The sequence below is a fragment of the Salvia hispanica genome, chromosome 6 (assembly GCF_023119035.1).
Source record: "Salvia hispanica cultivar TCC Black 2014 chromosome 6, UniMelb_Shisp_WGS_1.0, whole genome shotgun sequence".
In the NCBI taxonomy this organism is placed as follows: Eukaryota; Viridiplantae; Streptophyta; class Magnoliopsida; order Lamiales; family Lamiaceae; genus Salvia; species Salvia hispanica.
The window spans coordinates 11,680,024-11,752,112 of NC_062970.1; the positions used below are offsets into that span (position 1 = coordinate 11,680,024).

Genomic DNA, 72,089 nt, shown 5'->3' on the forward strand with positions numbered 1-72,089 from the left:
TTTAAATTCACAGTATGTCTTGTCTTGCCATGTTTTTGTTTTGAGCACTACCTATATGTTTGTCTAGAAAGGGAAGCATCCCTACTCGACCAGTTATGTTGTGAATCGAATTCAGGTCTGAGTATGGGAGAGATTCCCTGATCGGGCTAGTTTACACCAGGGGTCGGGAGCCATCTTTTGAGTTGGCCAGTTGTTGTGACCGTAGAATGTGGCCACATTCCCGGCTCCCAAAAGAAGTTCAGATATTATGTTCTAGGAAAATGGATTGGCCGATCACAGTTTTAAAGAGAAAATGATTTTAGTGTTTTCAGGCATTTTCAATAATACCCGGGTTCACTCAGTAATGGCTTGACAAAACCAGTTTTTATGAAAAATATATTTAGGCATGTGTCCACTGAGTGCGTCAAGTACTCAGCGTGTCATTCTCTCTTGACTCTTCCGCTGCAGTGTAAGAATCGAGCTTTTTTTTTATCATGTACTTTGATATATTTTCCAAGTTATCTCAAGTTGATCTCGTTCATGATTCAGTTGTGCTAAGATTTCCTTTTCTTCCCCATTTCTTTAATCCCCCCTAGTCGCGATAAACCGAGTTTGCTATCCTTAGCAAAGTACGGTCATGACAGAGTGGTATCAGAACAATTTTCTTTCCGCTCTACACCCAATAGTCTTTTTTTCAGTGTTAGTCTAGATTTGTAGTCTCAAGACTATAAAGGTGAAACGCCAAAGGCTCAATCACCCCAACTCGTCCTACTCAAAAGAGGTAACTTTTTCCTTTGTGACGCCAAAGAGCATCTTCTTTGTGACGCTGGGAGTATTAAATATTAAGGTCCCTTTGACCTATTTTACTCTAAACTTTAATTTATTGAATTTATGTTACTAGAATCAATTCATTCTAATTCTAACTACTCATAATTTTAAAGTTCAAATTACAACTCCACTTGCCAGAATTAAGAAATTTCCGTTAACTAAATAAAACATAAAACATGTTAGTAAAAGCCAAGAAAATAACATGTGTGCGCAACAGATGGATCCAAACAATAATTTACTAAACTTAGCATACATAATTTATAATTCCCAAATTTTAAATTAAAAGACAATTTTACGAATATATTTACACTCAATTTAGAATGCCGATGCTGTGACATCATTATCCATCCCTTTAAATCTATAATAATTAAAAAATTCAAAAGAATAGCATAAATATTACTTAATTTGTTGTATGAAAATGAAGTTAAATAAGGCAAAATGAATTTATAAGTGATTGCAGTAGGTTGAAAAGTTGGAGCCATCAAACTAGGGTTTGTAAAAGTAAATTACCTCAGATTTAATCATAATCATGGTTAAAACAATAGGGGAAGAAATTAAGAGCAGTGTAATCAGTAATCAGTGGTAAATAATCATGAAAAATTAAAGTAATTGGTTTTGAAATGACCTGCAGTGTACTATATTTATTCCATTTGCTTTTGCTATATATAAATGCACAAAATCCAAAACCAAATTCCTACAGATTTTTTTCACTGCTGTTTCTTGTTTTTTCAAACACTCCTTGCAATTGCCATTTTTAAAACTCTGCGGAAAACTCCCAATCAGTTTCTGGGCATCTTTTTTTCCCTCTTTAGTCCAAACCCTTTTTCCCATTTCGCTCAGTGAGTGGGAAAGGGAGCATCTTTTCGTGCTTTTAATTTGTATTTTTTTCTTGTTATTTTTTGATGATCGAATGGTGTTTATGTTGTGAATTGGGTTCGAATTATTTGATGTGTATGAATTGCTGAAGTGAAAAGATAAAGATTTTATTGAGATTAAATGGGTGATCTGCCGGTTGGCGGCGGAGTGGCGGAGATGGCTTCACATTCAACGCCATTAGCTGAGCCGAACCGGTTGGAGATTGGGGCAGAAAATTGGGCGGTGGCTGAGAGAGCCGCAGCTGAGATAATTGGAAAGGCACAACCTACTCCTGTATCAGAGGAGAGGAGAAGAGAGGTGGTTAATTATATTCAGAGATTATTCAGGGATTGTGTTGGCGCTGAGGTGAAATATTAAGTTTTTCTTTGAATGATTTATGTTTGTTTGCATACATTTTATGCCTATGTTTTGCCACTGGTTTTGACATTTCTATATTCTGTGTTATGATGCACATGGTGATTGTCTGATGAGGATTCTTGCATCTCAATATATGCTATGTTTACTGACATATGGCGATTACTCGATGAGAAATCTTGTGTTTAGAATGGTAGGTTGGCGGCTCTCAATATATGCTTTATTGTCGACTTATGGTTATTGCTCGATAGGAAATCTTGCGTTTAGATTTTAGGATGATGGTTTATCGGCTCTCTGTATATGATATGTCATTGGCTCATGGTGTTTGCTCGATGGCAAATCTTACGTTTAGAAGGGCTCTCTCTATGCATGCTATGTTATCGATTATGGTGATATATTATGGTAGGTGAGATGAAATCTTGCATTTGGTGATGGCAGTTAGCCGCACTCTAATTGATGTGCTATGGACTTTGTGTGTCTGTGTGATGCATAGCATGGATCAACGGTGATTTCACCATGCATTCTGTGATGTTCTAATTTGGTTTGCATGCATGGATATAATATGATTTGAATTGTGTACTGGGATAGCATTTATGGCAGATGTAGGTGCGATTGTTCCGGTTTTTTTCTCTTGCATAATTAATGCTGTGCAATGCGTATATATCTGAAAGGAAGTTGGGGATTTGAGATAGAAGGGGTTTTTTGGAGGTTATAATTAGGAAGTAGTTGTTTGCTGTCTTCGACATAGAAAAGCTCGAATTGGTCCACGTGTCGTGATTTGGATATGGGATACTTGTTGTGTTTAGGGCTTAGGGATAATTGGTGAAATATGCACTGATATGATTTGATATGTTTTCCCTTGTTTAGTTGCTATAAAGGATCTTCTAAATTAACACAACTTTGTCGTTATATGCATTTATCGATAAACCTTTTATTTAAGGCTAAAAATAATATGTATACGGGAGAAAGTTGACGATGTGCGACAAATAGTTTTTTTTCTTGACACGTGTTTGATATCTAGGAAAGTTCTCTATTTATTGTATCCAACATAAAAAAGATTTATCAAATTGGTCAACACATCTTTCATTTTGATATGGGAGCTGGGAGACTTGTTGTGTTTAGACATTATTGGCAAAAGATGTAATTAGTATGATTTGATAGGTTTTTTCTGTTGTTTAGTTGCTTTAAGGCTATTCTAAATCCATATAACTTTGTTGTTAGATGCATTTATAGACAAAGCTATTGTCTTTATATACATATATGATAGCACATTACTAAGTACTGATATGAATATCGAAAATCTATATTCCGCCCTTTCTCAATATATTGGAATTTATGTTTGTTATAAGTTTACTTTTGACATGTGTTAGCATATATGAGGAATGTATTGTCAGAAAATAACAATAATAACCATTCAATAACTTTGCTAATAAATTTATTCCATTCGTTCAGAGGAATTCCTACCAAATAGTCTTTCTTTTTTTGCCCCAAACTCTTATATATTTATTTGTTGGATAAAATTTTGGACTTTTTGCAGGTCTTCCCATATGGATCCGTGCCACTAAAAACTTATCTTCCAGACGGAGACATTGATTTAACCGCGTTTGGCGGTGCACATGTCGAAGACACTTTGGCAGATAAAATGAGATCTGTATTAAAAGAAGAAGAAGTAAATACAGATGCTGAGTTCGTAGTAAAGGATGTCCAACTCATCCGTGCTGAGGTATGCTTACTTTTTTATGAGTAAAGATGCTTAATTAGATAATAAATACTGTCTATTTCATAATTAAGAAGATTCTGGTTGCACCATCTTGTTCCGTGGCTGATAGATGTTTCAGAGAAGTCATGAAACCCTTCTTGTGAAAAACCTCTAAAATCTAGTTAATCTATAATGAGTTATATTTTCATGTGTTTTTCATCTTGCTGATAAGTTTGGATATTAATTCAAAGGGGCCTGCTTAAATCACTTGAAATTTATGGAAGTTTGTGAAGTCTGGCTTGATGAAGTAGCTTTCTTATGTGGCAGGTTAAGCTTGTGAAATGTATTGTTCAGGATATTGTTGTGGACATATCGGTTAATCAAATTGGGGGTCTTTGTACTTTATGCTTCCTCGAGCAGGTAAATTATGTGTATTGACTTATTTTATTCCTTGATCAGAAATCTTGATAATTGCCTCACAACAGCTATGATGCAATTTCTTTCCTTTCAGGTTGATCGTCTGATTGGTCGAGACCATCTGTTCAAGCGCAGTATTATCTTGATCAAGGCATGGTGCTACTATGAAAGTCGTATTCTTGGTTCTCATCATGGGTTGATTTCTACCTATGCCTTGGAGACGCTCGTGCTGTACATTTTCCATCTGTATCACTCAGCACTAGAGGGACCTTTAGCCGTGAGTCCTCCTAAGTACAATCCGTTTCTTTGTTTTACCTTGACTTAATAATCCTAACCAGCCACATTCTACTTCAGGTTCTATACAAGTTTCTGGACTGTTTCAGCAAATTCGACTGGGATACCTATTGTGTTAGCTTAAATGGCGTAGTCCGCCTTTCTTCACTGCCAGATTTTGTTGGTGAGCATTTTTTTTTATTAATTGGAATCACATAGTTGGATTATCGGATGGCTGAAATTTAACTTATTCTTGTGTTCTCTGTTTGCAGTTGAGATCCCAGAAGATAGTGACAAGGATTTATTGCTTAGCAATGATTTCCTGAATTATTGTATCCACATGTTTTCAGTTCCTTCTAGAGTTGGTGACAAAACTCCACTTGTGTTTCCGAAGAAGCATCTTAATATAGTTGATCCACTGAAAGAATTGAATAATCTTGGGCGTAGTGTCAGCAAAGGTATGCATCGTTTATTACTGAATTTGGATAGAATTCTACCCTTTTGAGTAGTCTATAATATACATACATCCATGTACTGTTTTAATGTATAATCATCGACTGCATGAGTTGTATCTGGATATGAAATCGGTTCGTATGTTATGCTATTATCACATAGGTGGATGTCAGTTATGTAGAATTTGACGTCTCTTTTTTTTTTGTAAAAATCTGTATTTTGTAAAGGGAACTTGTACCGGATACGCAGTGCCTTCTCCTATGCATCTAGAAAACTTGCAAGGATACTACTACAGCCTCAAGATTCCATTGCTAACGAGCTTAAAAAGTTCTTCGCAAACACTATGGCAAGGCATGGAGGTGGACAAAGGCCTGATATTCAGGATTTCGACAAATTGCTAATAAGCAACAGAGCTGTATCTGTTGTTCCCTATCCAGGGTTTTGTAAAACTGATAATTTTGACGAATACATAGATGTGTGTGCCGTATCAACTGCAGGTTGGCAGTCTAGTTCAGGTAAAATGTCCGAAGATTTACCTCATGGGATTCAAAGGACATTAGACACTGATTTGGGTTCTCAAACTCCAAGTGTAGAAGAGAGTGTCAATGGAATCAAAGATTCAGATAAGTTGGATATTGGAAAGAATGCTTCTTTATCAGCCTTGTCAGGAACAGGTGATGGAGGACTTTCTACTATTGGCAGTCGTGAAGAAAACGTGTTAGTTGACAATTGCAACACAGTGTTTTCAACTGAACTGAGGGATTCTAATCATGTGGTAACGGACCAGTGTCGCACAAGTATGAGTGGATTGGCCGAATCATTAAACTCAATGGATCTTACGGGGGATTATGATTGTTGCATTCAACACTTGCAATATGGTCGATTGTGCTATGAATATGGCTTAGGTATGCATTCTTTGCCCGTGATTCCCTTGCCAAGTCCTACCTACCCGTGGGAAGGTCACCACCCTGTATTACATTATAAGCAGAACAGTTTCTCCCATCATCACGGCGGATTTCATCAAAGTCCGGCTTTCTATGGCATGCAACCCGTACATTTTCCAGCTGTCTCATTTCCATGGGAGGATGTGCCAAAACACCGCGGGACGGGAACATATTTGCCATATATGGTAGGTTGATCTATTATTTTTACAAAATATGATCTTTTCATATATAATTATTGGCCTTTTACTTTGTGATTTTTGTAGAATATGTCGCCTCATGGTAATAGATTTCCGGTTCTGAAAGAAAGGATCCAGGCACCGACAGGATCCACAAGTCATCACAACTGGCGAAATATGAGCTTTCCGGAGCCAAATATGCTGGACAGAAGCAGCCACGAGCTCTCACAGCCCGTTGACAAAGCTGTAGGCGGTGGTGCTAGCTCGTCCGACAGCTACCCTCTTCATCAGTATGAGTATCCTAATGCAAATGGCTCCCTCGTATACCGGGAGGGCACTGAAGTTGAGCTGGTTGGGCATCCACCTGGGTCAGAAAACAGTTGGCCACAAAGAACAGTCTCTTCGTCTCCCAGAACTCCGTCTGGGGCCCACAAAGCTGTAGCCTCTGGTGCTAGTTCGTTCGACAGCTACCCTCTTCATCAGTACGGGCATCCTGATGCAAATGGCTCGCTCATCCACCGGGAAAGCACTGAAGTTGAGTTTGTTGGACATCCACCCGGGTCAGTAAACAGTCGGCCACAACAAACAGTCTCTTCTCGCAGAACTACGTCTGGGGCACACAATGCTGTAGCCGATGGTGGTAGCTCGTCCGACAGCTATCTTCCTCATCAGTACGGGCATCCTAATGCAAATGGCTCGCTCATATACCGGGAGGGCACTGAAGTTGAGTTTGTTGGACATCCACCCGGGTCAGAAAACAGATGGCCACAACGAACAGTCTCTTCGTCTCCCAGAACTCCGTCTGGGGCGCACAAGTCTGTAGCCGCTGGTGCTAGCTCGCCCGACAGCTATCCTCTTCATCAGTACGGGCATCTTAATGCAAATGGCTCGCTCATCCACCGGGAGGACACTGAAGTTGAGCTGGTTGGACATCCACCCGGGTCAGAAAACAGTTGGCTACAAAGAACAGTCTCTTCATCTCCCAGAACTCTGTCTGGGGCGCACAAGACGCAAACTGCACCAAGCAGCGAGCAGGATCGGTAAAAATTCAGTCCCAACTCATGTTTGGTTGACGATGATATTGCTTACTCGTCTTGCATTTAAGCGATTTCTGCTGCTTCGTTGCTTGTAGGATTGCGTTGAGGTCTTCATACCGACTCAAGGATGAAGACGACTTCCCTCCATTGTCCAACTGACAGCGGTAACATTTATGTTGTTTGTTATCACATAAAGTATGAGCAAGCTCTTGGATTTTCATCCCAAACCAGTGTGCCCGAGGTGTGGCTTGCGCCTCTGTGGTGTCGACTCCCGAATGTTGTGTTTAAGGCCTTGTGAAACTGTTGTAACTTTATAGCATTGTGTTTCATATTTAGTGCCTGTCTGCCTGCATAATTTGGCAACATAGGTTCAACCTAAAGGTTTTTGCATAGAACTATTCAAATCTTGATCCTCAACTTTTTTCTTCTTTGTTTTACATCATATATTGTGTAGTTTAGTCATCACCATTGCTGCTGAAGATGTCAAATGAATATTCTCTTTGCTGAAATTAAAGAAATTGTCATGATTCTCTCTCTCTCTCTCATCAATTGTATGAATGTTGGATAGCACTGTTCTTAGCATTCCCAACCGTTGTAATGCATGATATGCAGATGACAATTTCATTATGCAAATGTGTGTTTGGTTATTCAGAAGTAAAATTGATTTGAGATTATTTAAGATTAAATTTGACTCAAAATTAATTTTGTGACACGGTAGGACTAGGACTTATAAAGTAATACAAGTAGTGCAATGCATGGCTTAGAACATGGAGCGCACCACTGTGTTTAAGTTTAACTATAAATTCCTGACGTTGGCGCTCGCTCTCTTCCAATGGCAGCAAAATTTCCGCCTCCGATCCCCACAGCCAAAGGCGTCCGATCCGCTGCGGACACAATCCTATCTCAGCATATCGACCAATCCATTCACACCCCCGAGCTCACGCTTCCTCACCACGTAGCTCGATCCAAACCGGGTGAAATCACATACCAATCACTCCTATCGAGGGACAATGAAGCACTGCGAGTATTTCTGAGATCGGTCAGAGATTTCGGAGCTGTTAGAATCAGTGGTCACGGAATTCTAACGGAGGACCTCAGCCTTGTTTTGGCTAACAGTGATCGGATATTCACGGTCCCGTGCTGCCATAGTTATGGACATCACGACCAAATCGATTGGGCCGCCAATGATCATCGGATTGCCCAAGAGGCTACCGCGGCCATCGGCCTGCAGAATTATCAGATTTTCCGGTTAGTTTATTTTCAAATGCCGATTTTTTATTTTTACTAATTTTGCTAGTAATAGACATTTTCAGAATTTCGTGCTATTGAAACTAGAAAGAAAGAAGTTGTAAACATTCCACAAAGTTTCTCACATTTCACTTTCTCATCGTCATTCATATTTTTGAACCTACTTTCTATTACATTTCTTAAAATCATTGTCGAATCAAACTATAACAAATTTTGTGCGACTGAATATATTATTAACCCATAAAAGTACTTTTACTTCGGCTAAAGCTGAAAACATATACTCCCTCCGTCCCACATAATTTTACCCAGTATTTCATTTTAGTCCGTCCCACATAATTTTACCCATTTCACTTTTACCATTTTTGGTAGTGGACCCCATATTCCACTAACTCATTCCTACTCACATTTTATTATAAAACCAATACTTTAAAAGTAGGACCCACATCCCACCAACTTTTTCAACTCACTTTCTATTATATTTCTTAAAACCCGTGTCAAGTCAAACTGTGTAAAATTATGTGGGACGGAGGGAGTATAACACCAAAAATTCCATATAATAGTAAAATTACTCCAGAAATACTCCTCATAGATTGTGTGAGTTGGCTAAGCGTTAGAGAGGAAATGCTGGCCAAAGGTCTCTTTCTTGAAATCCTCCATATTATTTCTTTTAGGTTTATATTTATTTAGCCATCCAAAAAAATCCCATGGAGTAGATAGATATAATTAGTAATTCTTTGACATTACAATTGCATTTCTAAATAATTTCATAAAATAAGATGTTATTTAGGTGATATTTTATTTTTGTTCCTGTGCAGCCAAAAGATGGATAACGCTACAAAAAAGCTGGAAGAAATTGCCAAAGAATTGGGTAATATTATATTTCAACGTGGCACGTATAAGTATCAAAATTCGATTGAATTAGGGGAGTCCAAATTCAGCATTTACAGGTACCATCGAGCCAACATAATTGATCCAAAATCATCTATAGTTACTGAAACAAGCCATGAGTCTTGTCCCTATGCTTTGAGCCTCCATCTTTTCTTAGATCCGGGTGAATTTTGCCTCGAAACGAGCTCAGGTCTCGTCTCTTTCGAAACAAAACCCAAGTCCCTCGTCTTGACAATTGGAAATGAGTTCAAGGTGAGACTATATATCTATAAAAGTCATATTGAATAATACTTCCTACGTCCCTATAAAATAGTCTCATTTCTATATTTTTTGATATGCGGATTTCATTATATTTTTCTTTCTTTTTCATATCTTACCATTTTCGCATTAAAAACTCGTGACACCCCCGAATTCTCCAATTTTAGGGGTGACTGGTGAGTGAGTATATTTTATTTATTTTTTTACTAAATTTTGGTATATAATTTTTTATGTAGTTAATGAGAGTAGGTGAAATTAAATCGGCTGAGGGTAAATATACGCATAACCCTTTCCTTCAGACGGGAAGGTCGTCATTTTCATTGCGGCAGAAATGGACAGTTTCCAAGTTGAATCAAGACCCAGTTATTTCTTTGTGGGATCAGATTTTGATTTTATTTGCTCTTGTATTGATTTATAAACTTTTCTCTTACATATTTTGGTAAATGAAATGCTTAAATAATTGTGTGTATTTGCTGCGATGGGATTTCTTTGATGAGACTTATATATGAAACCACAAATACCATTTTATAGTATGTAACATTTGAATGAAATGCTATGATATGATTATACTAGCAATTTGTGATTGCTCTGTTAATTATATAGCAAGAAAATGTTAGGGAGATTCAATATAGAGAACAGAAAAACGGATATCTGAAAGTCTTACAAAACACTTTCAGATCAAATCAATTTCGGTGGTTCTACCAAAGTTATTTGATCGGATAAAATTCAGAGAATGCAGAACCTTCTTATGTGTATTCGAGATAATGAACCAGAAAACTTGATCGGATTTTGAAGAAGATAAACCGATGCAGCTGTTGACGAAACAATGCATCCGTTGGGATTTAACTGAAAATAACTGATTTTCAAAAAGGTTTCGAAATTGCAAATTAGTCCTTTGATTTTCAGAAATTACATTTTCGTATGAATTTCTTATAAAGCAATTTCGTTGGAAATAAAAAATTTCCAAGCTCGACCCCAGCCAGGGGCTCTGCCCCTTGGACCCCGCTACCCGGGGCGCTGCCCCCGGACCCCCGTTCATCTGTTTAGGGGTTTCGCCCCTAACATCATAATGAATTCAAATAAGTATGCACTTCGCACCTCCATACTTAAATGATGTATCATTATAACAATAACCGATCAATCAAGTTAATCCAATTACACTAAAATATCCAAGAAAGGTGATTGAGATAGGAAATATAAAAAAATTGTGAACAAGCTAAGATTTTAAATGTTTTGTTTGATAAGATAAAAACCGAAATTATATACTTCCTCCATCCCATTTTTAATCATTTTTAATGTTGATATTACGAGACCCATGTAAATAAAATCTGAAAGCTATAATCTAATCTACTCATTTTAAATCCATGAGCTCACTTCCACGAGAACATTAATTGTTTTTCCATATATGTGAATAAAATTATAAATTTTGCAATTCCTATGATATTGTTTAATTTGCATGTACGTGTATGTGTCCATCCGTGTTACTCCCTTCGTCCAACTTTAGCAGTTCCGTTGACTTTTTTGCACTCTCTTCTCTCTCTTACTTTACCATTTTTCTATTTTAGTTATTTATTATCATTTTTATAAAAGGAGTGCAGAAAAGTCAACAAGACTACTAAAGTGGGATAGATGAAGTATATTTTTCATAAACTTTTGTGAAAACAGGACGAGTGCAGTTTTTCCATATTTTTGTATCTTCGAAGCAACTTTTCATGTGCAGCTGTACAACTTTATTCAAAGTTTTATATCAAAGTCCAAAAGGCTTAAATAAGAAAATAATGAGCATGACAATTATTTGACTATTCGTGTTATATTTGCTTTGACTATTCGTGATATATTTGCGAGCAGTGTTAGTTAAAATTTGAATCTTCGAAAGCTTTCAAGCCCTGTTTTCTTTCTCATATAAAAATCAGCTTCATGTACGACTTAAGCTTTTTTAACAATTTGAAAAGTTCAACTGGACTTTCACTATATGTCATTTTCAAATGGTCGATGATGTACGATTTATCACACATGATGTATTATGTATATACTGTATATATATTTGTATTTATATATATATATTCAAAACTATTGCATCGTGAATTGCCAGCTTATAAATAAAATATATGTATACTAATTATTAAGAATTAAATTAAATGTTATCCAAAGCTTACATATTAATTTATACGAAATGATTAAGATTACAATTATATGTTATCAACGACGGACGTAGGTGGGGTCGGGTGGGGTCGACCGACCCCATCGCCGTCCGATGAGGCTGCCGAAAAAACTTCATTTTTTTGACCTCCGACCAAACGCAACAGCATCTCCGACCCCACACAGTAGATCTCCACCCCATGGTTTGGCCTTCATCGGAGTAACGAGAGGACGAATCAGTTGGATTAATAAGGAGATATTGGGGATGGCGGAGAGAGACAGTAAAAAATAGGAGTAAAATTGATATACTCTAAATAGATTAAACAATTCCCCACTTCTTAATTTATTTAATAGTAATAAAATTAGATGAGAGGGCATCATGGCCTATTAAAATATAAAATCAGTCGGTTTCTTTTAACATACATATTGATGGCTTAATTGGTTGAATTAGTTAGGTTATCACCATAATTATCATATAGCATATGTCATTAACCATAATTTCATTCTATTTTTATTTCATTTATTGAGTTTTAAAATTAGTTATCAATTACCAAGTGATTATTATTTTTATAATATTTTCTTAATTTTTTTTATATAAGCTGCTAAAATATGATGGGAGGTGTATGATTTAATAATATCTTAGTACATATAGAGAGGGAAACATTTAATTACTACTGTTATAAATGAAAGAAATATTTGAGTAGATTTTGTTGAATATAGATATTCCTATGAAAATATCATTCATAACAGAAGATATGACTGACTATTATATGATTTGAAATATTTTTTAAATAATTATTTGTTATATTTTTTATTAATTAAATTATGTTTTTAAAACAATTATTTAATAATAATAATTATTATTATTATTATTATTATTATTATTATTAATTGTGTATTATATCCGACCCCACGAGCTACATTTTCTGGGTCCGTCATTATATGTTATGGATGGTCTTGGTATATATGAAATGGATTAACTATAACATAACAAATATTTAATGAGAAATATAACTCAGACAAACAAGGCATGAACTGTTTAAAAAGTATTTGAAATCTTGCTTTGTGCTTAAAAGGGTGTGCCTCTTTTCATTTCACGGGCTTTATGGATATCTTCTTTTTTGTTTCAACGCATTTTACCCCAAAAAAGTATTGAATTATATATTCAACCATTGCATATTTCTTCCGTTCCACTCTAAGTGACATATTTTTCTTTTTGTAACGTCTCACTATATATGATATACGTATTTGAAATCTTGCTTTGTGCTTAAAAGGGTGTGCCTCTTTTCATTTCACGGGCTTTATGGATATCTTCTTTTTTGTTTCAACGCATTTTACCCCAAAAAAGTATTGAATTATATATTCAACCATTGCATATTTCTTCCGTTCCACTCTAAGTGACATATTTTTCTTTTTGTAACGTCTCACTATATATGATATACATTTTAAATATAAAAACATCATTCTCTGTACTTTTTTCTTCCTCTTACTTTATTTTCTCCACTGTACTCACAAAATAATACTGTAAAAATTCAGTGCCAAATTAGAAAAGCATCACTTAGAATGAGACAAATAGAGTAATATTTTAATTAATATTTGGCAGTTGACTTAGAGTGTCCACAATTGATGGAACAGTTACGTCACAGCCGCAAAAAAACTTATCCCCTAGTCAGCACAGCCACAAAAAACTTGTTCGCCTAGTCAGTACAACCACAACAACTTGTCCGTCTACAATAATAGTCATGCCACAACCACAAATCAAATTATTTTATCAATTGTTGGTATATTTTAATTATACTAGGATTAATTAATTGGATAAAAATAATTTTAAAAAAAAACATAATTCATTAAAAATAAAAATTAAAACCAAGTCTTCGTTGTTTAAAAAATATTGAAAATTTATACATCGAAAATTACAAAAAAATGCTAAAAAACATAATTCATTTATAACTAATTAGTCTACGAGAATTGCAAACAAAAGTAATCACGATATGCTCGCTCCCCTAAGTGTCCGTGTCTCTTCAACAATATCGGCCTGGAGTTGGTGATGTGATGTTTCCTCTCATGTATCAAGGAAAACTCAGAGCAAGTATTCATCGGTACGCGGTACACCCATTTGAATCTGGACGGTAGCAACACCGTGACTTAGTAAGTTTTCTAACTAAAGTTTTACATGCGGGAAACTATATAATCCTTCTATTCAACATGTTTGCATGGGACTTGAGAACTTCATTTTGAGTTACAAACAAGAATTATAATTATAATTATAAAAGAAATCAAATGTTGGAATAGTGAATGTACGAGCCAAATTAATGGACAAGAACCGGGGCGAGAACAGTCGGGTCCAGGCCCCTACCCGGACTGAGCGATACGGATCCGTAACGGTCATACCCATTAAATTCCATAAAATTATGTTTAGTAATTAAAATATAAAATAGTTAATGCAGTAAGGCTCTTTCTTTTATAGTATACATGTTTGTTGATCAATTTAGGAAATCAAAGCTGTGATTTATGAGTGATGTTTATATAAATAGTTTACTATCCTTATTTAATTAAGAGTGATGCTAAATGGCCATATTATGGCCAGTCACACAGGATTAATTTAGTCAGTTTGCTGATATCAAAAAATTAAAAGTACTTAAATATCCTTCTCCCGTTTTCAGTCTTTTTGTTTCCCTCCATCGATTATTGAGAAGTCAGCCACTTTCAAATTTCAAATTTAAATGCATTAATTACTCCTTAATAGCAGATTTAATTACTTTACTTAATGAGAGTGTAATCTATCATCTCTTGTAAGATTATACTACTGTACATGTTAGTGAATAGTGATGGACTGATGGTACGACAAATGCCATTTTAGTAGTAACATTTTACTTTCTTAATTTTATAAAATTAAATTATAGATTAACAAATCTATTTATAAATTTAAATTATACTATAATGAATCTTAGTTATAAAGTTTAAAAAGAAAAATTTATACGATAAGTGTATTAATAAACTCAATTAAAGAAAGTCAATTCTAATGAAAATGATAATTGAACAAATCAATCTACTACTTTTTGTATACTATTATTTAAATTTAATTGAACAATTAAGTTGAATTTTAGATATAAATGAACAATTGAATAGCGACTAATGTATAACTTTAATTCAAATTTAAAAAAGAATAAATTATCCAATTTAACCTAAAATTCACATATAATATATAACTGAATCTAAACACAATTGATCATTCGATTTTGCTCTAAGACTCAATTAAATTGAGTAGTAGTATTAATAAAAATTCTGGAGTGTATCAAATTGATTCATCTACCTTTTATATTTTATATTCAGTTGTGGTTGGGCAATTAGGGTAAATTTTAGATTCAAATGCTCAATTAAATTCTATAATTACATCTTATAAAAAAGTGAATCTAAGTATTATTGAATTGCTTAATTGATTCTATGTTTAGTTAACTCTAAGTTCGATTGAATTGTTAGTTACATATTACAATTAAGTGGATCTAAGTACTTTTAAATTGCTCAATTGATTCTATGTTCAATCAACTATTTAATTGAATTATATAGTTACATCTTATAATCAAGTGAATCGAAGCATTATTGAATTGTTCAATGCTTCAATTGATAGTAATATTCAATTAACTCAAGTTTAGTTGGATTGTTTATTAAATCTTATAATCGAGTGAATCTAAACAGTATTGAATTGTTCAATTGTTTTTCAATTCAATTGAATAATTTAGTTGTGTCTTATATTTAAGTGAAAGTAAGCACTATTGAAATTTATTCAGCCGAATATAGCTTCAATTAAATATCAAACCAATTTATATTCGATTGAATAATTTGATTTTAAAATTCATGTATTTGTTTGATTATATGATGATCTTTATTGTTATTTTTCAAATAAAATTTTAATTAGTTACCGTCGTTGCATTATCCACACTAAAGTAACAATGTCGTCGAGAATATCATCGTCGTTGGAAACTTTTTTCCTACTCAAAAGCGGTGTCAAAATACGTGGCTTGAGAATTACAACTTGCCTCAAACAACATGTTTCGGTTTAAAATTTTAAGGTAAAATTATAAATTCCATGAATAAAAAGTCGTATATAATCAATGCTTAATTAAAAGTTAGTAACAAATTTTTACCTTATATAATTAATCAGTTTATTCTTAAATTATAGTAAAATATAAACGATTAATGTTATAAGGTCTATTAGCATTATTTTTTAACTTATGCCATGACTCATGTTTATTTGTAAATGTAAATTTTACTTATTAGAGTATGCTATATGGCGTAAGTTGTTAAAATTGAAATAATTAAAAAAAAATTGCAGTAGTTGGAAAAAGAGAATAGTAAGTATGGGCCCAACTCCCAATACATCTTCTTCCTCTTCCTCCTGTTTCTAGTTTCCAATGCTTTAAGGGCATCCACAATGGTGGCCCTCTTGGGCATGTCCAAGCCACCATTTCTTGGGCATGCCCAAGAAACTTGGCCCTTGCCCTCAAAACTTGGCCACCACAATGGTGGCCCTCCGGGCCACCATTTTTTTTTTCTATTTCAACAATTAAAATTGTTTTTATACATTTTTGGTATATTTTAATATTGCTAGAATAAAAATTATATGCATATAATAAGTAAAAAATGCATAATTAAAAAAAATGCATACTTTAAAAATTACTAAAAACATTTGAAACCAGATTGTCGTAGTATTATAGATAGGGTAAAATTATACAACGACAATGTCTTAAATACAAAAAAAAAAAGACGCACACCGCCCGACTACTCGGTGTCGTCATCGTCATCCATCACATCATCGGCACCGCCTCCACCGCTCCATCGCCGCGACCGCCACTTGCACCGACCCCACTGCCGCTGGCACCGCCCGACTACGACCCTTCCGACCATCCCAACTTCGACCTCAGTCAAATAATGAGGTCGTAGTAGAATCTCTTGGTCTCCGGATCAGTTGACTTCTCGTACAAGGCCAAATTATCCTGAAGTTGCTTCATCATCTGCACCTCTAGGGTATGAGCCAAAGCCGCTCGCGGTGTTGCGGGCATTGCTGAAGAGGTCGCAGCGGAGAGCCGGTTCTAGATTCCCGGATTGCGGCACGCTAGCCCTGCGGACATGGGCGTCGAGAGAGTCTGGAGGGGGGCTCCTCCTCCGAAGCATCATCGTTCAGGTCGAAGGCGCGCGAGTCACTACTACTGCTGTAGTTGTCGGCGACGCCCAGTCTAGTCCGCTTCGGCCCAGAGACAGGATCTTTGTCGATGAGGACCCTGAATTTCGGGCAGTCACGCAGCACGAGGTATTCGTCCCAGTAGGTAAACTTCGGCCACGATTCAGTATTGAACAACCGATACGACAACGCTCGTACGTCGGCTTCGGTGCGGCCGCTCTCAGCAAGGCGGAGTTGGGTCTCGTATATGCCACTGAACCTCTTCAACGCTTTAGTAATCCTTCCGAACTTCTTCCGGACCTGGCTAGCCGTACGCTCGACGCTCCCATCTGGTTTGAATTCGTTGTACACATCGAAAAAGCGATTCCAAAAGCAAACGTCGGTCTGATCCGTACCGACTATAGAATCGGTCGTGACCGCATACCAGGCTCTGGCTACAGCAATGGATTCTTCATTGCTATAGTAGGTCGACCACCGGTTTCCACCGCCACCGCCACCGCCGCCGCCGCCGCCACCGCCGCCTCGCCGACCACTTCGGCGCCACCTCCTCCGGTGCTCTGCTCTCCACGGCGGCCGGCGGTTCGACCACCGCCGCCGCTTCGCCCCCCACTGACAAACTCGTATTTTAGTGCCATGATTGGTGTGTTGATATGCTTAATTTGTGAGTTTTTGTGCTCAAAATGGTTATTTCCAGCCAATTACTCTTTGTTTCGGAGTTCACGTGTTTGTTGAAGTGTTTTAGGCAAAATAGGCAAAAAGATGTGAAACAGAATCCCACCCGGCCGGGTGATATTTTGGTCAGAAAAGCCACCCGGCCGGGTGGCATTGAGAAGCCGTGGAGAGTACAGAGAGTTCGAGAGAAGACTCACCCGGCCGGGTGATTTTACAGTGCAACAATTCCACCCGGCCGGGTACGTATTTCTGGCGATTTTTCCAAGCAAAAACGCGATTTTCTGAAAGAGGGAAATAAGAAAGAAAAGCTAGGGCAACTCCACTCATTCCCTACCACCGTGAAACACACACTCCATCTCTCTCAAGCACTCTTGGAAGAAGATTGAAGATTCAAGCTTCAATTCATCCGCCAATTGTACTCCGTATCATGTTTTCCATTGTTTTCTTTAGTTTCTCTTTGTTTTCTACCATGAACATGAGTAGCTAAACATCTTTTATGTAGAATTCTTGGTGAAGATGCATTGATTTATAGTTTTAATCCAATTGACTTCGTTTTTATCTTGCTCTTGCAATTGTTTGAATTGTTCTTGTGCTTTTTCCTAACAATTGCTTGATCACCAATTGGGAGTGTAAGGTTTCTTAGACTAATCGGGAGATGAAATATTTAACCTTGAAAGAAGAATTATTCACACCTTAATTCAATAAAACTCGGGAGAGTTGAGGTTTTGAGTGGGATCTTTAATCTAATCGAGCTATTAGGAGTTAGGTCTAAGAGTTAGAAGGGGACTTCAATTATTACACCTAATCTACGGATTTCTCACCTCGGGAGGGGGTTTAATCTATATTTGTGATTGATTCAACAATTCTGGAGACTTTAAATGGTAAATCGATTTCAATTGGGTTAGGCTATGAGTTGTGCATCGGATCCTTGAATTCTGCATATTTCTTCATCTTTATCTGCAACTTGTTTCTTTGTTCTCTTGTTTAAGTGCTTATTTTAATCTTTGTTTTTATATGCTTTTAGTAGTTGTTAGTTTAAAACCAAAATTCTCGATCGTCTGGATAGTAGTTGAAATTGATTCATGGTACTTAGGTTTACACTTAATTGTCTCTGTGGGATACGATATACTCTTGCTTGCTATTTGCTACAATAGCCCTGTACACTTGCAGGTATTATTTGGGTAAAATAAAGTTGAGTCACCCACCATTTCCGCCATTTCGCCCACCTCCGTCGCCGTTTCGCCCCCCAATGCCTTGATTTCGCCTGCGACCGCCTTGAGTACCGGACACCTGGGTGTCTCGGGTGGTGTTCCCATCAACTGTTCCTACGTGAATCTATCAGATTCAGATAGAGAGGATTGGGTGTTTTGGAATCTGGGAGGTAGTTGCCACTGGCGGCGGCGATTGTGGACTCCACATGTTTCGTTGGAGGGGGGGTCGGACTCGATCTCCACGGTTGGGAAGACGAAAATGCGGCAAATCCCGATTCTCCATAGCCGGGAGAATCATCTCCACCTTGCATTTTGTAGACTTTGAAAATGGTAGAAATTTTTAGGGATTTAGAATGGAGGAAGATAAAAAAAAATGGAATGAATATAGTATTTATAAACATAATTTTCGAATTTAAAAAAAAAAAAAAAATTGGAAAAAAGGTGGGCAGGGCCGCGGCTCTCGGCCCTTGCAGTGGCGGGCCGAGCCGCCTGCCCAAGAGCCTCGGCCTGGCCGAGCGCTCGGCTCTCTCTCGTCCACCCCCCCGAGCCGCGGGCTGCCCTCGCCTCAGTAGTGGGGGGCCGCGGGCTGCCCAAGCCCGGGCCGAGAGCCGCGGCTCCCCCACTGTGGATGCTCTAAGCCATATATTCATTTCTGCAACACCATATCTGCAACCTCGATTCTTCAAAAACAATCAAACTGCTTCTGTCTATTGATTTGTGGTCACAAATAGACATATTGCCAGCAAACTTGGTGCTGTTATCTCCATGGGCGGACCCAAGTAGTAGTAGGGAGGGGCTTAAGCCCTCATTAAAATTATTTTTTCAACTTTTTTCTATTAAATTTTGTTAAAATTTATTCAAATTTAATGTAAATTATGTGTAAAAGCCCCTATAAATAATCTAAATCACCTAAGAAATACTTTGAAATAAAATTTTATAAATTATAGCCCCTATTGATATTTATTTCCGCGTCCGCCCATGGTTATCTCCTCAAGCAATAGAAATTAATTCAATTGAGACACCCAGTTATGTCATTCGGAAAGGAAGGCCGAAATCTGTTCGGTTTAAACTTTAAAGATCCAGCTGAAAACAGAAAAGGTTCCACGTAGGAGACGTCAGGTCTTAGTTTTGGTCTGAGACTTAGTTTTTCTTCAAATTATTGGCTTTATCTTGTGTATTGCTTTGAGAAATACTCATATACAATATGCTCTGCTGTAGCCATGAGTCCATCGGGTTGATCAGAAATACTCATAAAAAATCAACACTTACTTGACATGAAGCTAAACTCATATGATAAATTAGTTATTGTAAATAAGGGATTTTATGCGCAAATCATCATGACAATAAAATTGGCTCCATTTCATGGAAATGCTGGCGGGAGAATAATATTAAGAGGGGAGAAGAAGAGAAAAGTCCACCAATTTCTCTTCTAATTATAAAAGGGTATACAAGTAAAATCAACAATTACTAAACTGAAAATTTTAAGTAAATCAATTTTTTTATGCTACTTAACCAATTTATTACTGGCCATAATGACCACATAGCATTTCCCTTTAATTAAAGGCTCTATATATTTGAAGGACAGCATTAGGGGTCGCCTAATCATTATGTCACCATACAAAAACACGAATGGGATATAACATTTTTGAAGTAAACAAAAGGGTGGATTGTAGTTTCAAATAATTGACACAAGTGGGAATTGTTTTACATTAAAGTTAACACAACTACTTTGGGATTTTTTTATCAATTGATTAAAGAAAAGGAAGAAAGCCAAGTGCATATTAGATGATTCTTATCCACGCAATTTTTATTGATTTATAATTTGTTACCTGATTATTAAAATTTGAATTCTGTTTTATTTTGAAGTAAACAAAATACGGGCTTTATCTTAATATATGCAAATATATAATTTTTTTTTATTGAAAAGAAATTATCTAAATTTGTATAGTGTATATTATATAACATGGCTTAACTTGATAAATTAGTGGATTACATAAATATGATTAAAGTTATAATTTTGGTAAAATTTGATAGGGCCCTTGTCTTATATTAGGGTTTGAGTTAAGCTTAACTATGATATCAAACAATTAGAAATGTCCATATATAATTCTCTATCTTGGTATTACTAACTTATCAAACACGCCCTTAGGACTCGTTTGATAAAAAGATGGGATATGAGAAGATATGTAAATCAAGATAAGAAATACGGGTTTTATGTCAATATATGCAAATATATGATTTTTTCATTGTTGTTTGACTGAAAAGAAATTATCTAAATTTGTATAGTGTATATTATATAACATGACTTAACTTGACAAATTGGTAGGTTATATAAACATGATTAAAGTTATAATTTTGGTAAAATTTGATAGGGCCCTTGTCTTATATTGAGGTTTGAGTTAAGCTTAACTATGATATCAAATAATTAAAAATGTTCCTATATAATTCTCTAGTATTACTAACTTATCAAACACGCCCTTAATATACGCTCTTAGTATACATGTAAAATGTTAATAAATCTTAGTACTATATTTACAGAATTTAAGATATAATTCAGTAAACTATCCTTTAAAATTGAAATTGCAAAGGATAGTAGAGAATGCCACGTACCGTATCAAGTTGCAATTTTTAAAATTAAATCATGGAATAAATAATAGTAATATAATAGGCACACTAATTTAGAAACAAATTTTACAATAGGTTTAGATAAAAAATTTACCGACCTACTCCCTCTAAAAGATATAAGAAGGATTTGATCAAAAAAATCATGCGGCCACACAAATTATTTGATAATTAGCATTTACCTGGAATATATGGCAATTTCAATTTGGCTAAATCATAGTTGTGTGTTTATTATGAGTTCATAAATTATAATTATGAATAAATCATAATTAAGTCCATAATGAAGAATATCATAGGTGATATCTGAATTTTTATATAATCACTTTTTTTTTCTCTTTACACTTTTTTAATATATTTTTCAGACTTAAATACTTAAATGCCCCCAAGTCATAATGAAGAATATTTAAATACTTTTATAAATCATTCTAGGTATCCAAAAATATAGACAAATACATACTCCCTCTGTCAAATCTAAATGAGACGTTTCATTTTTGCACCTGTTTTGGAAAAATAATACTCCCTCCATCTCATAGAAATGTCATATTTCATTTTTTGCCCGTCCCAAGAAATAATCCTACGCATTTATGATAACATTTTCCCCCTTCTCTCTGACCTAGACCTGCCCACGGTTCATGAACCGGCGGTTTCGGTTCGGAACCACCGGTTCCGATTTTGGGAAATATAGAACCGGAACTGAACCGTGAGGCTGTTTCACGGTTTCGGTTTCGGCTCGAAAACTGGTGGTTTCGGTTTCGGTTCGGAACCGCCGGTTTTCAGACGGTTCGTTTTTAGGTTCGGTTTCGCGATTTCACGGTTTTTTTCCTTAATTTTTTTTTGCCATATAGTTTGAAATTATAAAATAAATTGGAACAAGGAAATGGATAGTTTAAATTGAGAGATTGAAGAGAGAAATTCTTGTTAACACTAAAATGAGGTGAGTGTAAGTAAGGATAGAGAGAGTATTTAATATAGATAAAAATAGAGAGAAATGAGATCCAATTTGAATTTAAAATCAACATTTAAGAATAAATAAATAAATAAAAATAAAATAAATGGTGTTTTGTGCAATCAATTTTGAATAGTGCAGCCATCGCCCATCGTCAACCAATCAATTTTGAAGACTCAACTAATCAATTTTGAAGATTACAACATTAACCAATGTTAATTTGAGTATTATATTATATTTAAAGTAATCAATTCTTCTGAGTTTATTAAAAAATATTGGATAAATATTTATTAATAATTATCCATACTCCATAGATTCCATACGTAAAAAAATGTGTTAATTAATAAAATCGAAAATAGTATTATAAAGTTATTACCATAAACCATACTCCATAGACTCCATCTTGTAATTTAGTTATTTTTATTTTATTATCTTTTCTCTTATGTTTTCCAAATTACCATCCAATTTTACCAAATAGTATTATAAAGTTATTTTTGCTACAAAATTTTGTCCCACATTATTGTTTCTATGGATATTACCAAATCTAAAAATGAAAGTTATTTATATAAGAGTATAAAACTCATATACCGGATCATTCAGCAATGTTTTATTTAATGGAGTATAGTTTTAATATACGGATTAACTATGTTTAAATTTATCATTGCATTGGCGGTTCGGAACCGTAAAATCGCCGGTTTGGAACCGTCCGGAACCGGCGGTTCGGTTCAAAAAATTTGGAACCTGAACCGAACCACGGTTCTAAAATTCACGGTTTCGGTTCGGCATATTTTTTGCGGTTTCGGTTCGGAACTGTAACCGCCGGTTACGTTTTCGATTTTAACCGCCGGTTCGGTAAACCTTGGGCAGCTCTACTCTGACCCCACCAGCCACTACATAATTTCAACTACTTTTCTCATTCTCTCATACTTTACCAATTATACATTAAAACTCGTGTCAACCCTAAATGACCAATTTCTATGGGATGGGGGGAATAATAAATAGTAAAATTGAGAGAAAGTAAAATAAGAAAGAGAATAATGTATATAAGACTCTCCTCTACAATATATTCCTTCTTACTTTACGTTCTCTTTACTCTAACTATTAATTACTCCATTTTTTAAAAAAAATATGAAAAATAAAACGTCTCGCTTAGGCTAGGAAGGAGAGAGTATCATTTTAAGTATCCAAAAACACATCGGGTTCAAGCATTTCTAGTAGAGAAAGTTATGACCACTTCACAAAGAGTACGTATTCCAAAGAATTACGAGTCGAACGTTTATGAGACGACAAAACACACTGGTCAGCCGCTTTATGCATGTCGCAAGTAAGAGAAAATGAGAAAGTCGAACATTTTATGAGCCAAAAAGACACCCGGTCAAACAAAATGTGTATGTGCTTATGTGCCCTAGCTATTTTAATAGCTAGGCTTGGGCATAACTCCCAACATAACTTTTGGCGACTGCTAACTCAATTTAAAGAGAAAAATATAGTTTGGAATGTCATCTTTGAAGAAGGGGAGAAAAATTGAAGCTTTATCCACCTAAGCCTTGTTCATTATGATATAGGAGTACTTAGCTATTGATTTTTTTATTATTCATCATGAGTGGATAGAGCTTGGGATTACTTCTAGTTTATAGTAGGTAACTTAAAACATGTTTTCCTATACTGAACGACTTAAGTTTTCATGAGTTTTTTAGTTCAATTCAAATATTCTTGATGTAATCTATGTTATTTTGCTTTGGAGCATTAATATAACTAGAACTTGCCTAAAATTCAATGTCTCTTTAACTTTGATTTAGCAGCATTGCGTACTTTGGAAACTATAAGAACTAGAAGTGAGAGAGCTTATCGTTCTTGGGGATAGATCGTTGAATCAGGTTAGATGCTAATTGTATGCATAAATCCTAGCTGACATGATCAACTTATCATAGGTGTACCAATCCCCTACAAGTAATCAAATGCATGTGAACATAAGACAACGTGGGATCACTAATAATTTTGAAACTCAATCATTATATTTGAAACATGATAGTTGCTACCGAAACAAATTAGTAGTCTCTTTACTGCGTTACTTTCGAGTTTTAGTTTCTCAACCTGTTTTGTCTCGTTTCAAGTTTAAAACTTCTTAATCTCTTCCCCGTGGGTTCACTATCTTTTCTGCTACATTGAACACGTCTGCATACTTGAAAAAGTAATACTTTTGGTGATTTATAATTTATTTTATGAATCTAATTACACCTAACATACATATATTGAGGGTTTGGAGTCGTTCTCCCTAAACTGTTATTCCCCCGGTTCGGTGGTCCCCATTAAAAGTCTCATTTTGTTATTTTTGTCCAGTACCCATTTGAAGCCTCATTTCACTTTTATTATGTTTGGCTAGTGGATTCAACATTTCACTAACTTACTCAACTCATATTTTATTACTTATAAAATTAATATGTAAAGTACAACCCACATTCCACTAACTTTTTTCTATTAATTTCATTTACATAATTAAATAATTTCTTAAAATTTGTGTCGGTCATAAATGAGACTTGTAATGGAGATCCGATGAAATTTAATAATTTAAAATAAAAGGTACTACTATTATTATAAACTATTTCGTTTAGGTAGAGTATAAGTCAGGTGAATCCGTGTAGATTTATGAGATGGGGAGTAATATATTTGGTTTTTAATTAACTGCATATATTAATGAGATGAGAGTCAGCACAGCAAGTCCTCGTCCAATGTATCCATAATCCTTCAATCACGCTTCATTTAAAACAGGGATTACAAATATTTTAAATAAGTGATATGTAAATATAATACATAAATAAAAGTGATTAAAATTATTGGAGGCGAAGATGAATAAAATCAAACCAAATCTGTTTGAAGACATTAATAATAAGGTGATGATGGTCGTCGGAATTGAGCAGCAGATAGCAAGCAAGCAATTCTTCTAGATCATTCGACTCTCTGATGTTGTACTGCGAAATCATCTCCACCATCGATTCTCTAAAATCTCGCCGCGGATCCTTCGACGCCTTCAACACCACCATGCTCCGACGCCGCCCGTGAACCGCCAGCCGCGGCGATGAATTCACTCGGAGCTTTATTCCCGACGGCTGCCTCCTCACCGGGCTGGCAGACGGCGCCGCCTTCCTCGTGATGATCGGCGGGAGGCGGCGGCACTGAACGTCGCTTTTGCCGGGCCCACATTTGCCAGGGTCCTCGGCAATGCAACTTTGCACAGCAGCCCCTGCTGTTCCTAATACAAAAATAAAAAAAATGGATAAATATATAAATAAATAAAATGAAAGCCGGGGCTGCAGTGCAAAATTGGACAGCAGAGGATCCCCACCCCTATCCGAATCCGAACTGTATTCTGTCAGTATAGAATCAGGCTCGGATAATGAACTCCTAGAGTTCGTACATTCCGAGGAGTTGTCGGCGGTCGGAACAGAGGTGGAGAATTGGCGGGGTTGTGTTGGCCGGCTTGGCTGGACAAGGGCGAGGCCTCTAGTGAAGTAGTAAGACTTTCGCTGGTTGGAATTGGTGAATTCCGGTGAATGCAGTGATGAGTCTTTGTGTTTGGAGAGGTTTAAGGTTTTGGTGTTGTTGTTCATGTTCTTGAGCTTGTGGAACCAGGCGTTTGGGATCATGTTGGAGAATCTGAATTTGTAATTACCCATTTGTTTACGATCATTAATTTGGGTATTGGAAATGGAATGTTAGGAAAAAAGATGGAAGAAAAGACTATGCATTGCTATGCCTATGAGTGTGTGTGTGTGTGAGATGATACATAAATAGAAAAAGGATAGATGTGGTGTGGGGTCTACACATGAAGACTTATTTGTACTCCTTTCATTCATTGATACAAGGCCAAATCAGATTGGGTATGAGTCTTACGAAATGTAGTAGAGAGTAGGTGATAAAAGTTTAGCAGGAGGCCAAATTTGATTGGGTATGATTCTTGCGAAATGTAGAGAGTGGGTGATAAAAGTTTAGCAGGAGGCGGATCCTATTTTATATACTTCATTCGTCCATGAAAAATAGTCTAATTTTGTCATTTTATATGTTCTTCCTATAGTCTAGCCACTCCAATGCCCTAGCCGAGCAAATAAATTGACAAATACGATTAATCCATTTTAATTATTGGTGTTTATCAAATATTAAAAAAATAAAGTGCAATAAATTGTAAATATAGAGTATGTATAACAATTTTAAAAAAAGAAAAAATCAGCTAGCTGATCGCTCGCCGCGCAATAGACGGCCAACGATCAGTTAACCGATTAATCCACGCCCTAGCTCTAGGGCATTGATTTTTCGTCCGTAGGGCTAACCTAACGTAATAGAGGACTAGTCGAACGCCGGTGAAAGTCACCGAAAATAACCTCCAACTCGGCTTTAAATAGCTAGGAGGGTTTGTGAAATAATATTGTAAGATTATGATATTAGAATATTTGCAAAGATTTGGTAATCGTATAATCAGATTTTCGTAAACAAAAATGACGCTGCTGTGACAGTAATCAAGCACTGAGGCGTAATAATTAATTAATCTGAGTGTGGAATTATTTATATGTTTGTCGCATCCCCCATTCTCTCGTCCGTTCAATTTGGCTATCATAAAAGAAAGGCTAATCGCTGCCTCGTTTTTGTTTTATGTAGTAAGTTCGTATTTATAATAAATTGAAATTAATATTGTGAGGATCGGAAATCCTGTTTCTATGTGCAAATTTACTGATAACAACTTTTTTGAGAACTCATAATAATGTTTTTAAGCTGAGAGAGTTAAGGTGTAGCCTTCAGCTAGAATTATATACCTCACGTTTGGAATGAAAATAGTAGCAAATATATTTTGTACGATATGCATTGTGATTAAAAATACCTGGAATACTATTATAAATTATAAAAAAATTTTAAAAATTAAATAATTAAAAATCCTAAAAGTTAAAAATTACATAATTAAAATCCTAAAAATTTAAAATTATATAATAGTCGGAAACGCAGCCTTGCGTGGACTCCCTCCCAATCATAAGGGATGTAAGGGCAAGCTGATCTAGCTTGATCTAAGAGAACGGATGGTGGCAGTGGCGGAAGATGTAGATGAATTGTATGAAAAATATGAATGAGAGATAATTTGATGTGAAAAATGGATGATGAATGTGTGTATTTATAGATGATTTTGGGATTACAAAATTTTCTTAAAAAATAAAAAAAAAATTGAAAAAAAGGCAATAAAAAGGTTGTATTTTTGGGAATCTGAAAAAATATATATTTTTAAATTTTTGGTATTGTTTTTTATTTTAAAAAAATCCAACGGATAATTCATTGGCGAATAGAAACGTGCCACATCGCCTGCTCAGCGGCACGGTCGTGCTCGATGCATCGAGCAGCGCCGTGCCAGCAGCGGACAACAGGGTGCCGCACCGTCGGCACGGACGACGTTCGTCCCAGCGAGCACCGCTGCGGATGCTCTAACAAAAGACGGGCTAATATTGTAGAACCCTCCCAAAGAAAAAAGAAAAACGTAATCCCTATATCCGCTAATAGGAATCCCGATTTACCATTTCAGTTCATCCGTCATTAGAAGTCTCGATTCACTTTTACTATAAATGATAGGAAGACCTCATTTTCCACTAACTTGTTTCACTTACATTTATTTATGCAAAAAATGGGTCACATTCTACTATCTTTTCTTACCTACTTTCCTTTACATTTCTTAAGACCCGTATCGAACTCAAACGGGACTCCTAATAGCCGATGGGGGGAGTACAAATTTTCATGGAATTTGGATGTCATAAAAATATAAGTTACTTCTATTTTGTATGCTCAATTTGAGTACTCCCTCTTTCCCACAAAATATGTCACACTTTTCTTTTCAGTTTGTCCCACAAAAGATGCCACATTTCCATTTTTAGAAAAAGTTCTCTCTCACATGAATATAAAAATAATATTTTTCTCTATCCATTTAACACACAAGATAAAACCTCCTAAAATCTCGTGTTGTCCCACAAGTGTGACATCTTTTGTGGGCGGAGGGAGTACTATTTTTTAATGATGTTCTAAACTTAATTACATTCCTCTTTAAAATTATTAATTTTACAAAGAATTGATTTATATTTTGTTGTTAAGTGGATTTTTAGTACATACCATAAATACTCCCCTCGTCACATTCAAGATGTCCATATTCTTGAATAACATTAGATTTTAGATAGAGTATTTGAGTATAATAAAGTAAAGTGAAAAAAGTGATTGAATAATTTAACGAAGGGATGAGAGAATGGTTTGTTTCCAATATAGAAAGGGAACATGAATGAGACTGGGATGTATGTTAACCAAGAGATAGTAGTTCTAACCTTATGCCAAATTAGAGGCCTTTTTTGCGAAAACTTAATAACTTGGTGATACTTTCAGAAAAATGCTGAAAATTGTGTAGACAAAACATGATTTACTCTGAAAATAACTTGGTCGTAAAAAGTTTACCTCTTTAGTTTCAACATGTGATTTCTAATATAGTAAAAAGTTAACAAAATGTTGCAAAAAACTGGGCTATTCACATCCGGGCTTCAAGATGACAGTCTTAACAAAAGCATGAAACATCAATTTCATTGTAAAAAAAAATGGAAGTAAAGTGGGCACAAACAAACACGCAAATAGGCTGTCGAATTCATTATTCCCTTCGGAAAACCCCTATTCGGAAGGACAATTTATTGCCACCAATTTCATCTGCCCAAACAAATATTGCACTCTAGCTATTCTTGAAAAGCCTAGCTATGGTTCTTCGAAGTATGGGGCTTAAAAATTTCCAGTGGCATGATTCGTAGATAACATTTCTTAGTCACATTTTCTACTACTCTGAATAATGGAAATTGAAACATATCAACCATATTAACAATTGAATAACCTCTATTCAAATTAAGTTTATATGTTCCACTTGGGAAAAATACGGAAAACAAACTCAAGCAGTGGATTGAATAGATAATAATTTATCTATAACTACAACTGAAAGAAAAAATTTAAACAAAATGAACGAAAATTAAAACAAAACAATAAAACTTCTAACTGTAAATTGAGTCAAGTAAAGTCATCAGAAAAATTACGTCCTGACCAGTGTTCTCGATTTGATGTGTTTCCTCAAATATAAAATTAATGACTTTATTCAAGTGCGTAGAAGTGCCTTACACCCATAAGGCACCGTTGAACATGACTGGGTTCCGAGAATCAAGTAAACCTAAAGAGGCTAAATATGTATTCGTGTGATGCAAATGCTCCAGAGTTTTGAGAGAGAAAATGTGTTGGGTTGATCATTAAGTGTGTTCTCTCATCTCAATATATGTGACCAATTGATTAGGCCAAAGGCATTCAAACATTTATTATTAACAATCTTCCACCGTGGTTCAATCCTACAATCTCAAACCACCTTATTCGACATGGAAAATGCAAATGCATGCATGCACACACTTAAGCTCAATTCTTGACATAAAATATTTCATTTGAGATAGTAGTTTAGTGCTTTAAACCTTCTATAGTCAATAATATTTGGCATACCAATGGGTTGGTTGAGTTGATGCTTTGCATCATTCTCCATTGGTGTTTAAATTAAACAAATACTTCATCCGTTCCTCCTTCATAGTTGAGTCATTTTTCCATTTCAGGAAGTTTCTTCATAGTTGAGTCATTTCTATATATGATAATTTTTTTCTCTTTCTTACTTTACTCTCTCTTACTTTATTCTTTCTACTTTATTCGCTTTATACTTTATTCTCTCTACCTCTTCCTTTTCCTTTCTCTTACTTTTTTATCTATCTATTTAACACACCCAACATTCTTATCTATGAAGACACGGAGGGAGTAACATTGAGACAATTGTTGTATGATTGACAATAGCAGCTCGTTGTCAGCTGTAACACCCAACTTTTCGAACTCTAACCCTATGTAATTTATTTCTTTTAAATGTCGTGACAAAAGCGAAATAAATGAGGCGTGTGGAATTACTGCATGATATTAATGCTTGGTGTTTTACTTCATGAATTTAGTTACGTGAATTGATTCTGCGAACGACCTTGTTTTGAATTATAAATGTGTGACTCGCGATCGATTGAAATATTTTTGTTGAGTACTTGGAATAAAACCAGGGCACTAATTAATTCCTTACGAGATGTTGGAATTTTTATTGTCGAGATTACCAAATTTAATGTAATAATCATTATACTTAGAGATTATTTAATCGACTCAATTCCGTGTTGAGCAGGGATTTAAATAACAACACGAAATGAACTGATTAAAATAAAAAGATATAAGAAAGTCCAATTATGTGTTTACAAGTTTGGGCAAAACAAAATAAAATAAATTAAAAGGAGTTTGGGCTCCAAATTAATTAAATTAACTTTCTACTCAAGTGTTGGCCCGCGACGGCGTGGTGGCTCGAGCTCGACAACAGCCGCTACTGCTCGCGGCGGCCAGCAACACCGCGACGGCAAAGGGAGAGTCGAGTTGGGGCTAACCGATTTGAGGGAGAGAAGAAAGGGCGCTGCCACGAGGACAATGTATAGAATATGAGGAATTTAAGAATTGATTTGGGACGAATGGAGGCTTGGGAAAATAGTAAAATTATAAATTTCATTGTCATTAATGATATCAAAATCATGTTAATCATCATTAAAAAAATGGTTTGCAGCCGATTCCAACAATGAAGAGTTGAAGAAAAAAATTTGAACACAATTGGGGTGGGTCCGAAATTCCACTATCACACACCATTTATTACACACTCCAAAATTTTCTTAAAACCCGTGCCCTTTAGAAATGAGACTCCTATTGTTGGACGGAGGGAGTAATAATTTGGTTTTGGGCCCACATTTTCTTTAGTCAAATTAAATAACTCTTGGGCTTTATTCTCTGTCTAAATAAATAGTGTCTTGGGCCAGCTTTGCTCTTTTTAATCCTTCAGGTCAGTTATAATTTAACTATGTTGGGCTGGAATATTATTATTTCAACTTGGGTCCGATTAAAATGATTTTGGTCAGTATTTGCTGAATTTTTGGGATGTAAGCGGCCGACCGGCATTACACGCGATATCTCGGGCGACCGCGAAAATGAAATTTTAGTTTAAGTCGCTAGTAAAGAATATACAAACAATTAAACTCTATGATTTAATTAAGATTTGAGTTTGGTAAATTCTTAAAGACTATCGAGAAAATAGACGAACCTTTCGGGTGCATGTATTCTAATTCATTTGAATATTTCTCAGAGTTGATGAATGTTTTCATTTATTTTCAAAAGGATTTTCTGTGCAAGCGAGTTGATGTTGAAGTGAGAAATATTTTGAATTAAAGAATTAAGTTTTGAGGTGGGCTTAAAAAAGACTAGGTCCTAAGTATATTTTGATGTGAAATGTAATTTGGAGTTATATTTATCATACCATATTTTATATTTATGGAACCTATCTGAATACCATATTTTATATTTATGGAACCTATCTGAAGTGGCTTCACATGAGCCGAGCTCTTCCCTTAAATCGAAAAGAACAACTCTTCATGGCACAGTTGCATTTTAGTCCTTGAACTTCTTTACTTGGTCAGTTGCATCCGTAATCTCCAACATATGTGTAAAATTCTTGGGTAAAAAAAACTTGTAATTTCATCTTGTTTAGAAAAAACATATCAATAATTCTTTTAAATGATGTGGACAATGTAGTGCACAGTATCCAACTACACCGAGAAAGAGAAACTAATTTAAATAGAAAATGTAAAACAAATACTCCCTCCGTCCTATAATAGATGTCACACTTTTCTTTTTAGTTTGTCCCACAAAAGATGTTACATTTCCTTTTTTTTGGAAAAATCACTCTCTCACGTTAATATAAATATATATTTTCTCTCTCCACCTAACACACAAAACAACATCTCCTAAATTCTCATGCCATTTCCCAAATATGTCATTTATTGGAATGGAGGGAGTAACTAATTAAATCGAGTGAATTACACAAATATAGAAAAATACTTCATCAGTCCCACAAGGAGCCCTATTTGATTTGGGCACGAAATTTAAGAAATATAAAGAAAAATGTGTTGAATAAGTTAGTGGATTGTGAGTTCCATTTATATATACTCCTATTAGTTTTAAAATAAAATCTGAGTTGAATAAATTAATGAAATATGTGACCTACTTACCATTTATGGTAAAAATGAAATAAGATTCTTATTATGTATGAATGGAAATAGCAAAAAATAGGGCTCTTTTTATTGGATGAAGGGAGTATCAGTAAAGCCAATCTAAAAACATTTAAAGCTTAATTTTCTCCTTGTAGATCAGATTAAGGAATTATTCGTCTATTGTCTTATAAATCACACCTGGAGATGTCATGCAGCCTGCAAACCGTGGGCAGACCCGAATAGCCCGCCAAATTTATTAAGTTAGGGTTGAAAATTTATAGCCCGATAAAATTACAACTCGATTAGCCCACAACCCGTTAGGGCCAGACCCGAAAATTCGATAAAATTTCTATTGTTCTATTTATTTGACTCATAATTCGTCACTTCATTGATTATTTTTATAATATACTCCCTCCGTCCCGCTTAAGATGACACGTTTTCCTTTTTAGTTTGTCCCAACTAAGATGACACATTTCCTTTTTTGGTAAATTTCTCTCTCCAATTAATACACTCAATCACTTTTTCTCACTCCTATTAAAATATTCATCTTTCTTTATCTCTCTACTTTAATACTTACACTCACCCTCTCTCTCTCCAATTAAACACTTTAACCAATAACTCTTAAAACCCTGTGCCGGCTAAGCAATGTGTCATCTTAGCCGGGACGGAGGGAGTATATAACTACAAAAATTACTTTCAATTTTATACTCCATCTGTCTCATAATAGATGTCACACTTTCCTTTTTTTGTTTGTCTCAGAAAATATGTCACATTTCTTTTTTTTAGAAAAAACTCTATCTCACATTAATATAAATATACTATTTTCTCTCTCCACCTTACAAACAAAACAACATCACCTAAAATCTCGTGCCAATCCCCAAGTATTAAATATGCAAATTATATATTAAATTTTTATTAGTATAATAATAGATAAATAAATTAGAAACCTCAAATTCACTAAATATTATATAAATTTCTAAAACATTCTTTAAATTTTCTCGAAATATGTTTATACTTCATTTTGCACAAATCTCAAATATTAATATTTGTTCATATTTATGTTTGAGTTTAAGCATATACTCCATCCGACTACGAAAAATAGGACATATTGTGAATTGCACAAGTTTTAATGTGGAATTGGTAAAGTAAGAGAGAAGAGAAAAAAGTAAGAGAAAAGTTGTTTTAGTGGAATGTGACGTTCATATTATTTTAAGAGAGAAGTGAAAAAGTAATTAAGAGAGAAGTTGTTGGAAACTTTGTTTTTCTAAATATTCTACTTTTTGTGGACAACCAAAAATGGCAAATGTGCTATATTTTTTGTGGACGGAGGGAGTATCTCAAATTATCAAATTTATCATAATTAAATGTTTTACATTTTATAAATATAACTAATTTTGACCATTACTTATTGGATTGATCGCATTTTTATTTTATCGGTAGCAACCCGATTAACCCGTTGGACTAGCACGAAACCCGAGCTTTCAGGATTAGCGTTGAACTTTTATAACCCGAAAAAATACAACCCGATTGACCCAAAACCCGATAAAATTAGTCTGAAACTCGTTGGGTTGTCCCGATTTACATTCCTAATCACACCCATCTTGACGAAGACGCACTATATATCTAAAAACATCTTGATACAACTCACTTGTGTGTAAAATTACACTTTGTACATTTTCTAATGATTATTATCTATATAAGAGTTGACAATATTTTGCTTGTGAGATCCAAGCTTATTATTAATGGCCTTTTAATGCTCTAGGAAATAATTTTTTATAAATAAAACATCAAACAAAACAATTTAATAACTAGCACAAAAGATCTTCTAAGGTCATAAATAAAACAGGCGTTATTTTGTTATAACGGTAGAAAAGTAAATTTAATTATTATTGAACCGAAAATTAAAAATAAATTAATATTTTTTTATTAAATCAATTTTTGGCTGTACATACTTTTGTCACGGAAAATTACTGTAAAAAACAAGAATTGGCACTTTCAATCATAGTGATTGTAAATGGAAAATTGAGATTTGTATATAGAAGTGTATAACAGAATTCACAATTTAGCCATCTAGTAGGTTGGCTTGAACCCATTTACATCAGACAAAAGAAGAAGAAAAAAGTTATAAATGAAATGAATGTGGATGGAACAAATAATTTCTAAAGGTACAAATGTTTATGCAGGCAGTACAATCCTCGTTGAGATATCCAGAGATGTCGCGGAATGCTGCGTGCTAAAATGCTCCCCAATTAGCCCCGCCGCCCATCTCCTCAAAATCCTCAACAATGTCGCCGCCTTCCTCCGCGCTCTCCCCGTCCCCGTCCCCATTATCTCCCACACCACCCTCTCAATCCCGCTTATCGCCGCCAGCTCCGCCACCATCTCCGATCCCCCTTTCCGGCACATGTTCACCAGCGTCGCCGCCGCGCTCTCCCTCGCCCTATCCGATCCGTCTCTCAGCACCGCCGTGAGCTTCTTCATCATCTCCCCGTGATACGCCGCCGAGATCGCCATCACTCCGCCGCGCTTCACCACCAATTCGAGCACCGCCACCGCCTCCTCCACCATCGTCTCCATAACCTCCCCAACCATTTCCACCACCCCTCCCTCCACCAGCTTCGCCACCGCCTCCCTGTCCCCCGCCAGATTCAAAATCGCCACCATGGCATCCCTCCTGGGCCCCGTGGGCCCCTCCTTCGCCAAATCGAGCAACGCCTTCACGACACGTGTTTTTTTCCCCAGCTTCTTCCGGAACCCTTGCACCCCCGTGAGGCTGAACACGGTTGCCGCGGCATTCCCCTTCGCCTCCCACGTGGCGCCGGATCTCAGCACCTCGATTACGCCGTTAAGTACGCCGTCCGTCTCCATTATCCTCGCCTTGTTCGCTTCCAGAATCGACATGTTTAGAATCGTCGTAACGGCGTTTATCTGTAGGCTAGGGTTGTCGGAGCTTAAAAATTTGACCAGCAGCGGCAGAGCTCCGGCGTCGGCGATGCAATTCCGGCAGTCGGAGTCCGTCTTCGCCAGCACGCGAAGCTCGTGGACTAATCGGTCGATGACGATCACATCCGCCGTTTGCGATGACGCCGTCAGTTTGTTGACGAGGAAGGAAACGGTCATCTTAATCGCTTCCAACGCCGTCTTGTTCTTCAAACCCGCGCCGTTAGCCTTGACGTTGACCTCCGTTGACTCGAAGGGGATCCTCTGCTCGCGGCACCACATTGATATCAAGCTCTTCAGCGCCAGATTGGGGATGAGCTGCGTGTGGGTCAGGGTCTGACCTGTCTTCGGACACGTGGCGTGACCCGATTCGATCCACAGGATTATCGACGTGCGGTCGTATGTCTGTCCCGTGGAGACCACCACAGGATCGCGCATCAAATCGAGGGTGATAGGGCACCGGAAGTCCGCCGGGATATTCCCCTCCGCCGCCGATTTCTGCCGCCTCGTTTCGATTCGCGGCGTCGAGGCGCCGTGGAGCACGCATTTCGCGTAGCGCACGAGTCCGATCAGCGCGATTACCTCCGCCTTCGATTTCTCGTCGTCTTGATTCTGGACTTCGTCTTCCAGATTCTCGATTTCGTTGCTGCAGCTAGCCGAGTCGCGCAAATTCAACCGCTCGAAAATCTGCCGTAGCTCGGAGTGGTCAGGAGCGATTTCTCGTTTGATATTCTCCATTATTTTCAGAACCTCCGCTCTTAGGTTTTCATCGACGGGATCTGCGGCGGTTTCCGAACACTGCTTCTTAATCAAATCGAGCAATTCACAAACATCTTCACTCAAATTGAGATCTCGCGCGGGGAAGATATCAAGCAGCGTCGATAATTCAACGATCAAATGATGGAACGAGCTCGAAATCGACGGAATTTGCATCAAAAGCCACATCCTGCTACAGGTGGAACAGTCTTCCAATAGCACCTTAATTCTCTGCAAAACTATGTGCAATTCTTCATAGCACATAGCCGCGGAAGGCGGAGAAACAGTCATCGGATTCCGCACAAGCTCCTCAAAAAGCACCGAAATCAGCCTCGATTTTCTGATAACAGAAGCAGAAATTCTCCTGAGAAGAATCCCCAGCGGCCGCAGCGAAGAAACATCTTGCGATAGAACGAGCAGCGACTCCAGAAGCTTTTGATCGGACAAATTGGGCGACACAAACGCTCCTAGCGACGGCCGCCGTTTCCTCACCGGAAAAGCATCGTCCGACACCGCCATAAATCAATTAAATAGTAAAAAAAATCTAGGATGGAATAATCGTTTTATTGAAGATGAGAATTGCAGAAACGGAATATGGTGAAGACTTGTGGTGGAATCAAAAGAAGAATGGAAGAAATGAGCTGTGAAATGTGAAAGTGGACCAAACTAAGATGCTTCTGCTAAAGTTTATTTTCAAAGGAAAAAGAAACGTAAAAAACGGCACCAACTAATTAATGGTTTATAATAATAATCAAATTAGGTAGTCAGCTGAATAATTATCTCTGTGGATTCGGTATTAATTAACTCATGAAAAGAATTAGTGTTATTATAATTGAGACGAAACGTTTGGCACGACTGTAATTAACCACATCACAGCAAGGCTTACAGCTTACTTATGATAAAACGCGCAAGTTTGAAGAAATCAAAATGATCTGCCCACATAGATTGATAGATAAATTTTAAAAACAATATCCCCTTAGTCATTTTATTTTTTGTCATTATTTTGGAAAAATCGAACTAGTATTAAATAGTTAAAATAAGAAGAGAGTAAAATAAAAAAAATAATAATATAGATAAAAGTTTTATCTACTGTACTTTTTTACTTACTTACTTTTTTTCTTCAAGTTAATTATTTATAATTATTTTCTCAAAACAAGTGTAGAAAATGAAATGAAATGACTTTCCTACTATAGAACAGAGCCTCCTATAGAACGGAGGGAGTACTAATTAAGTGTATTTGATACTCCCTTCGTCCCATTTTAGAAGTCTCAGTTGAGTTCGGCACGGGTTTTAAGAAATATAAAGAAAAGTTGGTGAAAAAAGATAGTGGAATGTGGGTCCTACTTTTTTATATTAGTTTTATAATAAAATGTGAGTGAAAAAAGGTTAGTGGATTGTGGGGCCTAATACCATTTATGGAATATTTCAACCGGGACTCCTAAAATGGGACATCCAAAAATGGTAAACCGGGACTCCTAAAGTGGGACGGAGGGAGTAGATTACATATGCTTGTCTTATAAAAGCATTCCCTCTGTCCCATAATAGATGTCACATTTTTCTTTTTAGTTTGTCTCACAAAAGATATCACATTTCCTTTTTTGGAAAAAGTTTCTTCTCACAGTAATATAAATACATTATTTTCTCTTTCCACTTAACACATAAAACAAGATCTCCTAAAATCTCTTGCTAATCCCCAAGTGTGACATCTACTATGAGACGGAGGGAGTAATAAGAAGTACTCCCTCTGTCCGCGGATAGGAATCCCGTTTTATTTCATTTTGGTCCGTCCGCGAATAAGAGTCCCGGTTCGTAATTGCTATAAATGGTAAAGAGGCTCACATTCCACTAACCCACTCCACTCAGATATCATTTAAAACCAATATATTCAAGTGAGACTCATATTCCACTAACTTTCTTCCATCCACTTTTCTTAAAATTTCTTCAAAAACCATGCCGGATAAGAATGAGACTCATATTCGCAGACGGAGGAAGTATTACTACATATAACAAAACTTTTGAAAATAACATAAAAAACAGAAAAATTGATAACGCAAAAAATATGCTTCAACATAATAGTATATTAGGAGTATTTTATTATGTTTTTCAAATTTTAATAAGAAAATTGTTACTCACTCTCCGTCTATAAAAAATAGACTCATTTTGCCATTTTGGAACGTCCACAAAGAATAGTCCTATTTTTAAAAATGGAAAGTTTATCTCTCATACTTTTCCCACTTTTTCTTCCCTCTCTCATACTTTACTCACTTTTTCTTTTTCATACTTTACTCTCTTCTATCTCTCTTATTTTACCTACTTTTTCTCCTCCTCTCTCTTACTTTACCAATTCTAAATTAAAACTCGTGTCATACACAAAGTGGTCTATTTTTTGTGGACGGAGAGAGTATAATTTTTTATATTTTTTTATATACTTTCTCCGTCCATCCCACTATAATTGGGTCGTCCAACTATAAGTGAGACATCTCCATTTATTTCAAAAAAAACAACATTCTATCTCTCTCTTACTTTATCTTATCTCCTATTTTTTCTCATAACTTTTTTTCTCACTCATACTTTATTCTCTCTTCATGCCACTACCTAAAAATCTTTGTCCAAAGAAAATGTGTCATAAATGATTTCATTGTTTTATATTTTAAAATATTTAATAGAAAAACATGAAAGAATAATACAAAAGAAAAAGAAAAAACTAAAACTAAAACTTAAAATATCAATTAAGTAAAAAAAATTATTTGAAAAAACACATTAGTACTATATCAACCTATCAAATTATTTTATAATTAGATAATATCAATTAAGTAAAAACAATTATTTGAAAAAACACATTAGTACTATATCAACCTATCAAATTATTTTATAATTAGATATAATAATTTAGTTATACAGTGTGTTAATTAATGCTACTAAAATAATAAATTTATAATCTAAATTAATGATTTTTTTAAATAAGTGTTAAACTACATAGAAATTTTTTTGATTTTCCTTTATGAGTTTGATGCGTGATTCAAATTTATCACTGACTAATAAACACTAATAAACATGCATTTAGATAAAGATATTTAATTTGATTTAATTTCATAACTAGATATATATCCATTTGATATGCTATTAGGGTAAATTAGTTACAATAAAAATGTATTATAGCACAAAATATTATGTCTCAAAATCTCTATCCATTTTAATTTATATCTCTACCCATTTTAATTTATTTCAGCTAATTTACAATTATCTGTCATTATTATGTCACAACATTATGGAAGTATGTATTTGACCCATCTCTAATAAATGTGTTTGTACGGTGGATATGATAAATATTGGAGATGAGTTGTACGTAGGTGGATAACATCAATTCTGGTTGGCAAATGGCATCGACTAGTTCGCGGAATTAATATTATCAAATCAGTAAAATATGAGAGAATAAATTATTATAAAAGTTTGGTATCTAGTTGTTTCTTTATTTACTGAATTATTACAAACTGGTCCTTGTTCTTATCCTGGTTGGTGGTTTATTGTAATCCTTTATTTTAAAATACTACTTATGTGTATTATTTACTAAAGTATGCGTATGACAAGGTCTACTTTTCGGCGGCTGAATTTGAAAGAATATTGGGCTATTTATTTAATTTTATAATTGTTTGTGATACAACCAACAGAAAAGTATAAAATTTGTATAGGGTGATATGTAAATTACATAGAAAACAAACTATACTAAATACTACTACTATGTAGCATGTGGAATTAATTCGATTTTTTTTTATATATTGGGACTTGTTATTTTCTCGAGTATATCGTAGGAGTATGAATCTAGCATTTTAGTCCGAACATTTGAATTTGTTTTCCTCATTTGGTTAGCAACGAAGGACTAGTGAAAGTTAATCATTAATTGAAAACATATACTAATAAATTTATATTAAATGAGTTGTATTATTGTTGGTTGGATTCAACAATGTTCTAAACAACATGTTTGCTCGCATACAATCAAGTACTGCAAAGTATTGATTTAAATTTTTTTTAAAACTATGCCTTTTTGTTCCACTTATGACTCCATCAACAGACATCTGGTGCCTAAATTCTTTGAATTGGTCCAAAATGTTATTTGCTAGGAGTATCATATAAATTTTAATTTTGATAATTCGTTCTCCTTACCATTTCAAATTTTGATGGCATATGCACAATCGATGTTCCATGAAAATGAAACAGTCTATTCATCATATTCTATTATTCACCATCTTCATGTGCTTTTATGATGTTATCAACAGAGTAAATGAAAGTTAAAAATAAACTTGAATTTATATTTTATCAATGTAAATAGGATCGATATAAAAAATACTTCCTCCTCCGTACCGCTTTAGCAGTCCCATTGACTTTTCTGCACTCATTTTGTAAAAATGATAATAAATAATTAAAGTGGAGAAATAATAAAGTAAAAAAGAGCATAATATAGAGAAGAGTCTTATCTACATTATTCTCTTATTTATATTATTTCTCCACTTTAACTATTTATTATCATTTTTACAAAACAAGTGCAGAAAAGTAAATGGAACTGCTAAAGCGGGACGGAGGGAGTACTATACTAATTAAGAAGCATACTCAATCTCGAATATAATATAGTGATTGAATTCCCAATTGACAAACTCTGAACTAGTCACATGAAGTCGACGGAAGTGATCTAGTCCAATGAAGGAGTAGTTGATTTTTCCATCAAGAAAAAGAACTTTATATTCAATGGACTTCATATAATTTTTCCTTTGCCACATTTTATCCTTGTGCTATAATTTTTCTTATTTCTAGGCCTCACTTATTGTTTTGAGCCTAAACTCCTCAATTAGATTGTAAAAATGGACAGCCCGTTGCAGAGTTTATTCTTCAGAAAATAGTCATATTACTATTAATTAGAAGCCAAATTCTTAGCAAAGACTTTGACTTTAAAATTTTGGGGTTATTTACCTTACTAACAACCACTGAATACGGGACATGAAGTAATAGTGGGTCGCTTCTCTTCCATTTAATACAACTAAATTAGTACAACGCTTCTCTTACAAGTTATAGAGAGGATATATAAAGATTCATAATTAATCATATTCAATTTTATACCGGGGTGGCAAATCATGTGGATTGGGTTGATATTGGGTCAACCTGATAACGACCCAACCCAATAAGACCTAATACGAACACGACCTGCAAAGGAAACTGCAAATCCGAACACGAACCCAACCTGCTACCCTCAAACCTGAACCCGACCCGAACCTGACCCGTTAACAACACGATATAATATGGGTTGACACGACACGATAATGACCTGAACTCAATATTACACGATTAAACATAATTTTAAACTTGATTTACATCATAAAAATCAATTTTCCATGATTTAACCAAATCTGTGGCAGTAGCTTGAAAACAGATTTAGAAAGTAAACATTAATTTTGTGTTTAAATTTGGAAGAAATTAAGCAGATTTTCATTTTTCGTCTATTTAATTTAATGATTCTTAATCCTTCCTTGCAAGAGGAATTAAGCCTAAGGGATGAATTGCGGCAAGAACTACAGCAACTTGCACATCAAAAGAAAGCTCGTGAGCCGAGGCATTGGTGCGACGATGCAGTGCCCTATGAGTAAGGCTTCAGCATCCCAACACGCATTGTTTGCATATGATATATTTGGCTTTGCAGATTGGAGTTGAGTATGTTACTATATTTAGAGCATCCGCAATGGTGCTTAGGCCAGCCATAGGCCAGCAATAGGCCAGCCATTCTCTCCCCTGCCACGTCGCAACACTAAAAAATTCACCTGCCACATCAGATTTAGGCCAGCCATAGGCCAGCCGCAATAAAAATAATTCAAAATATACTACATTTACGGAATTAAAATTACGATTAAATTACGGAATTAAATTTACGACACATATACGGGAAAATTCATTAATTGCTTTTAAAAAAGTTACATAGATAAAAAAAAAATTCGGACTTCCACACACGAGCCACCGCCCCACTCTACTCCTCACTAATTTATTAAAAAAATACATAAAAAATGTTAGTATGCCTTGAATTTGTGTTAGTTTGCCGCTAGCCGAACGGGGGATGTTGCTCTTGTACATAAATTTAGAGATAGAGAAAATCGCGTTCATATAGTTTTTCAAAAATTAAAAAAAAAAGAATTAAATTTTTTAAAAAAAGAATTAAAAAAAATTTTAAAAAAAGAATTAAAAAAAAAAAAACAAAATTTGGCGCTGGCCGATCGCTGGCCGATCGGGCCGCCACAATGGCGGCGCCCGCGAGCGATCGGCCAGCCCACGCCGATCGGCTCGCCGATTTCGCTCTTGCCGACTGCAATGGTTCGGCTAGCCGATCGGCCAGCGCGACGAATCGGCTAGCCGGTCGCTAGCCGACCATTGCGGATGCTCTCATAGTGATGTCTTTAAAGACTTGCTTTTTGCGATGTGGGAAATGGAAAGAATATGACAAATGGCAATCCATATTTGAGAAGAAGTTGTTGTCTTCATTAGGCCTTTGGATAAACACTTATTAGGACACTAAAGAAGGTATCCAATCCATGGTACAATACTTCACAAATACAATCATCAATTTTCGAAACTCCTTTCTAGGATCTCATGTCTGATCCTTCCCTTTGAAGGTTCGTTTTTGCTTATGTGAAATCGATTAATCATTTGATGCGATCTAGTTTTTCCTATTTATTCAATTATATTGGATCAATTTTGTTTCAGAATTATCATTTTGTGAATTTTTACCCAAAATAAGATCATTCGTACAGTTTATTTTTTGTTAGCTTATTGTGATTTTTTATAATTGTGCTAAACACCTACATGCCACCTACTCGGTTAGGGCATCCACAATGGGACGCCCTAAGCAACGTCCTATGCACCGCCACGTCAGCATTTTATCCTCCTCCTATTCCACCTGCAGTGGGGCGGACTATAGCCCGCCCTAAGCGACGCCCTAAGCATTTTTCTATTATTTGAATATTTAAATACTTCAAAATTTGGAAAACTAACTTCATTTCATTAAAATTCAAACATTACAATACGAAATAAAAAAACTACAATTTCTCAACGGCGGCGGTTGCGGGTCCAAACTTCTTCAATCATGTCGGTCATGAGCTGAGTATGGTCTTGTTGGTTGCGCATTGAGGCCTGTCGCTGTAGAACCGCACCGAAGCCAGTCGGTGATCCTCGAGTGACCGGCGAGGTTGTCGTGCTGGAGCTAAATCCGGCTTCATCATCCACCCAATTGGTGACATGGCCACATTCTTGTTCGACTATCATGTTATGCATGATGATGCACGCATATATGACGTCGGCGATGACGTCCTTGTACCAGAAACGCGCCGGACCTTTCACGATTGCCCACCGCGATTGGAGCACCCCAAAAGCCCGCTCCACATCCTTCCGCGCGGACTCCTGCTTTGCCGCAAACAAGACTCTCCTCTCACTAATTGGGCAGCTGATCGTCTTCAAAAAAACAGGCCACCTAGGGTATATGCCATCGGCCAAGTAGTACCCCATATGATGTGTAAGGCCGTTGGCAGTGAACTGAATGGCCGGACCGCGACCCCTGCACTGATCGGTGAATAGGGTGGACGTGTTGAGGACGTTGATGTCGTTGTTCAACCCGACTACACCAAAGTAGGCATGCCAGATCCAGAGGCGGTGGTCAGCGACGGCTTCTAGGATCATCGTCGGGTGGCTGCCCTTGTAGCCGCTAGTAAATTGGCCTCTCCAGGCCGTCGGGCAGTTCTTCCACTGCCAGTGCATACAGTCGATGCTCCCTAGCATCCCGGGGAAGCCGTGCACCGTCTCGTGCATCCGCATCAGGCTCTGGCAATCGTCAGCAGTCGGGCGTCGCAAATATGTGTCGCCAAAAGCCTCCACAACTAACTTACAAAAAGTCTTGAGACATTCGCGGCCAGTTGTATCCCCGACCTGAAGGTACTCGTCGAACATATCCGTTGTTGTACCGTAGGCCAACTGGCGGATCGAAACCGTGCACTTCTGCAACGGCGTAAGTCCGGGTCTGCCGATCTCGTCTTCCCGATACTGGAAGTACTCATCACGGCCCTCCAACGTGTGCACAATGCGAAGAAAAAGATCTCGACTCATTCTAAAACGGCGGTGAAAAACATTCGGGCCCCACCTTGGATTCTCGGCAAAATAATCTGCGAACAGACGTTCGTGCGCTACGTCGTGCTCGCGGGGGACAAACGTCCGACGTCGTATCGGGCGAGGGACTCGCGCCTCCGCCTCCGCCTGCTCCCGCTGCATTTGTGCCAAGCATTCCGCCTTGGCTTCATTTACGGCATCGAACAAGGCTCGAGTCAAGGCCCGTCTACAGCCATCCGATGTACTCAAATCGTAGTCGTCGGGATTCATTTTTGAGTCGATGAGAGAGAATAATTGAAGAGAAATTGAAGAGATGTGAAATTGAAGTGTGTGAAATGGTAGTGAATAGTAGAGTTTAAATAAGAAATTTTTTTTGAAAAAATTCAAAAAAAAATCGGAAACGCGTGCCCATCATCCGCGACCCATCGTCCGCGTCGTCCACAGTGGCGGACGATGCGACGGACGATGGGTATCCTCCGCACATCGTCCACGGACGATCTATCGGGCGCGGACGATGGTTAACGCATCGTCCGCCCCATTGCGGATGCCCTTAGTTATTTCCTCCTCTACCCCTCCCATTAAGAAATACGGAGTACATATTTTTTGCACATGGAGTCATGGTCTGGGTGGCAAAATGGGTAACAGGTAACGAGTAATTCCCATTCGACCCGATACCCCACGATAACGGGAAATGAAGCAGGATTGGGTAGTGTGTTTTAGAGTTTTGCGACGGGTATATCCATTAAAACCCCGTTAATACCCGATATTATTAGCATTAGCCATATGCCATTTTTTTATACTTTATATTAAAGTTAAATTATTGTTGTGAGACTCATTGAGAATAAATATATATGGCTAATGCAAAATAAGTCACTAAAATTAATAGAGTAAATTAGTAAACATTGTTGGCTATAAGGTTTTCAAATTTTTTATTTTAGTTAATTAACATATATTTATTTCCCTATAAATCATTTAATACTCCTCTAACCCTCTCTTCAATTTAATTCCATCCCTTCAACGATCTTCTATCCGCCGCCACAGGCCTACGCCTCCAGCCGCCAGAGTTTAGGTAAGTCAGTAAGTGTATAATTTCTTTTCTTTTCTCCATTCTATGTACAACACACATAACACACACATATATATTAATCTATCTCATGCATGATGATGTGCATCAATAGATAGATTTTCTCCATCAACACGTTACACAATTATGAATATTACGTAGTTATTATTTCAAAGCTTATGATGTGGATTCACGGTTGTATGTAAATTTTATTTTATAAGAGTATATTATATATGTCCAGCACACACACATATTTTATAATTCAGGTTGTATGTAATTTTATGTACAACACACGCACATATATTGGGTATAGGTGCCCACAATATCGGGTACGGGATATCCGACACGGTATCGGATGATTCTGATATATTGTGGAACGGATTTTGGAACAACGAATTTGGCTGAAATCGAATACGGATATCCTATTTGTCGGGTGCGGATAACTGCGGGTAACCAATTTCACCACCCCTAAGCTTAATGCTAGTCTTAAAAATATATTAATAGTATTATTTTGTGTAAATAAACTATTTTATTTTAAAAGATTATAATAAAAATAATAATATAAAATAAATGTGAAAAGCCTAACTCAGACCCAAGTCACCCAACTACCCACCCCCTTATTTTGTGAAATCTAACCACCCCACCCTATCGCTTATGGACCTCCATGCTGACGCCTTTGGCTCTCCACAGACTTGCCAGCAAATACTACATGGTGAGAGATATGCTATAACAAACACTAGGGGAGTGTTATATTGCTAACTCAATGCTTAATTGCTAACTACAACTCAATAATAGCCATTAGATATTTAAATTAAAGGCCTAGATCATTAACCACAAAATGTCAATACGATCAACAAAAAACGTCAATAAGGCTATAGGATTAATTCCAATAAAAATCAATAGGGGTATTAATGTCAAGTTAGTTATAACTAACTTTTAAAAGAAATCCCAAAACTTTAAATTCATATAACATATATCAAATTAAAGATAATTTTATAAGGATTCCAACGATATACTACATGCATATGTTCCGACGTCAAAATTTGAAAAAAAAAATTAGAATTTTCGTATTTTTCGTACACAAGCTAATGTCAATACAGCTAAGATAATATGTCAATATAAAGCATATACAATGTCAATCCTAAATTTGTGTTGACATTCTCAAAGCATTGTGTTGATATTTTCGAAACACTATATTGACATTTTCATCCAAAACCCTAATTTGACGTTTTTTTTTTAAAAATTTTTTCGATTTAATTAATAAAAACGAAAATTACACGTGGCAAATTGTAGACCACACGTATTTTAAAATCATGTGGCCTTAAATTAATTGTAGTTAGCAATTAAATAATAAGTTAGCAATTGATCACTCCCCACACTATATATTACTTGTGTATGTAATTAAGACATGAGATATAATTCAAAATAAATCAATATGTAAATGATGATTAGGTTGTGAACTCTTAAATTACTAATCCCACATCTCCTATTTTCAAATAGTGTTCTCCTTCAACATCATCATTTACCTATTGATTTAGTTTTAGTTATATCCCATATTTTAACTAAATTTAGATATGAACAAATAACAATAATGTTGAAGAAGAACACTATATGGAAATAGAAGAACACTATATGGAAATAGGAGATGTGAGATATTAGTAGTAATTTAAGAGTCACATCCTAATCATCATTTACATGTTAATTTATTTTGAATTATATTCCATATTTTAACGGTTAGATATATTGTTTTAATCACGATGGAAATCATAATCTAATGAGAGGCTCACAATTTAATTACGATGGTAGTATAACATTGGATAAACCTGAATATCAAATAATTTATTTCAAAAAATGCTTTATGCAATTAATTTATAATCAATTTTTATATTTGAAGATAGAAACTGCCGGATAAATTTAAAATTGTGCTTACCGAAATTTAATGAGTTCAAGTGAAAGATAATTTAATAGTTTTTCTTATTGCAAATACCTCCCTCATCCAACATTATTATTCAAAATTTCCCAAAACTCGTCTTTTATATATGTATAGATAGATAGATGTTCTCCTCCCAGGAGTGTCGAAACGGGTACCCAAATCAGATTTTGCGGGTACCCGTATCTGAAAACTTCAATTTTATACTACCCAATCCCGACCCGTATAGTTAAACGGGTAACCCATACCCGCATCGGGTATCCCAAACCCGCAGTTGCGGGTATCCAAACTCGTAGGCATAATTTGAATTGTGTATTATGGAGTATTATTCAATGGTATTATGCTTTTTAGTTTTCGCTTATCATTAATGCTAGTCATCTAATACAATAATTTTATGTATATGGTTTGAAATTCTGGAATGAATTTTGGGATCGTTGCTAGTTGCTACACTATGATTTTAGATTTGTAGTTTTTTTACTTTGTTGTATTTGCATAATTTTTAACTATGCACAAATATGGTAATTTCTCATCTCTTAAATATAATATGATTACGTATGAAATATAATGCAAATCCAAATTTCAAATAAGCAAATATGATAGAAACATCAAGCATGTCCAAAATTAGATCACCATTCAAAAGTTTAATATAAAATAAAAAATAATTCACTTTTATAAAAAGTCCAATATAAATAACTTCAACTAAAAGTGTAAATATTTTAAATCTCTAATCTAAAGATACTAAACTAATAAAAATGTTACTTTCACCAAATAATTGAAAATAAAGTGTATTGAAACTAATTAACTAAAACAAAATATTTGAAAACCTTAATCTTAAAAATAACGGGTATTATCGGGTCTAGCGGGTATACCCGCGCGGGTAGCGGGTATACCCATATCCGCAAAAATTTAAAACAAACTATCCGATCCCGCCCCGTTTCCCATTGTCGTCGGGTAGTGGATACCCGCTACCCGGCGGATAGCGGGTCGGGTTGAGGGTTTCCCGATACCTGCTACCCGTTTCGACACCCCTAGTCCCTCCATCCCCCTCAAAATGTCCACATTCTTGAATGATATACAATTTTACGAGGAATTGTTAGATAGAGAGAAAAAAATAGTTGAATATTTTAATGATAAGAGAGGAATTTATTCTCAAACAAATAAAAAATGGGTATCTTGAGTGAGCCAAAAAAAAAAGATAAACATTTTGAATGGGACGGAGGAAATAATAAATAGGAATATGTACATAGTAAACATCCAAATTTCATATTTATAGGCCCAAAAAATAACCATGAGACTCTTCAAAATCTTCCACATTCTCCACTTGGAATAAAATTAAAATTATGATTAACGGCGGATTGCCTTTTTTCATATTACCGATTACTCTCCTCCATCTCTAAAGAGTATCAATATTTGGTTTGTCACATGTTTTAGCATTATTGTCCCGTATCCTATCGTAATGTCCTATTGTAAGTGAATTATTTTATTTTTGGCGCGAGATTTTATGTAATACTCTCTCTGTCATATTAAAAGTTAAATGTTTTTCTTTTTGGATTATCCCATTAAAGATGAAACGTTTGTTAAAATAGAAAGAACACTTCGTGTACTTTTTCATCTTTTTTACTTTATTTTCTAATCAGTAACTTACAAAACAATAATACATAAAAGTTCGTGGCGAAAAAATGTGTCTTTTGGGATGCGACTATCTCAAAAAGAAAAATAGTACTATATGCTTAAAGATGGAAAGGAGGAAATAATTTTTAACTTAAAATGCCAATTTTATAAATATTCTCAAAACTTTTCTTTTATGTATGTGTATAATTCTAAACATCAGCTTAATTTCTGCTCTTTCAGAGACGCGCACTCAGCTCCTTCCACCCTGGTTTTCCAATTGAAAAAGGTATCTGAATTTGTAGATTGATTCGTTTTCTGCTATTTTTGTTGGGTTGTGTGAAAGATTCTTTTTTTCAGGTACTGTTTATCAGATCCATTCACGGTTTATGATTCTGGGATTTTCCCTTTTTATATGTGTGGCGTATGGGAATTTAGGCTTCTTGAATTGAATAATTGTATGCGAAGACGGTTGAGTTGATGCTTTCTTGAAGTTTAGTTTGTAAAGTAGGTCTTGAGTCGAATGGATAGTAAAGGAGGTGTCTTGATGCAAAGGTATGAGTTTGGAAGTTGCTCGGGCAAGGTACCTTTGCGAAGGTCTACCACGCGAGAGATATCAACAACAGTGAAAGTGTGGCCATTAAAGTGATTGACAAAGAGAAGATTGTCAAGGTTGGGATGGTTGAACAGATCAAGAGAGAGATTTCTGTGATGAAACTTGTTAGGCATCCGAATGTTGTGCAGCTTTAAGAGGTTATGGCCACCAAGGGGAAGATCTATTTCGTAATGGAGTATGTAAGAGGAGGCGAGCTTTTCAACAAGGTGACAAAGGGGAAGATGAAAGAGGACGCTGCGAGGAAACTTTTTCAACAGCTGATCAATGCTGTTGATTTCTGCCATAGTAGGGGTGTTTATCACCGGGATCTGAAACCTGAGAACTTACTGCTGGATGAAAATGGGAACTTGAAAATCTCTGACTTTGGATTGAGTGCTCTAGTGGAAACAAGGCAACAAGACGGATTGCTTCACACAATGTGCGGAACACCTGCCTACGTTGCACCTGAGGTCATCAGCAGACGAGGATATAATGGTGCAAAGGCCGACATCTGGTCTTGTGGTGTGATCTTGTTTGTGTTGCTTCCGGTCATCTTCCATTCCAGGATTCAAACTTGATGGAGATGTACAGGAAAATTGGCAAGGCAGAGTTCAAGTCTCCGAACTGGATCCCACCTGATGCGCGTAGGCTGATTTCCAAGATTTTGTGTCCAAATCCGAACACAAGGATCTCCACATCCAAGATCATGGAGAATTCTTGGTTTCGTAAAGGTCTGAAATCAAGATCCTCGAAAAACGCCAACACGAAAGAAGCAATTCTTGATATAGACATGAAGAAGTCTGAACCCGTGAATCTGAATGCCTTTGAAATAATCTCCCTCTCAGCTGGCTTCGACCTCTCTGGCTTGTTCGAGGACGGTGAGCAGAAGAAAGAGATCAAGTTCACGTCCAACAAAACCGCCAAGATCATCACCTCGAAGCTAGAGGAAGTAGCCACGCGTCTGAAACTGAAGATGATGAAGAAGGATGGAGATCGAGGGAAGGGAGAAAAGGGGTGTTGTCCATTGATGCAGAGATCTATGAGGTTGCCCCGAACTTTCATTTAGTCGAGATGAAGAAGTCGAACGGAGATACATTGGAGTTTGAGAAGCTGGTAAAGAAAGAGATGAGGCCATCTCTGAAGGATATTGTTTGGACATGGCAAGGGGAGGAGCCTCCACCACCACACCAAACTGGGGAAATAGAGGAGTTTCAGACATGTCAAGTTTCAGAAGCCTAGGTTTTATTTTTGATGCTTGTATTTTGAATTCCATCTGATTGTTACACATTTGTATCTTTATTCTAATTTTCGGATCTCACATTGTTATATCTAGGGATGTCAATTCAACTCGAAACCCGTGGGCCGGCCCGAACAACCCGGTAATATGAGCGGGTTAGGGCTATAATTTTATTACCTGAATACAAAACGGGCTAAATGGGTTGGCCCGAATGGTTTGGCGGGTTAAACGGGTTGGCCCGAACGGGTTGCGGGTCGACCTGATGGGTTGTGAGTTTTAATTATAAAATACTATTAAGTTTTAGGGGTTTTTTATATTTTTGAATCCTCAATCTCATTCTACACAATCATTAGTCTTATTCAATCTTCATTCTACACTTTTTTCACTCGATCCCACAATATCAGCTTTCAAGTTCCATCTCAACTCATTATTGCACCGTCCCATCATCCGCCACTAGTGTCTTACCACTACCAAAGCCAAGATAAAATTAAGAACTAACCCATCAAAATCTTATATATTTATCATTTTAATAATGATTCATGTAAGATATGATTTTTAATTTTCATAAAGAATTAGTTACGAACAATGCCATAATAATGACACGAACACAAGCTTTAATTTATATTGTAGTTGATCAAGATGAAAGACTTCTTTTCAAGTATTATTGAAGAAAACTATGAAAATTTGAAGATTTTATATGATTTTAAACTAAAAAGAAAAAAGTATCTAAAATTAAAATCATTTTATAGAAGAAAATTTTGATACAAGAGATTATTTTCGAAAGCTTTTAGGCCCGAATAGCCCGATGGGTTAGCCCAAAATGCGACGGGTTAGGACTGAAAATTTATGACCCGAAAAATCTATAACACGAATGGCCCGCACCCAAATAGCCCGGCGACCCGAGTGGGCTGGCCCTAACCCGAACGGGTTAGCCCGATTGACATCCCTAGTTATATCTTATGGAGTTCATCTAGATTGAGATGGTTCATTTAATTTAGATATTTTTGCAATGTAAATCTCGTCAAGATCGAGCCAAAATTGGAAAAAAGAGTAACATAGGATCTTCTCAAGTAGAACTATAACCTTTGGTGATATATTTCACAACTAGACAATCAAAATTCAAACACCACCACGATCCCAATCCAAATATATTTCAAAATTCTATTACTAAGTATATACTGAAATTTTCTCACGATCCCTATACATATGAATCAAGGTGATCAAGCTTATCCCTCTCTCTAAAAAAAAAAAACATGCACTGAATTATTATAGGGATTACTCCCTCCGTATAAAGAAACAGGTCATATTTTTTTTTCATCCGTTCCACAGAAATAGAAATAGTTCATATCCATTTAGAATCTTTTATTCTCATCCTCTTTTACTTTATCATCTACTATACAATTTCAACTATTTTTTCTCCTTCTCTATTACTTTACCAATTACACATTAAAACTCGTGTCAACCCCTAAATGAACTATTTCTATGGTACGGAGAAAGTATATAACAAGAAAAGCATATAAATGGAATTAATTATACCTGGAAACGCGGCATGCATATATGATCACAAGTAATTTTCTAAAATTAAAATCTCCCTTGTATAGAAAAGAAGGAAGATACAATTGGAATCCTGTATTATATAGATCTCCAGAAAAGAGGCTATTTGCCTCTTCACAACAGGAGGAAATCGAGTCCACAAGAGGCTATTTGTCTTTCATTGTTTCCTTCTTTTTCTTTTTTTCCTTTCCTATCTACTCATATGACCAAAGAGACTGTACATCCGGTGGTGAGTAGAGGCCTCCGATGTGAGGCCTATTCATAGGAGAGCTTCCAACATTTTCTCGTGAACCTGCCACTGTCCATTCTTTTCTGCAAACACAAACACCACAGCAAAATGAGACATTGCTCATTCAAACCATTTTACAAACACCGTCCAATTTATACAAATGAATTTGACAAGAACCATTTTACAGCCCTAATCAGTTTCTGTTAGGAACTAGAATAGGTGGCTATGGCACACGAGACTGCAATATCCAATCTTAAATCATATTCAAAATGAGAATTCTTAACAAGACCAATCATAGCTGGGGATTTTTTTGTAGCCCATAGTACATCATGGACATGTCGAGTTCTCATGCACTCGACAACTACAATCGAGAGCACCAGTAGAGAAGTATCAACTCAATTCCAATCCTACTCCAACTTCCATCATGACTCTGACCTATGAAAGACATCCCTAAAAGAAAAGAGGTATAATTAGGAGGGCCAAATTCTCCAAATGAGCAGGCAAAAGAAGAATGTAGTCTTTGGCCAAATATACTTTTGATCACTAAAGAAGTACCCACTGTATAAAGTATTCCTAGAATAAGCTATTAACATTCCGACGAGTGTCTGATGCCGTAGTGTGGGCTAAAGAACAATTCCAAGCTAATGATCCAATTCAAATATACGAATAAACACACATTACTCCCAATATTAGACATGTGAAGTAAGAGACACATAGCAATATCTATTCAGATAATGTGTGGCACACATCCAGTAAATTTCTCTATAATTGACTATGCCATACCAGGAAACTGAAACCAAGAGAAAGGTATGCAATATAATTCAGCATATTATGCTTACCTAGTCCAACAACTAGAAGTAGACATGTCAAATTGATGGTTAGCAGGAGGTCCGCTAGTATTTCCATAAATTAGGCCATTCTGAACAATTTCCCCCATAGGCTTCATTGCCGCTTGATTATCAGAAGTTTGTCCAAATAAAGTTCTTGGCAACCACGGTCCATCAGAAATTCCAGGCCCAGATGTATTAATTGTTCCACCATTTTGAGAATTCCCAAATAGAACATGCTGGGGAGGATGAGGTCCGGAAGAGGCTTGTTCATCCTTCTTGAACAGTGAAGCCATTGTTTTATGTGGTACATGACGCATATTATCTTCCTTGTTCAACAAGTTCATCTCTGGATGCAAAAGCCAGTTGACAGGCCCACCAACCAAACCAAGACCATCCTGAACAAGAGGAGAGCTATTCCACATCTGCCAGGTGCCATTGCCATTTAAGCCATTAGAGCTATCCTCTGAAACACGTGACCGCGATAATGGAGACTCTATTGGCGATGGCTTGGTAACTTTGGAAGGTGCAGATTTAGTCTTCACCGCAGATGGTTTTTCCATTCCAGTATCGACAAAACCCAGATCCAGCTGAAAGCTATCGAGTGATTCAGAAACTGGTCCAAGCAAGGATATTGGATCTGGAACATAACAGGGGTCTTCAAAAACCTCTGTCTCCTCTAGCAGAAATTGATGTTGTTTATCTGCCCTTTTAGGTTGAATAGATTCGGAAGATAACGGAAGAACTGTACTGCTACTACTCGATTCAAAGGGAAATGATGGTAGACTAAATGGAGACTGCAGCCCAAAATCGATAGGATTGTCAACTGATTGTGTTGTGGAAGGGTTACCAGGAAAAGGGGTGTTCTGAACTTCTGCTTTATGATTCCCAGTTGGTCTGCTTATAACATTTGTGTTGGAGGGGGCACTAACAGGCGGTGAACGTGCAAATAGTTGCTGCCACGACTTTTTAGGGGCTGTACTTGGTTGGTGTTCAATGAGCACCTGTAGAAGAACCAATTGCATAAATGAGAATTTCATCTCAAACAATATGTCAACTAAATGATTAGACGCTGATAATGACTGCCTAACAATCTCTCTACAAGCTCACAATTTCAGTTTCCCATGTTGCATTTCAAACTACTCCCCCCGTCCCATAAAAATAGACATATCTATCTTTGGTAACCTTTTTTCTCTGTAGTGAGGTGGACCCCATTCTCCACTCGCGTTTTCTTACTATCTCTCACCTACTTTAACAGTTTCGCATTAAAACCCGTGTCATTTCAAGATGTGCTATTTTTATATGAGGGATAAGTATTAGACTAGGAACTGCAAATGAAATATCCCAGAACATCAAATAACTGATTAGTAGTAAAACTTTTGACAGATCATATATACTTTACAGAATGCAATTAGCGTTCAACAGCAGATCCCACCCATCAACTGAGCCCCCACCCCCCAAAAAAACACAGCAAACAAAAGAAAGAAAACATAACACGTGAAGCAACTTACCGGGCGGTTAGAACCCTTGTCATCTACATTTACAGTTGGTCTACCAGAAGCCTGGTCAGGCTGTGCCACTTCTTTTCTATATGCAACAGTTTGAGCATTTTCTAGCAATGGGCTTGGTTTCTGTTCTCTTGAAACAATTGGCATGTTCGTGTTCTTTCCAAAAAAACCACCCCCAGTAAATGCTCTAGAAGAAGATAAAAATGTGCCCCTCATGCGATCAAAATATCTTGTTCCAGCATTCCCTCGGTTATGATTGCCTGCAGCAGCACCCTTAAATCCATGCCCCAGTTCTGTACCATGAGCTTTCATACTTTCAGGTGTACTTCTCTGTTGGTCCCGTCTATCACTGTCACTCCTCTTGTTATTGTCACTTTCTTTGCCGACTCGCTTTTCCAACTCCTCAACATCTGAGTTGCTTTTACTTGATCCTCTGTCTTTCTCCTTCCTTCTTTCCTGGCGCTTTCTTTCAGATTCTTTTCTACTATCTCTTTCCTTAGCTCGGGGAGACCCCTTACTGCGATCTTTTTCAGCTTCCAGTTTCTCATCTCGTAATCTCCTCTGTTCTTCAACTAGCCTTGCGACCTCTTCGCGCTGCTTTCTTTCCTCCTCTTCCAGTAGTTCCCTCTCTAATCTAGCCTGCCTCTTCTCCTCAGCTTTTCTTCGAGCTTTCTCTCCTCTACTCTCCTGACCGTTCCCCCCATTTTCGCTTTGATTGTCCAGCATTCCTCTGCGTTCTGAATCAGATGATGTATCATCACCGGACGAACTAATCCTAAAAACCTTTCTCCAAATCCACATGATGCTCAGTAAAAAAGCAGTTAATATTTTGCAAGCAAAAAGAAAAACACGAGAATAAGATTTTTCTGCAAGACAATGATCATCATCCCCTCCAAATAAGCCACCACCAATGCCATTCCTCTTCCGATTGGACTTTCCGGCAAAAGGCCCAACAACCCAATTACCGTTCTCCAGCCAATCCTGCCCACATATCCACCCATTGTCTGACCAATTCTTCCCATTCAATATCTTCCCACCTTTGCCAACGAGATCCTTCAATATCCCTGAATTACCCATCCCTGGAGAGACAGGCAAATCCAGAACTGGCCTCTTAGAAATATGGCCACAATAAGAGCACATGAACTTGCTCCCACCAGGATTCTGATCCCGATACGCTGTCAAGCAATTCCTACACCTCCGGGTGGCAGTCTTCCTCAACTTCTGCCTTTCAATAGCCTCAAACCTTTTCCTTTCCCTAAGCCTATCATTCCTCCTGACCCTCCACGCTGACAACTGAGGCATGAGAACCTCATACCAGAAAAGTGTTACCAACAGCACTAACAAGCAAGCAAGCCTTGGCGACGTGATTTCAAATCGGAACGCAGGGGGCAAGAGCTGCGACAGAGCCCATAGCCCAATCAGTGGTATTACTAGCCATGGCAACATGGTAGCAATCCTCCGCGACCACTTCTGAATCACGCAAAGTATACACATTATCCTCCTCAACCCACGCCTCTCTTCCTTTCCCCAGTCTTCAACGCAATTAAAGAATATCAATCAATCAATCGCAACTTGAAATAATCCCCCAACTTCCCCAACCACTAACACAAAACCCTAGAAACTCAGAAATGCTTCAAATGCAACCGATTTCAGCAATTCCTCCAAACGCTAGCGACGCAATTTACGTGTAACCACCTAATTAAAAAATTAGCAGATAAACAATCATGTTTTCCAGAATTTCTATACCCTAAATGACACGAAACGAATAACAATCAATCAAAATTAAAAAAATCGAGAGAAAATCAACACAGCACGAGAAACGAACTACGGCGCGTACCAATGTTCCGGCCATCAGCAAAAAAAAAAGAGGTTGGCGGCGAACTTCTCAGGCGATGATTTGATGATTTTGGATGAGAGAGAAAATATTTGTCATAGAGATAAGAGAGAGAAACATTTTAGGGAAGGGAAAATACTCATCGTTTATATGCATGAGTCAGACCGGACATATTGAACCGGGTTATGAGAGGAGTGATTCTCTGCGCCCGAGTTTTTGCTTAACAAATTAAACATTGACTCACTTGCCTACTTAATTAGGAGTAAAATATTTCAAACTTAGGTTTTTATGAGTCTTCATTATTACCTCCAAATCTACAATCATTAATTATCACAAAATATAAATTCAGATTGGGTGAGTAAAATGCAAAATATGGTATATAATTTATAGAATAGGATGAGATTACCTTCGACTCTATAAATAATATACTGAATTCAGTCCATCTTAATTTCACCGGTAATAACATTTATTTAAGATTTAATGCACTAAATTAACAATTTTTATACATATATTGGACATTTTAGATATTTTATATTTAAAACAAATTTATAGTAATTAATTAAGTTAATACATTACAAATTTATCCTTTATTACTTATAATTTAAGAAAATTCAAATATATATAATGTAGGCATTTCAAACAATATTAAATGTAACGCCCCGCTTTTTTGAACCCTATTTTTTCGGATTATAAAATTTTGCATTAAATGCTTTTAATGCTATGGAGCATGTGGATTAATTGATGAGTGTTTTAATTGCATGATTTCTTTGTGACCTAATTGCGATTTGGAGTTAAGATTTATTTGAATAGTAAAAAATGTGGAAAATGTGACGTGGCTGTTGAATAGTCAAAGATGTGAAAAATATAACGTGGCCGTAGAAAGGTCAATGTGTTGAGAATATGAGGTGGAAGTAAAAATGGCGGATATTTGTGAAATGATTGTGTGAATTTTCAATGCGGGGTAATATATATATATTGGCGAATTATTTCCCAAGGGACGAGTGAGACTAAATAGGATTTTCATAAATATCCTACACATACTATTGGAATTTTCGACCCCTATTATTATTGGAGAAGGAATCCTATTTTTCTTGGATTTAATTATTTGCTTGGGATAATTATCCAAATTAAATCCAAAGTCCAATTATTCTCTAATTCCTCTATGGAATTTTCGAAACCACCTTATTGCATGGAGATTTTCGAAAATCTCCTATATATGGGAGAAGGAATTATCTTAATATATTATTTGATCCCTTATTTATTCTCTTCCATCAATAAATATAAATATTCTAGCATATCTTACCATATCTAAGAAGATCTTGTCATATCCTATTTAAATTAGGATTTTAATTTGATTCCTTGTGGAGGGATTCAAAAATCACGCCACTTTCCACTATTATTGGGAGATTTATTATTTTATTCTGCTCCGTGATATTTTACTCTACTCCGTGAAATATCAAATTAAATCATAGGCTAATTAAATAGCCTAAGATTTCGAAAATCCCCTTATTTCTCCCATAATTCACGCCAACTCCTCCCACATATCTTCCCAAATCTTTAATTTATTTAATTAAAGATATTATTATATCTTGCACTCTATAAATACGTGAGAACCTCTATACCTAAAACCATAAATCACGTCTCTCTCTCTCTCAAATCACGTCTCCCACTTCTTCCACTCCTTCTTCAACTTGTTTTCTATTTTATTCAAGATCTCTTCATTCTCTACAAAGAATTGAAGTTGAAACTCAAGAATTGTTGATGAATCAAGGCTATTACTTTGTTCTATCGTTCGTTCTATCAAGAAAAGGTATTTTTACATCAATCTTTTCTCATCTAACCGATTAATCGGTGTTCTTGAACCCTCATGCATATAGATCGAGTGAAAAGGGGAAACCAATTGATGAATGGGATGCATATGTGTGTATGTGAATCGTGTGTGTGTGTGTGCATGCCTCGGTGTGCGTGCATGTGTGTTGTGTGTGTGCGTGTGATGTGTGTTGTAAAACACTCACGCGTGACATATTTTGATGATAGATCTGGAGTTGTAGTGCGAATAAAGAGTGATGTGATAATCATGTCTTGATTTTGAATGGTGATATTAAAACGAATTGATGGGAAAAGGGAAACGTTGAGAACATGCATGATTTTCGAATCAATGTTTGAAACTGATTTGTGATACACATAATTTAAAGGTGATAACTCGCGTTCTCGGCGTGATACTAAGGGGAAGAGAATACTTGCGATCTAAGCCGTCGAGGTGGGCTTTTCTTTTAAAATAAGGACATCGTCCTAAATCTGTATTGATGAGAATGAGATTTGTGTTATCATGCTATGATTTGTTTTGTCGTGCCTATCCCTTGTGGCTATGCCACTATTGATTTAATCGAATTCGGATCCTTGTAGAGCCGCAAACTCTACTTGGGTTAGTGTACACCAATGTTAGACCGTGTGCCAGCGTACGGGTTGGCCGGTCTAGTGACCTGGATTGCGGCCGCATTCCTCGTCATGTAGAATGAGGATATGGTAAACGTCGATGTGAAATATGGTTGCGCGGCCGTGATATTTGAATAAAGGAAATATTTTGGTGTCTCGGGCCTTTCTAAAGATAAAACCCCGATGGACACTTGAAATAGCATGATAACTATTATTTTGATAAAACTGTTTTCGCCATAAGTCCACTGAGTATGTTTATAGTACTCAGCCCTGCATGTGTTTTCCCTATGTGCAGGTTGAGCGGCGACGAGCGGTTGGCGGTGTTGAGCAAGTAAATTGAATAATATGATCGTTTTGAAACTCCGAGTGTAGTTGTGTCTTCATACATAGCTTCACCCTTCTCTTGGTTGCTTCCGCTGAAACATGAAACTTATTATTATTTGGTTGAGTATGAACTTATCCCTTTTGGTTTAGACTATTGAGACATGATGTGTTTTGGATTATATTAAACCCTTGTCTTTTGGAGCATAAATTATGATATCTATTCATCATTGGTTTTCTTGATTAAGCCGTTGTTTTGTTGCTTAAATAGTTCATTAAAACCCTAGCCTATGATCTTTGTTGCATTTAAGTCCGCCTAGTCAACGATCGCCGTATTTATTATACCCTAGAAGGGCGGATCGTTACATTAAATTTCTTCCTCCATTGCATCAAAACTAAAATTTCTTCCATTACAAAAAAGGTCTATGGCTAATGGGATTTGCATATTTTTGGTATCTGTTAAAAAATATATTACCAGTGGTATTTGTAAAAAGCCTTAATTTTATTTGAGGTGCTTTTGCACTATTTTTAAAAAATTTAACCTTTTTAGTTTATGAGATATTAGGCTTTATATTTATTATTCTCTCTAATCACTTATTTCTCTTTTCACATTTTCTTCTCTTTCTCTTTATTTAATTTTTTGTTTCTCTCTCCCATTCTCCATTAATTTTAAACTAAATCAAGTTTGACAATAAATATTCAATACACACATCAAACTAAAAATAATAACAAAAGTTTTAACTATATAAATATAAAAAAATGAATTAAAATAAAAACTTAAAAATATTTTGACATAATCGTTTTGGCAAGATTTATTAGTATTTACATAAAAATATATTTTTTCAAAAATTTAATAGCAAGAATAATTACGAACATTAATGCATCTTAGATATTAGGTACCATAAATGTGCAAACTACATTGTCCATGGATATACACCCCTTTAGTGTTATACACAAAACAAATCACAGTCATATGATAGATGGATTGGATGGATATGATTTAAATCAACCGAGCTACGTTATTCGGCCATTTTTGCATATTATCAGGCAAAATCGGTATCACACAATAATGTGTAGCAGTTTCAAAACTGCAGTTCCGAGATTTCAGCGGGATTAATTTGAGCGGCGATTTCACAAACCACTCTTTCACTATCAACTCACTCTCTCTTCTCTCTCAGTTCTTTATGTGAAGCAAACCCTAACCTCCAAGCCGAAAAATAATATTTCACTGTCGATTCTCTCTTTGAAGATCTCTCTCAATCGGTTGAAACCCACTTCCCTCTAGTTGATAGTAGTTGATAGTCGTCAATCGTATAGTGGCCAAACCATTCATCGATTGTCTGATAAAAAACTTAGAAAAAGGTATTTTTTGCGACGGCATTTAGATTGTTCTGAATTGGGGAAACTATATTCGATTGCTTATTTACATTATTGGAATGCAGTTTTTGGTTTTTTCATTAATAATAATAAAATTGGTCCTATCAATTCTCCTTTTTTTTAATGATTTTCTTTGCTAAATAAATAATATAGCGTGTTTAATTGTTGATTTCATGTTTTTCACATAGCTTGTAAATTGGTCATCTAGATTCTTCATTACGGACAAATTTGTCCTCTAAACGGAGAAATTAGTACATTAAATTGTGAAAGTCATTCATTACGGGGTTTACAAATTTCATTTTTTTTCAAAACAAGTGAAAAAAAGAAGTGACTCAAGTAACATGGGACAGTGGGAGTATATTATATAGGAGTATATTAGAATGATAACTAGAATTAGGATGATAATCATATAACTCATTCTGGACCCACAATCTAAAAATATGTGAAAATTATCATTTTTAGATCAAAAAAAATATCATTTTTCAAATTTTATAAGGGTATTTTAGTTAAAGAATAGTTAAAAGGGGTGAATTCACGTGTATAACACCTTTTTTTTTTTTTAAGTTATCTTAAAACTTTAAATTTCAATAACTCTCAATTAAAATAATAATGTACAAAAAATATAATATCTCCATCTCATTCAAGATGTCCATCTTTCCTTTTTACATTGTCCCATTCAAGATGTCAACTTTTTATATTTGTAAATAAATTTCTCTCTTCTCGTTAAAATATTCAACTTTTTTTTTCTCTACTTGTTCCACCTAACAACTCCTCCTAAAATCTCATACTCAAGAATGTGTAGTGGGACGTGGGGGTGAGGGAGTATCAAATTAAAGATAATTTAACGAGGATTCTAACGAAATCCTTATTGCATGATACTATGTCAAAGGTAGAAAAATGATATTACAAGGTAGGTGTTAGGGTGGGTATACTAAAAAGTATGTTTCGAGCAATTCGCACGAATAGAATTTTGCTTGTATGCAATAAACTCTACAATCCACTTTTAACACGATTCAAGAAGAATTAATATTATTACATTGTGTTATATTTTTACATTAAAAGGTTATTTTGCATATTTAAATGTATAATAAACAAAATGAGTCGAAGTCTTTGTTTTAGTAGACCGGTTGTGGGCGAAGTTCACTTTAAGGTAACACGGTCAATTCTAAACAAAAGAAAACAATATTTCACAACCTTGATAGACTTTGACTACCTATCATGAAAGGTTGCAATGACAATTCGCATATTTCCAACCTTTAACGAAATAAGAAGATATTGGTGTAGTATAGTACTGAACGGATCAAACAGCAAGACAAGTCTTTATTATTGCTATTTACTAAAAGAAGAGGTATTGATAAACTACCATTTATTAATCAATATATTTAGCTTTGAGCATACGTATTGATTATGTCTTACTTTGATTTATCAAATGATGTGGGTTTTCGCAACCCCTAGAATCATGATTTTGGGTAGTGGTAATTACTATCTAACTGTGCTAAGATTGTTATTATGTTGAATCGCGCCCAGACGAGTCTGGTTTGATAATATCCTCGAGAGGAGTTTGAAATAGAGTTATTATTCAGAAACTGGTCAGTTCAAATTTATTTTATGAATAATAAATAAGAATTTCAAACTAAGTCCACTCTTGGAGTAAATAAGATATTAATTAATTAAGTCAATAACATACATTAATTAATTAATTAATTAATTAATATTTATATCTTAAGTGCCAGAAATAATTAATTGAGGAAATCCGGATTACTTATAATTTTAGATTTGGATAGGTAAGTCAATATTATTACTGTAGTGGCTATAATAATATTCTATTTGTACTTGAATTAAATTGGGATTCAATTTAGTTAAAAGCCAAATAGGTGTGGCTTGCATCCAAACCTCTATAGATCCCTGACTGAGACCGATATGTAACTTAACAAATAGGAGAATAAATGAGAGACATGGTGAACACACTTAGAAAAGTAGCCTATCTCTCTGCAATAGGCGACGCAATTCTATTCCCACTATGTGGGATTTTTGTCTCTTCTTTATTCAAGTCCTATATATTTTGATAAGATTACCCTACTTTGTTATAGAAATATAGTTCGGGAACCAGTCAGAATATATGTGGTCTAGTATTTAAGAACATGATGTGGAGAAGGCACAGGCAATCGACGATTCTTTGGAGAATCAAATCGGTATCCTTAAACCATAAAATTCATGTTTTGGGATTTATATTCTTTGAGTATAAATATTTGCGTTCTAGCATGCAATTATGTGTTTAACATTTGAATTGATTAATTCATTATCTTTCAAATATATCTTATGTCTGATTTATTTGTTTATGCAAGTCTTCCATGGTGCAAGGGGCACCAAACTCCAATAATTGATATCAGAATCAGTTATGCGGATTAATTTCATGTTATGCGAATTGCTTGAATACATGTTTTGATTCATGCGACGTTTTTCTACGATGGAATCTAATATGTTTTGATTCATGGCTTGGAGGTTAGGGTTTGCTTCACATAGAGAACTGAGAGAGAAGAGAGAGTGAGTTGATAGTGAAAGAGTGGTTTGTGAAATCGCCGCTCAAATTAATCCCGCTGAAATCTCGGAACTGCAGTTTTGAAACTGCTACACATTATTGTGTGATACCGATTTTGCCTGATAATATGCAAAAATGGCCGAATAACGTAGCTCGGTTGATTTAAATCATATCCATCCAATCCATCTATCATATGACTGTGATTTGTTTTGTGTATAACACTAAAGGGGTGTATATCCATGGACAATGTAGTTTGCACATTTATGGTACCTAATATCTAAGATGCATTAATGTTCGTAATTATTCTTGCTATTAAATTTTTGAAAAAATATATTTTTATGTAAATACTAATAAATCTTGCCAAAACGATTATGTCAAAATATTTTTAAGTTTTTATTTTAATTCATTTTTTTATATTTATATAGTTAAAACTTTTGTTATTATTTTTAGTTTGATGTGTGTATTGAATATTTATTGTCAAACTTGATTTAGTTTAAAATTAATGGAGAATGGGAGAGAGAAACAAAAAATTAAATAAAGAGAAAGAGAAGAAAATGTGAAAAGAGAAATAAGTGATTAGAGAGAATAATAAATATAAAGCCTAATATCTCATAAACTAAAAAGGTTAAATTTTTTAAAAATAGTGCAAAAGCACCTCAAATAAAATTAAGGCTTTTTACAAATACCACTGGTAATATATTTTTTAACAGATACCAAAAATATGCAAATCCCATTAGCCATAGACCTTTTTTGTAATGGAAGAAATTTTAGTTTTGATGCAATGGAGGAAGAAATTTAATGTAACGATCCGCCCTTCTAGGGTATAATAAATACGGCGATCGTTGACTAGGCGGACTTAAATGCAACAAAGATCATAGGCTAGGGTTTTAATGAACTATTTAAGCAACAAAACAACGGCTTAATCAAGAAAACCAATGATGAATAGATATCATAATTTATGCTCCAAAAGACAAGGGTTTAATATAATCCAAAACACATCATGTCTCAATAGTCTAAACCAAAAGGGATAAGTTCATACTCAACCAAATAATAATAAGTTTCATGTTTCAGCGGAAGCAACCAAGAGAAGGGTGAAGCTATGTATGAAGACACAACTACACTCGGAGTTTCAAAACGATCATATTATTCAATTTACTTGCTCAACACCGCCAACCGCTCGTCGCCGCTCAACCTGCACATAGGGAAAACACATGCAGGGCTGAGTACTATAAACATACTCAGTGGACTTATGGCGAAAACAGTTTTATCAAAATAATAGTTATCATGCTATTTCAAGTGTCCATCGGGGTTTTATCTTTAGAAAGGCCCGAGACACCAAAATATTTCCTTTATTCAAATATCACGGCCGCGCAACCATATTTCACATCGACGTTTACCATATCCTCATTCTACATGACGAGGAATGCGGCCGCAATCCAGGTCACTAGACCGGCCAACCCGTACGCTGGCACACGGTCTAACATTGGTGTACACTAACCCAAGTAGAGTTTGCGGCTCTACAAGGATCCGAATTCGATTAAATCAATAGTGGCATAGCCACAAGGGATAGGCACGACAAAACAAATCATAGCATGATAACACAAATCTCATTCTCATCAATACAGATTTAGGACGATGTCCTTATTTTAAAAGAAAAGCCCACCTCGGCGGCTTAGATCGCAAGTATTCTCTTCCCCTTAGTATCACGCCGAGAACGCGAGTTATCACCTTTAAATTATGTGTATCACAAATCAGTTTCAAACATTGATTCGAAAATCATGCATGTTCTCAACGTTTCCCTTTTCCCATCAATTCGTTTTAATATCACCATTCAAAATCAAGACATGATTATCACATCACTCTTTATTCGCACTACAACTCCAGATCTATCATCAAAATATGTCACGCGTGAGTGTTTTACAACACACATCACACGCACACACACAACACACATGCACGCACACCGAGGCATGCACACACACACACACGATTCACATACACACATATGCATCCCATTCATCAATTGGTTTCCCCTTTTCACTCGATCTATATGCATGAGGGTTCAAGAACACCGATTAATCGGTTAGATGAGAAAAGATTGATGTAAAAATACCTTTTCTTGATAGAACGAACGATAGAACAAAGTAATAGCCTTGATTCATCAACAATTCTTGAGTTTCAACTTCAATTCTTTGTAGAGAATGAAGAGATCTTGAATAAAATAGAAAACAAGTTGAAGAAGGAGTGGAAGAAGTGGGAGACGTGATTTGAGAGAGAGAGAGACGTGATTTATGGTTTTAGGTATAGAGGTTCTCACGTATTTATAGAGTGCAAGATATAATAATATCTTTAATTAAATAAATTAAAGATTTGGGAAGATATGTGGGAGGAGTTGGCGTGAATTATGGGAGAAATAAGGGGATTTTCGAAATCTTAGGCTATTTAATTAGCCTATGATTTAATTTGATATTTCACGGAGTAGAGTAAAATATCACGGAGCAGAATAAAATAATAAATCTCCCAATAATAGTGGAAAGTGGCGTGATTTTTGAATCCCTCCACAAGGAATCAAATTAAAATCCTAATTTAAATAGGATATGACAAGATCTTCTTAGATATGGTAAGATATGCTAGAATATTTATATTTATTGATGGAAGAGAATAAATAAGGGATCAAATAATATATTAAGATAATTCCTTCTCCCATATATAGGAGATTTTCGAAAATCTCCATGCAATAAGGTGGTTTCGAAAATTCCATAGAGGAATTAGAGAATAATTGGACTTTGGATTTAATTTGGATAATTATCCCAAGCAAATAATTAAATCCAAGAAAAATAGGATTCCTTCTCCAATAATAATAGGGGTCGAAAATTCCAATAGTATGTGTAGGATATTTATGAAAATCCTATTTAGTCTCACTCGTCCCTTGGGAAATAATTCGCCAATATATATATATTACCCCGCATTGAAAATTCACACAATCATTTCACAAATATCCGCCATTTTTACTTCCACCTCATATTCTCAACACATTGACCTTTCTACGGCCACGTTATATTTTTCACATCTTTGACTATTCAACAGCCACGTCACATTTTCCACATTTTTTACTATTCAAATAAATCTTAACTCCAAATCGCAATTAGGTCACAGAGAAATCATGCAATTAAAACACTCATCAATTAATCCACATGCTCCATAGCATTAAAAGCATTTAATGCAAAATTTTATAATCCGAAAAAATAGGGTTCAAAAAAGCGGGGCGTTACATTTAATATTGTTTGAAATGCCTACATTATATATATTTGAATTTTCTTAAATTATAAGTAATAAAGGATAAATTTGTAATGTATTAACTTAATTAATTACTATAAATTTGTTTTAAATATAAAATATCTAAAATGTCCAATATATGTATAAAAATTGTTAATTTAGTGCATTAAATCTTAAATAAATGTTATTACCGGTGAAATTAAGATGGACTGAATTCAGTATATTATTTATAGAGTCGAAGGTAATCTCATCCTATTCTATAAATTATATACCATATTTTGCATTTTACTCACCCAATCTGAATTTATATTTTGTGATAATTAATGATTGTAGATTTGGAGGTAATAATGAAGACTCATAAAAACCTAAGTTTGAAATATTTTACTCCTAATTAAGTAGGCAAGTGAGTCAATGTTTAATTTGTTAAGCAAAAACTCGGGCGCAGAGAATCACTCCTCTCATAACCCGGTTCAATATGTCCGGTCTGACTCATGCATATAAACGATGAGTATTTTCCCTTCCCTAAAATGTTTCTCTCTCTTATCTCTATGACAAATATTTTCTCTCTCATCCAAAATCATCAAATCATCGCCTGAGAAGTTCGCCGCCAACCTCTTTTTTTTTTGCTGATGGCCGGAACATTGGTACGCGCCGTAGTTCGTTTCTCGTGCTGTGTTGATTTTCTCTCGATTTTTTTAATTTTGATTGATTGTTATTCGTTTCGTGTCATTTAGGGTATAGAAATTCTGGAAAACATGATTGTTTATCTGCTAATTTTTTAATTAGGTGGTTACACGTAAATTGCGTCGCTAGCGTTTGGAGGAATTGCTGAAATCGGTTGCATTTGAAGCATTTCTGAGTTTCTAGGGTTTTGTGTTAGTGGTTGGGGAAGTTGGGGGATTATTTCAAGTTGCGATTGATTGATTGATATTCTTTAATTGCGTTGAAGACTGGGGAAAGGAAGAGAGGCGTGGGTTGAGGAGGATAATGTGTATACTTTGCGTGATTCAGAAGTGGTCGCGGAGGATTGCTACCATGTTGCCATGGCTAGTAATACCACTGATTGGGCTATGGGCTCTGTCGCAGCTCTTGCCCCCTGCGTTCCGATTTGAAATCACGTCGCCAAGGCTTGCTTGCTTGTTAGTGCTGTTGGTAACACTTTTCTGGTATGAGGTTCTCATGCCTCAGTTGTCAGCGTGGAGGGTCAGGAGGAATGATAGGCTTAGGGAAAGGAAAAGGTTTGAGGCTATTGAAAGGCAGAAGTTGAGGAAGACTGCCACCCGGAGGTGTAGGAATTGCTTGACAGCGTATCGGGATCAGAATCCTGGTGGGAGCAAGTTCATGTGCTCTTATTGTGGCCATATTTCTAAGAGGCCAGTTCTGGATTTGCCTGTCTCTCCAGGGATGGGTAATTCAGGGATATTGAAGGATCTCGTTGGCAAAGGTGGGAAGATATTGAATGGGAAGAATTGGTCAGACAATGGGTGGATATGTGGGCAGGATTGGCTGGAGAACGGTAATTGGGTTGTTGGGCCTTTTGCCGGAAAGTCCAATCGGAAGAGGAATGGCATTGGTGGTGGCTTATTTGGAGGGGATGATGATCATTGTCTTGCAGAAAAATCTTATTCTCGTGTTTTTCTTTTTGCTTGCAAAATATTAACTGCTTTTTTACTGAGCATCATGTGGATTTGGAGAAAGGTTTTTAGGATTAGTTCGTCCGGTGATGATACATCATCTGATTCAGAACGCAGAGGAATGCTGGACAATCAAAGCGAAAATGGGGGGAACGGTCAGGAGAGTAGAGGAGAGAAAGCTCGAAGAAAAGCTGAGGAGAAGAGGCAGGCTAGATTAGAGAGGGAACTACTGGAAGAGGAGGAAAGAAAGCAGCGCGAAGAGGTCGCAAGGCTAGTTGAAGAACAGAGGAGATTACGAGATGAGAAACTGGAAGCTGAAAAAGATCGCAGTAAGGGGTCTCCCCGAGCTAAGGAAAGAGATAGTAGAAAAGAATCTGAAAGAAAGCGCCAGGAAAGAAGGAAGGAGAAAGACAGAGGATCAAGTAAAAGCAACTCAGATGTTGAGGAGTTGGAAAAGCGAGTCGGCAAAGAAAGTGACAATAACAAGAGGAGTGACAGTGATAGACGGGACCAACAGAGAAGTACACCTGAAAGTATGAAAGCTCATGGTACAGAACTGGGGCATGGATTTAAGGGTGCTGCTGCAGGCAATCATAACCGAGGGAATGCTGGAACAAGATATTTTGATCGCATGAGGGGCACATTTTTATCTTCTTCTAGAGCATTTACTGGGGGTGGTTTTTTTGGAAAGAACACGAACATGCCAATTGTTTCAAGAGAACAGAAACCAAGCCCATTGCTAGAAAATGCTCAAACTGTTGCATATAGAAAAGAAGTGGCACAGCCTGACCAGGCTTCTGGTAGACCAACTGTAAATGTAGATGACAAGGGTTCTAACCGCCCGGTAAGTTGCTTCACGTGTTATGTTTTCTTTCTTTTGTTTGCTGTGTTTTTTTGGGGGGTGGGGGCTCAGTTGATGGGTGGGATCTGCTGTTGAACGCTAATTGCATTCTGTAAAGTATATATGATCTGTCAAAAGTTTTACTACTAATCAGTTATTTGATGTTCTGGGATATTTCATTTGCAGTTCCTAGTCTAATACTTATCCCTCATATAAAAATAGCACATCTTGAAATGACACGGGTTTTAATGCGAAACTGTTAAAGTAGGTGAGAGATAGTAAGAAAACGCGAGTGGAGAATGGGGTCCACCTCACTACAGAGAAAAAAGGTTACCAAAGATAGATATGTCTATTTTTATGGGACGGGGGGAGTAGTTTGAAATGCAACATGGGAAACTGAAATTGTGAGCTTGTAGAGAGATTGTTAGGCAGTCATTATCAGCGTCTAATCATTTAGTTGACATATTGTTTGAGATGAAATTCTCATTTATGCAATTGGTTCTTCTACAGGTGCTCATTGAACACCAACCAAGTACAGCCCCTAAAAAGTCGTGGCAGCAACTATTTGCACGTTCACCGCCTGTTAGTGCCCCCTCCAACACAAATGTTATAAGCAGACCAACTGGGAATCATAAAGCAGAAGTTCAGAACACCCCTTTTCCTGGTAACCCTTCCACAACACAATCAGTTGACAATCCTATCGATTTTGGGCTGCAGTCTCCATTTAGTCTACCATCATTTCCCTTTGAATCGAGTAGTAGCAGTACAGTTCTTCCGTTATCTTCCGAATCTATTCAACCTAAAAGGGCAGATAAACAACATCAATTTCTGCTAGAGGAGACAGAGGTTTTTGAAGACCCCTGTTATGTTCCAGATCCAATATCCTTGCTTGGACCAGTTTCTGAATCACTCGATAGCTTTCAGCTGGATCTGGGTTTTGTCGATACTGGAATGGAAAAACCATCTGCGGTGAAGACTAAATCTGCACCTTCCAAAGTTACCAAGCCATCGCCAATAGAGTCTCCATTATCGCGGTCACGTGTTTCAGAGGATAGCTCTAATGGCTTAAATGGCAATGGCACCTGGCAGATGTGGAATAGCTCTCCTCTTGTTCAGGATGGTCTTGGTTTGGTTGGTGGGCCTGTCAACTGGCTTTTGCATCCAGAGATGAACTTGTTGAACAAGGAAGATAATATGCGTCATGTACCACATAAAACAATGGCTTCACTGTTCAAGAAGGATGAACAAGCCTCTTCCGGACCTCATCCTCCCCAGCATGTTCTATTTGGGAATTCTCAAAATGGTGGAACAATTAATACATCTGGGCCTGGAATTTCTGATGGACCGTGGTTGCCAAGAACTTTATTTGGACAAACTTCTGATAATCAAGCGGCAATGAAGCCTATGGGGGAAATTGTTCAGAATGGCCTAATTTATGGAAATACTAGCGGACCTCCTGCTAACCATCAATTTGACATGTCTACTTCTAGTTGTTGGACTAGGTAAGCATAATATGCTGAATTATATTGCATACCTTTCTCTTGGTTTCAGTTTCCTGGTATGGCATAGTCAATTATAGAGAAATTTACTGGATGTGTGCCACACATTATCTGAATAGATATTGCTATGTGTCTCTTACTTCACATGTCTAATATTGGGAGTAATGTGTGTTTATTCGTATATTTGAATTGGATCATTAGCTTGGAATTGTTCTTTAGCCCACACTACGGCATCAGACACTCGTCGGAATGTTAATAGCTTATTCTAGGAATACTTTATACAGTGGGTACTTCTTTAGTGATCAAAAGTATATTTGGCCAAAGACTACATTCTTCTTTTGCCTGCTCATTTGGAGAATTTGGCCCTCCTAATTATACCTCTTTTCTTTTAGGGATGTCTTTCATAGGTCAGAGTCATGATGGAAGTTGGAGTAGGATTGGAATTGAGTTGATACTTCTCTACTGGTGCTCTCGATTGTAGTTGTCGAGTGCATGAGAACTCGACATGTCCATGATGTACTATGGGCTACAAAAAAATCCCCAGCTATGATTGGTCTTGTTAAGAATTCTCATTTTGAATATGATTTAAGATTGGATATTGCAGTCTCGTGTGCCATAGCCACCTATTCTAGTTCCTAACAGAAACTGATTAGGGCTGTAAAATGGTTCTTGTCAAATTCATTTGTATAAATTGGACGGTGTTTGTAAAATGGTTTGAATGAGCAATGTCTCATTTTGCTGTGGTGTTTGTGTTTGCAGAAAAGAATGGACAGTGGCGGGTTCACGAGAAAATGTTGGAAGCTCTCCTATGAATAGGCCTCACATCGGAGGCCTCTACTCACCACCGGATGTACAGTCTCTTTGGTCATATGAGTAGATAGGAAAGGAAAAAAAGAAAAAGAAGGAAACAATGAAAGACAAATAGCCTCTTGTGGACTCGATTTCCTCCTGTTGTGAAGAGGCAAATAGCCTCTTTTCTGGAGATCTATATAATACAGGATTCCAATTGTATCTTCCTTCTTTTCTATACAAGGGAGATTTTAATTTTAGAAAATTACTTGTGATCATATATGCATGCCGCGTTTCCAGGTATAATTAATTCCATTTATATGCTTTTGTTGTTACGCCTGTTATATGGAGTACTTTCTTCGTCCATAGAAATAGTTCATTTAGGGGTTGACACGAGTTTTAATGTGTAATTGATAAAGTATAAGAAGAAGAAAAAGTAGTTGTAATTGTGGAGTGCATTGTAGGGCCTATAAATGATGAAATAAAAATATGACCTATTTCTATGTAGGGACGGAGTAATCCTAATAAATCAGTGCATGTTCTGTTTTTTTTAAGAGAGGGGGATAAGCTTGATCACCTTGATTCAAATATAAGTGTTCGTGAGAAAATTTCAGAATATACTTAGTAATAGAATTTTGAAATATATTTGGATTGGGATCGTGTTATTGTTTGAATTTTGATTGTCTAGTTGTGAAATGTATCACCAAAGGTTATAATTGTACTTGAGCAGATCCTAATAATCAAGTGTTGCTCTTTTTTACATTGCCAAAATATCTAAAATAAAATAAGTGATCCATCTCAATTTAGATCAACTCCATAGGATATAACAAT

The 72,089-nt window shown here is 36.1% G+C and overlaps 6 protein-coding genes and 2 pseudogenes across 9 annotated transcripts in view; 3 read left to right on the forward strand and 5 right to left on the reverse strand.

The window, feature by feature from the left end:
* Window positions 1-1,513: 1,513 nt before the first annotated feature.
* LOC125194320 lies at window positions 1,514-7,566 on the forward strand (annotated as a pseudogene).
* Window positions 7,567-24,921: 17,355 nt separating this feature from the next.
* LOC125197525 (transcription repressor OFP1-like) lies at window positions 24,922-25,943 on the reverse strand. Its single transcript, XM_048096282.1, has 2 exons — window positions 25,543-25,943; window positions 24,922-25,449 (listed from the first exon to the last, which is right to left on the reverse strand). Exons 1-2 carry the CDS (start codon window positions 25,871-25,873, stop codon window positions 25,031-25,033), a joined length of 750 nt encoding a protein of 249 aa, XP_047952239.1. The 5' UTR covers window positions 25,874-25,943; the 3' UTR covers window positions 24,922-25,030.
* An 8,394-nt stretch (window positions 25,944-34,337) lies between these two features.
* On the reverse strand, window positions 34,338-36,733 carry LOC125192375 (U-box domain-containing protein 16). The gene has a single exon (XM_048089912.1). It carries the CDS (start codon window positions 36,548-36,550, stop codon window positions 34,511-34,513), a length of 2,040 nt encoding a protein of 679 aa, XP_047945869.1. The 5' UTR covers window positions 36,551-36,733; the 3' UTR covers window positions 34,338-34,510.
* A 6,378-nt stretch (window positions 36,734-43,111) lies between these two features.
* LOC125194691 lies at window positions 43,112-44,431 on the reverse strand. The gene is made up of 2 exons (XM_048092934.1): window positions 43,819-44,431; window positions 43,112-43,677 (listed from the first exon to the last, which is right to left on the reverse strand). Exons 1-2 carry the CDS (start codon window positions 44,429-44,431, stop codon window positions 43,112-43,114), a joined length of 1,179 nt encoding a protein of 392 aa, XP_047948891.1.
* Window positions 44,432-49,251: 4,820 nt separating this feature from the next.
* Window positions 49,252-50,711, forward strand: LOC125197350 (annotated as a pseudogene).
* Window positions 50,712-52,152: 1,441 nt separating this feature from the next.
* On the reverse strand, window positions 52,153-56,665 carry LOC125193608 (stress response protein NST1-like). Of its 2 annotated transcripts, none has more exons than XM_048091440.1 (4): window positions 56,550-56,665; window positions 54,716-56,407; window positions 53,217-54,208; window positions 52,153-52,460 (listed from the first exon to the last, which is right to left on the reverse strand). In XM_048091440.1, exons 2-4 carry the CDS (start codon window positions 56,204-56,206, stop codon window positions 52,343-52,345), a joined length of 2,601 nt encoding a protein of 866 aa, XP_047947397.1. In that variant the 5' UTR covers window positions 56,207-56,407; window positions 56,550-56,665; the 3' UTR covers window positions 52,153-52,342. The 2 variants fall into 2 exon arrangements, with proteins under 2 accessions (XP_047947397.1, XP_047947398.1); XM_048091441.1 differs by lacking the exon at window positions 52,153-52,460 and adding an exon at window positions 52,501-52,827.
* A 10,358-nt stretch (window positions 56,666-67,023) lies between these two features.
* Window positions 67,024-71,561, forward strand: LOC125193384 (stress response protein NST1-like). Of its 2 annotated transcripts, none has more exons than XM_048091162.1 (4): window positions 67,024-67,139; window positions 67,282-68,973; window positions 69,481-70,472; window positions 71,229-71,561. In XM_048091162.1, the coding sequence occupies exons 2-4, from the start codon at window positions 67,483-67,485 to the stop codon at window positions 71,344-71,346; spliced, it is 2,601 nt and encodes an 866-aa protein (XP_047947119.1). In that variant the 5' UTR covers window positions 67,024-67,139; window positions 67,282-67,482; the 3' UTR covers window positions 71,347-71,561. The 2 variants fall into 2 exon arrangements, with proteins under 2 accessions (XP_047947119.1, XP_047947120.1); XM_048091163.1 differs by lacking the exon at window positions 71,229-71,561 and adding an exon at window positions 70,862-71,188.
* Window positions 71,562-72,033: 472 nt separating this feature from the next.
* The window catches only part of LOC125194235 (CBL-interacting protein kinase 2-like), a 2,413-nt gene continuing 2,357 nt past the window's right edge, over window positions 72,034-72,089 (reverse strand). For both annotated transcript variants that reach the window (XM_048092346.1, XM_048092347.1), the window contains exon 2: window positions 72,034-72,089. This exon is cut by the window's right edge. The gene's annotated coding sequence lies outside the window, so the exon portion shown is untranslated.

What these genes read in the sequence shown, in the direction of transcription:
- LOC125193608 (XM_048091440.1), bottom strand. Translation starts at nt 56,206, where the DNA reads ATGTGTATACTTTGCGTGATTCAGAAGTGGTCGCGGAGGATTGCTACC. An exon ending in ACAAGGGTTCTAACCGCCCG is followed by an intron (nt 54,209 to 54,715) that starts GTAAGTTGCTTC and finishes GTTCTTCTACAG; the next exon opens with GTGCTCATTGAACACCAACC. An exon ending in ACTTCTAGTTGTTGGACTAG is followed by an intron (nt 52,461 to 53,216) that starts GTAAGCATAATA and finishes TTGTGTTTGCAG; the next exon opens with AAAAGAATGGACAGTGGCAG.
- LOC125197525 (XM_048096282.1), bottom strand. Translation starts at nt 25,873, where the DNA reads ATGGGTAATTACAAATTCAGATTCTCCAACATGATCCCAAACGCCTGG. An exon ending in CAGTTCGGATTCGGATAGGG is followed by an intron (nt 25,450 to 25,542) that starts GTGGGGATCCTC and finishes TTTTTGTATTAG; the next exon opens with GAACAGCAGGGGCTGCTGTG.
- LOC125192375 (XM_048089912.1), bottom strand. Translation starts at nt 36,550, where the DNA reads ATGGCGGTGTCGGACGATGCTTTTCCGGTGAGGAAACGGCGGCCGTCG.
- LOC125194691 (XM_048092934.1), bottom strand. Translation starts at nt 44,431, where the DNA reads ATGAATCCCGACGACTACGATTTGAGTACATCGGATGGCTGTAGACGG. An exon ending in GATGCTAGGGAGCATCGACT is followed by an intron (nt 43,678 to 43,818) that starts GTATGCACTGGC and finishes ACTTTGGTGTAG; the next exon opens with TCGGGTTGAACAACGACATC.
- LOC125193384 (XM_048091162.1), top strand. Translation starts at nt 67,483, where the DNA reads ATGTGTATACTTTGCGTGATTCAGAAGTGGTCGCGGAGGATTGCTACC. An exon ending in ACAAGGGTTCTAACCGCCCG is followed by an intron (nt 68,974 to 69,480) that starts GTAAGTTGCTTC and finishes GTTCTTCTACAG; the next exon opens with GTGCTCATTGAACACCAACC. An exon ending in ACTTCTAGTTGTTGGACTAG is followed by an intron (nt 70,473 to 71,228) that starts GTAAGCATAATA and finishes TTGTGTTTGCAG; the next exon opens with AAAAGAATGGACAGTGGCGG.